At 33.8% G+C, this 72,089-nt stretch overlaps 5 protein-coding genes across 7 annotated transcripts; all 5 read left to right on the top strand.

Annotated features, from left to right (window-relative positions):
* The first annotated feature begins 13,946 nt into the window (after positions 1-13,946).
* Positions 13,947-20,713, top strand: LOC125078009 (sodium channel protein Nach-like). The gene is made up of 9 exons (XM_047690149.1): positions 13,947-13,969; positions 15,394-15,585; positions 15,983-16,084; positions 16,879-17,020; positions 17,605-17,798; positions 18,606-18,739; positions 19,419-19,533; positions 19,970-20,076; positions 20,613-20,713. Exons 1-9 carry the CDS (start codon positions 13,947-13,949, stop codon positions 20,711-20,713), a joined length of 1,110 nt encoding a protein of 369 aa, XP_047546105.1.
* A 2,676-nt stretch (positions 20,714-23,389) lies between these two features.
* Positions 23,390-28,694, top strand: LOC125078008 (sodium channel protein Nach-like). Its single transcript, XM_047690148.1, has 7 exons — positions 23,390-23,412; positions 24,837-25,028; positions 25,426-25,527; positions 26,322-26,463; positions 27,048-27,241; positions 28,049-28,182; positions 28,579-28,694. The coding sequence occupies exons 1-7, from the start codon at positions 23,390-23,392 to the stop codon at positions 28,692-28,694; spliced, it is 903 nt and encodes a 300-aa protein (XP_047546104.1).
* Positions 28,695-43,657: 14,963 nt separating this feature from the next.
* LOC125078007 (serine protease inhibitor dipetalogastin-like) lies at positions 43,658-57,760 on the top strand (the record flags this gene model as incomplete). The annotated part of the gene is made up of 2 exons (XM_047690147.1): positions 43,658-43,724; positions 56,498-57,760. Coding segments are annotated over 2 exons (1,215 nt in total), but the record flags the coding sequence as incomplete, so codon positions are not given.
* LOC125077929 (serine protease inhibitor Kazal-type 5-like) lies at positions 48,897-52,593 on the top strand. Of its 3 annotated transcripts, none has more exons than XM_047690048.1 (3): positions 48,897-48,985; positions 49,095-49,342; positions 49,493-52,593. In XM_047690048.1, exons 1-3 carry the CDS (start codon positions 48,973-48,975, stop codon positions 51,845-51,847), a joined length of 2,616 nt encoding a protein of 871 aa, XP_047546004.1. In that variant the 5' UTR covers positions 48,897-48,972; the 3' UTR covers positions 51,848-52,593. The 3 variants fall into 3 exon arrangements, with proteins under 3 accessions (XP_047546004.1, XP_047546005.1, XP_047546003.1); XM_047690049.1 differs by having other exon boundaries at positions 49,095-50,534; positions 50,835-52,593; XM_047690047.1 differs by having other exon boundaries at positions 49,095-52,593.
* A 4,446-nt stretch (positions 57,761-62,206) lies between the features above and the next one.
* On the top strand, positions 62,207-68,206 carry LOC125078006 (trypsin-like). The gene is made up of 6 exons (XM_047690146.1): positions 62,207-62,423; positions 63,362-63,385; positions 63,535-63,682; positions 66,247-66,499; positions 66,874-67,029; positions 67,699-68,206. Exons 1-6 carry the CDS (start codon positions 62,207-62,209, stop codon positions 67,873-67,875), a joined length of 975 nt encoding a protein of 324 aa, XP_047546102.1. The 3' UTR covers positions 67,876-68,206.
* The last annotated feature ends 3,883 nt before the right edge of the window (positions 68,207-72,089 follow it).

Here is a 72,089-nt window from a genome sequence, read left to right as displayed (position 1 = left end):
TGCCCCAGCCAACTGACTATTGCTGTTCCTGGTTACTAAACTCGGGTCAATGAAATTCTACATAGCTTGCAACGTCCAAACAAAACCTTCCATTCTACATCCTATAGGAAGGATGCCTTTTCACATCGAAAAACATCCCGACCAAAGAATTTTCACTGCAAAAAGGTACTATTGTACAGAGCTCTCGGTACCTACCCACTGACTAAATATTGTGATCCAATGAGAATGGTGAGTGAGCTAGTATAATTACAACTACATGAGACTTGGCAAGATTCCACGAACGTCTTGGAAATGTAAAGCGCTTCAAATTAATACCGATTGAGTCAATTAGAATGATTACATTAAGAGTGGTTGTATAAATATTCTCTTATATCGTTCTGACTTAGATTATTTGTCGAAAAATTCTCGATAGAAAAAAAAGTCATAAGGAGCTAAAGCGTCGCAATGACATCGCTTTCGTATAAATGTAGTGTATAGTAGATTTTTATTTTATGCTTATCTAAACCTGCTCTCCGATTTTTGGACGTTAAATTTTAACAAGTCCTCAAATCCTCAGATTCTAAACTTTTGTATACATCGTATGTGTATATTTTTGAATGGTTCTTACACCTGTTTTACCTTCAAATTAGTTGATAATCTCCACTCTAAATCGCTTATATTCGGAGCATAATTTATACGTAATTAATCGACTTTGTATAGAAAAGATTTACCTTAAAATAAAATTCTCATACAAAAAGTATCGAAACAGTAGTAACTAGCACGCGCATCTAAAGTCTATGTATAATATATACAAGTACCTGGCGCGCACATAATTTCCAGATGCTGTAGAATCAGTCTGGGCCAGCTCCACTCACTCGGACAGACTCTAATTGTTTTAAATTCATATAGAACATATTTATAATTACATTTAAAAGACAATTAAACCATATTTTATCTTTGTAATTTTTTATCATTGTAAAAGTACTCACTGTTCGAGTAGCTTTACCGTTTAAAGCCGCAGAAACGGCAGAAGTGGGAAACATTTGGCGAAAATGTAATAATGCACTTGGTGGAATTTCGCGTATGCATTCGCAATGTGTTCGCGGCAATTGGACACTTATTTCAGAAGATTTATAGCTACTACATACACTTGAATGTAAAGCTTCTATTATTCCTCGTCCGACGTAAAGCGAATAACTATAAAAAATTATAACGCGTTTTACTTAAAATTAGCATTTTTTTTAGCATTAGCAGCCCGTAAATGTCCCTCTGCTGGGATAAAGGCCTCCTCTCCCTTTGAGGAGAAGGTTAGGAGCATATTCCACCACGCTGCTCCAATGCGGGTTGGCGGAATACACATGTGGCAGAATTTCGTTGAAATTAGACACATGCAGGTTTCCTCACGATGTTTTCCTTCACCGCCGAGCACGAGATGAATTATAAACACAAATTAAGCACATGAAATTTCAGTGGTGCCTGCCTGGGCTTGAACCCGAAATCATCGGTTAAGATGCACGCGTTCTAGCCACTGGGCCATCTCGGCTCTTACTTAGAATACGTGACAAAAATCAAACCTTTATGCGTCTAAAGCTATACACACATTATTTGTATGGAAACGTTTTTCTTGAAATCGAAATTTTCACATTATTGCGTTTAAATCGAAATCGAACTATGCTTTATTCAAGTAGGCTTTTACAAGCACTTTTGAATCATCATTTAACAAACTTTATTAAGTGAAAGCTATCACCGACAAGAAACTCAGTAGTAACTCTTTTTCAATTTAGTTTTTTCATCCAGTCCATTCTTTCAACCTATTTTAGATAATAAAAATGTTACTATTTTCCACCGATAAAAGGGCATAAGTATGGAAATGAAATACAATACAATTACTACTTACCCTGCATTATAATCAACAAATACTAAATCCATGCATTTTATCGGATTTAAAATCTTTAATCAAGCAATAAGTATTATTCACTACTAAGTTTTTGATATGAGATTTGAATTTATTTATGGGTAAAGTGAAATTGTTATTTTAATTTTACCATGAGGATATTCTTTTATAAATATTCTAATTTAGAGCAAAGGTCTCAATGAAGTAGAAGCCCTCCTGTCAAAAGTGGCAATAAGACGCTAATATTTTTTTTTCTATATTACTTTAAGATTTAAATATTTTAACTGCAAACGGCTAAATAATTAAATAATTTGAAATTAAAGACGAATATTTGAACTAATAAATTTTGTTCCTATAAAATTATTGAGAAAATTTCTTAGGATATGTATCTTAAATAAAGGATATGTATCTTCAAAAAAGTTCGCGAATTTGCATACTGTATTTACCCACACAATAGAGGATCGTGCATATGTGACTATGTGACACACACCAACTAATTTTATGATACCTACGAATATTAAAATATTTATTTACATATGAATTATTAACACTTAAGCCCTTAACTATATAAAAATAAGAATAAACAATAGTTACGATCGCATGTTGAATCGAAACTCCGATGATCTGGGCAAAAAAAATATTAACCACCCCTCCTATCACCAGTAGAGGTGACAGTGTAGTGTTACAAGACCTAGATATAATATGTATTCTGTGTTAGTGTAATTAAGATATAAGCTTACATAATTGGTTCAAAGCATTAAGACTGAAGTCTCGTATGACGAAATTATACAGAAAGAAACAGTTGAATAAGTTATATAACGCTGCTGTTATATTTCCTAATTTAGGCATTTATGCAAACAATTCAGTAAGATTTATTATATACTAGTTTGGGCGTAAAAGCGAAACAGACAGACAGAGTTACTTTCGCATTTATAATATTAGTATGGATAAAATAAGTGGGTGGAGGTTCAAATGTACCATCTGATAGTAAGTGTTCAAAACCGTATTGTGTTGATGTGTTCCGCACTGTTCTTACACTAACGCGTAATCTGATAGAAGTAAGAAATATCTATATGCCTCAAATGCCAAACGCAAAAATTAATTAAGTAGATAAACAAACTTCACAACAACCTTACAACCTACGTTGATCCCAATGAAATGCGATAGCAATAAGGAATTACCCAATGATGATGCAGATTTCTACATAACCTCGTGGTCACGGTTTCGAGTGATACCTACATAAATAAGTGATAAAGAACTTTAATAGTAACAGATGTTTACATAAAGTTCGTCTCGTTTTTGCAGCTGTGCAGCGTTGTCTAATTAATTGTTGAGTATGGCTGTAGATTTGATCTGATTTTATTTTTCGGTGTCAAATAATTAGTTTTAAAGTGACTGAGATTTGATTTTGAGTGAAAGAGTTGATGAAACCTGAAAATAAACGGTTACTAAATATTTTTTTCAAATTTAGTTAGATAATAACGAATATCAAATTACAGATTCATTTAAAAAAGTAGAAATAAAGCGTGAACAGAGGGTAACATTAAATTTAATTTAATCGTAGAAATGACGATTCAAATCGTAGGTAGGTAGATACTTTTAAGAGTCGAGTTTAAGTCAAAGAGACTCGCTGTTACCCAACTTTTTACTTCCGAATATTCTTCTTCTTTAAGTATGTCTTCGCTCCTGAAGGTTAGCCGTTTGCTTTTTGAAAGCCTCTCTATTGCCGAGTGAAACAGTTGTTCTATGTACGTGTTTCCGGTCCACGTTCGAGTAGTCCTCGGACCTATCGTGCCTAAGTACATGGCCAAGGTAGTTGACGTTTCGTTTTTCCAAAGTATATATAGTATAGTATATAGTTTTCAGATCATCCTGACATGCTGTAAGGTTTCGTTCCATTAATTTCTCAACCCATATTAAACAAAGCATAATGCCACTTTTCGAACGCCTCACGTCGTTTCCTAGTGTATTCTTCTATGGCTATTGCTTCACAACAACGTCCGTAACCTTTGGTATCACAAAATAATTCTAACTCGGAACTTTGTGTATATAAAAAAGAACTCACTTTATTTTATTAAATGCAGATCCGACAGATTCTATCTTGGTTTTAATTTCTATGCCTGTGACCGATCTTGCATTCATCCAAGAACCGAAATATTTGCTCTGTCGTACCTGCTAAGTTTTACCAGCCACACTTATTTTCGCACTTAATATTATGATTTTTTGAAATTACTATCAGTTTCTTCTGATCTCTGTTAACGATGTAGCTTTTTCACTGTTGTGATATACTTTATTGACTATCGTGTGTAATGTTAGAGGCTGCAATTGGGACAGTATCGTCTGCACACTGGAAATTATATATTGGTGATTGTCCCATTTACCTTTACTCTAACTTCTAGACCTTCAAGAGCCTCTGTCATTATATTTTCCGATTATATATTGAAGAGCATTGTTGTTAGAATGCATCTAATAATTTAAATAAGATTATTTTGTATGTGTCTCGTCAATGAAATGTCATGAAATATGCATAGGGTTCTTTGTGGATAACGGATTAAGGTTGTTAATCGTTTTCGAACCAACATTAAAATATTATATTCGTATTTTACAATATCACCAAAACACATAAAATATTTTTTGTGATTAACATTTAATAGAACGTCCATAAATTTCCTATTCAAGTGGCGCTACAAATATTCATAAAAGAACAAAATTGATTATCTATCAAAGCAAATTATACGTGCCGCGAGTACTTGAAATAGGAATAGGTGATTAATGTACGTATATACGGTATATATGTCATTGTTTGTATCTATACTTACGACTAAACTCCCTAACCGCAGAGGGGAATCGCTTCAATAGCTAGTATACCGTAAATCAGTGTAAATATATCAAAATGAAATTCAAAGAATATTTAAAGCAAGCGCAATTTCACGGTACGAAAATACTTGTCGATACTAATTTCAGGTATATTTTATAAAATATTTTCTTAATGTTTCATTTGTAAAACGTATTATTAGCAATAATTTTATTTAGAAAATCAGCGATCTTTCTGCTAGTCACATTTTCTTGTATAACTTATTGCTAATACTAGGTTTGAAGTTATAAGAATCCCCTGATCCTATACTATATATATATATAGTACTATTTAACACTTTTCTACGAAAGTGTTAAATAGTACTAATAGAATACCTTGAATTATTATTTATTAGATTCGTTTTAACTTAATAGAAATGACAATAAAATACCTATTACAAACACATCGAATCTACAACATTCGCTCACTCGTTTTTTAAACTGATACAATTAGAAATACAAAGTATTCGTAATTCAAAAGCGAGTGTGATGCTATCTGGATATAAAAAAACATAACGTAAAACAAGCTTTAGTTAAAAATAAACATATTTCTATACAAAACATACCATATCGTTCTATATTTTAATCTTTGACCTAAATAATAGTTCCTTTCATAACTCATTATATTACCAGAAAAATAACAGCAAGAAAGAGAATTATATATATACATAATATTATACGTCACTTTGCTCATCAAATCCTTCCATTTGATAGCTATATCTTAGGGGTTACTATAGAAATGATGAACAACCACTTAGAGGCGCCTGTCATGTTGTACATATTTATAATAGCAGTATTAAGTTAATCGTGCTTTTCACGCAGAAACAAATTTGTACGAAACACAGCACACTCACATAACTGCCACATGTGTGATTTGTTTTCAGACACCAGGGCAGTTAAATATAATTAATTACTAGTAATATACAATCACCTAATAATATATATCGATCTAATGCCCAAGATTAGAAATCTACGCAGATGTCATACTGCACAAAGAGTTCACAAACTCATTACAATAGCAGCCTGTAAATTTCCCACTGCTGGACTAAGGCCTCCTCTCCCTTTGAGGAGAAGGCTTGCAGCAAATTCCACCACACTGCTCCAATGCGAGTTGGTGGAATACACATGTGGAAGATTTCGTCACGATGTTTTCCTTCACCGCTAAGCACGAGATGAATTATAAACACAAATTAAGCACATGAAAATTCAGTGGTGCCTGCTTGCTTCACAAACTCAGACACACTTTATTCAATCATACTTATAGGCGGATAGGAACATGAAACGACGACGCGAAACTATATAGCTCAAGTGCACATCTAATGACTTCAAGAGCTTTTCGAAGCACAGCAGTTCAATACTGCCAACACTTCCTAACCTAACTTGATTTAAAAAAAACTTTGTTTGGCCCTATAAAATTTAAGATACGATCCCGGATACTCTTGTTCTGCAGCCGTATAAAAGAGTGGCTAGATTAACAACACAGTAAGATTTTTGTTGTTTTGGTGAATCTAGTAAACCAAGGAAACCTTATTACCATAACTAATTTGGTCTAAATATAAGGCAGAAGCTCCCGAGGTTCTGGTAACAAGCCCCAGATCGGGCTGATGTTAGGCTTTTGGGATTCTCCATCGAAAAAATTCAGTAACAGCCCGGAATCAGTCCCGTGCCTCAGAAAGCATTGTACTTAAGTACACGTTGCGCGTAAAGTCATTAGTCCTGCGCCTGAACTCTTTCCAGTCGTGTTGGATTTGCCGTCCCATCGGGTTATGAGTGTAAGTGAATACAGAGCGCATCCATATTTACGCCCATTCTTGTGCACTATAGATGTCCTATGCAGTTGGCTGTTCTCCCTTGAGATTGACCTCCGTCTGTCAAAATCGGGCAGGACATCTTCATCATCATCAATATTACCTTGTTCTTGTTGATCTTGTATATGAAAATAATATTATAAATTTATTTTTATTATTTCTAGTTGGTACTGGTCGATATCACTATTTGTATTACTCTGTTCCGCATTTACGGTGCTCTATGTGACGATCGAAAGATTCCTCAGCGGACCTACTCATTTAATACAAAACACAGTAGTTAGGGAAAAAATGATGTTTCCATCAGTAATTATATGTCCAGAAGTTAGTTATCCTGAGTACAAGATGGATAAATTCGTCAATGAAATGTAAGTTGTTATATATATATATATATATGTTTGACGGCCTCCGTGTTCGAGTAGTATGTTCACCGGTTTTCATGGGTACCTCAGTCCGAGGTCCCGGGTTCGATAAGTCAGCATGATCCATTTTTTGTGCTATTCTCATGAACAAAATTGCTAAAATTGCAACCGATACAAATAAATCATGCTATACCTTTGTTAAATAAGAATTTAACATTATTTTCTTTATTTGTAGACAATATCCACCTTCCGTAAATGCCACTTACATCAGAAGTGTTATTAAACAGCTAAGCGCTTTCGCCTCCCCGGACGCTTTATTCAACGTGGAAGATTTAGAAAGAATCCAGGAATTACTAGACTATAATAATCTTAATATCGAAGTTGCCTCTCTTCGTTTAACGCCGACGTGTGAAGAAATTCTTTTGAAGTAATGCTCTGTTTATAATAATTAGTTCAAATTAAATAATAAAGATTTCAAATTTATATTTAGTGTTCGTAAAATATTCATATTTAAAGATACTTTTTTTTGTAAGAATAACCGATGCTTTTGTCCGTGTAATGTTTTGGACTCGTCAAAACTAACCACTGAAGCTAAAATGCAAGTTTTTTTAGTAGCTATTGAAGAAAACAAAAGAACAGCATTGAAATAAAATAGTCAAATAAATCATACTGAATCATCTTTGATATAACTTTGTAATGCTGACAAATCACAACTACGAGTATATTAATTTAATGTTGTATAGTTTTTTTAATAATCAAAGTTTATACTATAGTAGATACGTTCAAATCGCCAGGTGTCAATGGCTTGGGACTAATATTGATTGCTCATCAGTATTTACAATAGAGATCACCCGTGTCGGTTACTGCTGCACTTTCAATGGTCGTTCTTTAAAAAGGTATTCTATCAATTTATAATACAATTATACATTAGAGAGCAAGATTTTTTTGGAATCACAAATAATAACCCTGATTTATGCTTCCAGTTTTACGAATTGCTTACCGATTTTTGTGACCTTGCACACTTTTCTTGTGAATGTAACCAAAGGAATCACAATACAACTAAAGTAATTCTACCAAAAGTTCAAGCAAACTAATTATTGAAGCAATATTTGTTTATTAATTAGCTTAGCAATTGCTTCTAGCAACAGAATTATTGTTATCAACGAATTGAGAAAACAAGTGAAAGAATTCGTCCGAATTCGTTCGATATAATTGTGTCAAATATACATGAAAGTAAGCTCCACATAAAATAAACTAAAAATGCAATTAAATGGTAATAGCAACGTTTTATGACAAGGTTTCATATCATGTTTCTAGTACTGAGTTATCTAAAGTTCTATTTCTAGTTTTGTGCTCTATTAAAAATATTGAACACGCCGTGGTTTAGTTAGGATTTGGATATGGAGAATGATAGAAAATTCAGTCGTGTTTTTTTACAAGGTTTCAAATTTTTCTAAAAAGTTAAAAAACTAATTTGCCTTTGGATACCCCAGCTTTGGTACTTTTGATTATTTAGAGAACATAGAGAGAAGAGAGTGCCCGACGAACAGCTCAGTAAGAGAGGCTACTATGTGGACGAAGTTGGATTCACACATTCTCTAATTGTGGCCGTACACCAAAGAGATGACCTATCTGACATCGACCTCGTTTATAAATGGGTAGGTGTAAACAAAACGTATTTATGCAATTTTCCAAAATCGGCTTTTTTAAGTTTTTCTCTTGTATATATTTTATTTTATTTGTCAATTTGCACGTTTGTTCGATTACTTTTATATCATTATAAATACAAAACATTTATTGTTAGAAATATTATCTGTACTTTATAAGTGTTATTTGTGTTACTTACCTGTTTAAGAATAAAAGACTTTGGTATGTATTTTGTTTATTGAGAAGATATTTTATACTACCAAAATGGAAACTTTGGTATTACTCGTTACTGGATGGGACTGCAGCAACTGCAACTACAATTGTCATGATAATTGCTTCATATACAAAGGCGGGACGTCTCCTCGGAGTTGCTAGTTTAGTTTAAATTAAATGATTCCTTTTTGGCAATTTGCAGCTAGCGCTTCGACCAGGACAGAATTACGTAGACACTACTGTGAATGGAACACCAATATCGCCTGGATTAGAGACTTGGTTTAGTTATAAAACTAGAACGGTAGAGGCCTCTGAAGAAATCTTGACTCCTCCACTCGGATTTACGCGGCTGCAGTCTAAACAACGAGCCACTTAAATACTTCCCAACTTATGATAAGTATCTCCTATAATATTTTCATTATTCTCAAAGATCTAAAATTGAATATAATACCAAATCACAAATATTATTATTTTTTTAATATTTTATTTCATATAAAGACAGTAAACCATGGACAGCGTAAACACAGACGAAATCATAGATTGTCTGGTCAATTGTTCTGTCAAAGGGAAGCATCAATTTTAAATGCACGTATTTTTAATAAAATATAACTTCTAGAACATCCAATTTAACAAATCAAATATTGAAAACTGAATTTTTAATTCCACGTCAACTACGGCCGTTCACATTGCAAGCTTTGAGAGTAGAAAACTTAATTTATTTATTTTAAAAAACACATAGGACATACTGCCTGATGGAGTGCGAGATGGAACGCACACTAAGGAACTGTCATTGCCTAAAGTTAGCGCACCCCAATGTACCAGGGATACCCGTGTGCCGCGCTAGAAACTTAATTTGCTCCAGAGATGCTACAGGTATAACCAAAGGAGTTTTGTCACTAGCACAGAGCAAAAACAATTTACAATTTAAAACAATTAAAGGATTTTGATGGGGCAATTTTTTAACATCTTCAACATGATGAACTTCTTCACAAAATATTGATTCAAATGATTACCCAATTATACAATTCTGTATTTTCTCTATAGTCGTCGTACTCACACTAATATACATATGTTGTAAGTTCAAACGTCACTCATAATAACACACGCTGATGATTTAACCTGGAAGAGCGGCTTTGTAATAAGTAATAATGATATGTCATTATGCATGTACCAAGACAATATAAATAATAATAAAAGGTTAAATTTTTCAGTTTCCTACGCTATCGACGAGTGTGACTGTCGAGCTACTTGTAACGTCGAACAGGAGATTTCTAAGATATCCAGTTTCGAGTTGAATCAACACTCGCCAACCTTAGATAGTTTCTAGTAAATATTTTACTTGTTATTTATTTGGCAGGAACATGAAAATATGTATTCCTATAATTTGCAAATTGAAATAATTTGCTTTATATTTATTTGTTGCTAATATCGCAGAGACGGATATAAATTATCTTTACTAATGTTATAAATTCAAAAGTAACTCTGTCTATCCGTATATCTGCCTCTTGCTCTTTCACTACAAAAAAAAATGTGTGATACAAGTTGAACTCCAAAGAAGAACATAGACTTTTTATGCCTAATAATTAACGACAAACCCCGAAAACACGAGCGAAACCGCAGGCGACAACTAGTTACTTAGAATAACACCTTGTTTCTGTGACTAATCCGACTCACTTTCAAAGTGAAACAGAACAAGGCGTTGTTTTCCACTTTTATGTTTTATATCAATTTAAAGATCTGATTCAGAATGTTGTTTCAGCGATGGATTAGATTTGGAGCGTGTCAGCGTCGTGCGCGTATTCTTGCCGAACCACGTCGAAAGAGTTTACCAACGGAAATCCTATTTCACTACTTTCAACTTATTCTGTTAGTAAATTTTATTTATTTTAAAAAGGTATTGGACTAACTGATGATCTTAGATTATGCCTTTATGCCTATACTTACACTCATTTTTAAAACCGCACTAAACATTGGATTTATATTCATGTTGGTGAAAAAACTGATGAGTTGTGGGACCCATCTAGGTGACTCTGTAATGTTCTATTATTATTATTTTATGTACGATTGCTTCTAATGCTAGGCGCTAAGCTTCCAGGAGAAGCCTGAAATTGTCCCAGTGAGGGTTTAAAATTTCCTCTCAGTTTTATCCAACACAGATTGGTTGATATACATGTGACAAATTTTTAACCAGAACAGATGTTTTTCTTGACAGCCGAGATTGAGATTAGTTTGAATTAAGATATCTTTAACATAAAAAGGTTTATCATTTATATGTAGATTTATAGATAGACCCCCAGAAGACTTTATTCCATTAATGAAAACTTGTTGGACTCTTTGACTAAGCAATAGATATTATATCCGTTATATTATTTCCCATCCTTATAGTATTTTATTTCCAGCTCAACTCGGTGGCGTGTTCAACTTATTTTTCGGATGCAGTATGTTAAGCCTGCTGGAGCTGGCGCTATTGGCTTGGCGAGCTGTTCGATCATATCGTTAAAAGAAAACTCATAGTTGACACAAAATTCATAACCTTAAAATTAAATAAATATTCACCAGGGCTTCATTCATCTTTTTCATATTACTAATATTAGTATTTTCATATTATATTAAAGTCAAGCGTACAGACACACAACGCAACGAAAAGCGCGCCTACGGTTGTGTACTTGACTTCGGTGTAGTTCGGAGCTATCTTCAGCGCGTTTTTCGTCATGTAGGCATCATCAGGGCAGAACACTTACTGCAAAGCATTAGCCGAGTGAGGTCACGAACTGTCCTACCGTTCCTGAAGTGCTGAGTGCTATTATTCTAAATTTGATTACTTTGTGTGTGAACCTAATAGTGTAATTAAATATTAACTAAGTGTTCTTTGTATTATTTTCATGAGCACCCACTGTACGCCTACACGATGAACATTAATTATAACAACAGATCTGATGTCTCTCGGAAAATATTTACTATTACTAAAAAAATTGTTGGTCTTTAAAAGTTCATTAATTTTCTATGTTGTCTTGTGTCAGGGTGTCTGTGGTACCGTCATTATTTCTGATTTTCCATAACACAAGTGTTTTAGCTACTTATATTGGGATCAGAGTAATGTATGTGATGTTGTCCAATATTTATTTATTTATTTAATTAATAATAAAATCCCGACATTATATTTGTTTTACAAAATACGTGACAACAAGCCTTTTCAAATAAATATATAATGCTATTTATTTTATAGTCAGAAAATATTGACAATTTGAAATAAAATCTTCGAAAAAAGTTTTATCCAAACCGATGTATAAACATTTAGAATATAACTTTAAATAGACATTTTTTATATCAAATGACACCTTTTTCTCTGCAATGTGTTATTGCATAGGTAGGCTTGTAAATGTGGTCACCACTACCCAGATTGATTGGCGCCGTATGAAATTTTAACTGTTTCTTACAACGCTTTTGCGATCACCAACCTAGAGATCTGCGATGTTATGTCCCTTGTGCCTATAGTTACACTGGCTTACTCACTTTTCTAGGATTTGGTAGGGTTGTAGTGGTACCTACTCGAACGGGCTTGCACAAAGCCCTGCCACCAAGTTCTAAGTTCAACTAGATGGTTATGCATTTTCATAATGTACGAGTATTTGTAATGCGTGTACGTTTGTATGCGATGTATTGAGATTATTAAAAGTTAGCTAGTCTTGAACTAGTCATGTAATCTTGAAATTAAATATGTCAAAATAGGTCTATTCTCTTACAGAGGCGTCCATTTGAAGGGAATATTTGAAATTAAAAAATAAACTACTCTGTAAAATTTCATTTCAACCGTACAAAACAAATCAGTACACGTAACAAATGTGTCACTTTTTGTGTCAGAAGCTAAAAACTACAACCCTCTGTGGTGACCTTCCTCGAAATGGATTACAGAGGCTGCGGGATCGTTTTGACACACGCGTCCACATCATCCATATAGTCGTCGTCTGAAGCTCTCACATTCACATGAATAATCGCGCCCACCGAAATTATCTCTAAAGGCTGTTAAACCTAATCGATAATAAAAATACTAATAATAATCAAACAAAGTGTAATTAATTCTTATTTAAATAATAATATGTGTATATTTTTTAAAAAAATTGTCTTCTTACTTACGTGTCGTGATAAAATAACCATTGTAATTAACATTTAATAGAACGTAATTTTTACTATCTATTCAATTGTCTCTATAAAATATTCATAAAAAACAAAACTGATTAATATCATTCAAACTAAATTATATCTGTCATGAGTATATGAAATCGATAAGTGATGATTAATGTACATACATAGAGTTTAAATATCACGTTTTATATTTATTACTAATAAAAAGCCTCCTACTGTAGACGACAATTATTTCAACGACTTTTATATCGTAAATTCAGTGTAAATATCTCAAAATGAAATTCAAAGAATATTTAAGACAGGCGCAATTTCACGGTGCAAAAATACTCGTCGATACTAAATACAGGTCCCTTAAATATTATTTTCTTAAATATTTTTTAACTCTTAAGATGTGTTTTCGAATTCTAACTCAATTTGAAGACAAGATGAACATTTTGCTAGTTTTATTTCGCAGTATTTGTCAAAGTTGTACGATTTCGCCAGTCTGCTTGTTTGCCTGATCGAGTATATCTTTATGCTTGGTTATAAGTTTCAGTAAACCACTCGTCTAAATTATATAACTTAAGCGTAATTTCCTACGGAAATAATTCTGTTAGGTATAGATACATTTTACCATTTCAACGAATACTGATGTACGGATAAATCCAGAAGGGTTTATGTTACATCGTTCTTAATACAGTGAAATATAAAATAGAATGTAGGTATATTTAATTAAATAAATAAACAATGACAATAAAATACTTTGTTACACAAACATCGAGCTAAAATAACGCATAAGCTAGCGACTATATTAACGATTTACATTGAAAAACCGAATGTAACTCGTTAGCAGGGTAAATATGATTACTATTGATATTTTTCGTTTTTTCTAGTTGGTACTGGTCGATATCTCTGGCTTTACTACTCTGTTCCTCACTTATGGTCCTCTATGTGACTATCGAAAGATATTTCACCGGACCAACTCATATAGTACAAACCGAATTACATAGGAAACGAATTTTGTTTCCTTCCGTAATAATATGTCCAGAAGTTAGTTATCCCGAGGACAAAATGGATAAATTCGTCAACGAAATGTAAGTTTGTATTTATACGATTTTTTATTTATTTATGTTGAACTTGTTGTCGCTGTTGTGGTTGATACGTGTTAGGTATAATAAAGTATCTGTCCTGAAGTTCAAACTTGTTTCATACCAAATTTCATCAAATTCGTTCAGTTGGTTGCGCATGAGTGAGCAAAAGCTATTATAATATTAGTAAAGATATATCGTAGGTTCATATCTATGGGTGAAAGTTGACCATAAGCTTCTCTGATCTCCTTAGAATTAAGAAAGTCATACAGTTTCGGCAATGTTATTATTACTGATTAGCGACCGTTAGTACGATTTCCATCGGGGTCGCTCAGCCGGTGAACTACTAGTTTACCTAAAATTAGAGGGGCGGAAGCAATATTGTCCAAGAGGAAGGCATTAGCAGCCAGTTTGGACAGCGTGTTCGTAAGGCTTTCGATTGCATATAGCACAAAGCCCTTCTTTTGTTGCATTCTTCCTATGGGTTTCCCAGGAAATTATTCAACTGGATCATCAGCTTTTTGGCAGATCAGAACATCAAAGTCATTTCTGGTATTTTACAAGGCTGCCTTCTGTAACCTACTCTGTTTCTTCTGCATATCAATGACTTATTGCAGATCAGCACCACTTACTGTTATGTGGAAGACGGTACCGTAGATACCTTATATGCTGGCCGTGCTAATATTTCTCGACGTCGACGAAAATTGGAACAAACTTATCTCAGAAATCGAGTCTTTTGTTGTGCAAAGTCTCGGCCTAGGGCCGGCTAAAATTACCCCAAAAAGACACAAGTTTGCGCGTTAATCGTTACTAATATCAGAATATTGATGTTACCACAGCTAATACCCGATTATTTTGAACCTCATTCAGTTTTGCGGTAAATTGTAACGGTTACGTCAAATTGTCAACTTCATGTCAGTCCATCGCCTCAAATTATACAAGGTGCAAATTCAGCCTCACATGGAGTACTGCTCTTACCTCCTTTGCGTAGGGATGTTCTGAGGAATTATTTCGATCAATCCCAGCTACTGAAATTGACCTTCGACATGGCGTCAAAATTCGAAGTTTCATCCGCACTACCTAGATGTCCGAAAATCCACAGCAGTGCGATTTTTAAGGCATTATTAGCTAGCACAACCACTCTATGGAACCAACTTTCGCCGGCATTTTTTCGAAACGATACGACTTGGGAACCTTCAATAAAAGAGCGAAAATATTTTTCGAAGGCCGGCAACGCAACTACAAGCTCTCTGGTGTTAAAGATGCCCTTTGGCGGTGATAGTTACTTTTCATCTGGTGAGCCTTCTGCTCGTTTGCCAACTATACCATAACAAAAAAATAATAACAGAATTCCTAACCAAGCTGCTCAAGATGCAGACGAATTATAGCTAGACTTTTATAATTCATTAACACTTTTTCCTTATTTGTAGACAATATCCAGCTTCAATGAATGCCACTTACATCAGAAGTATTATTAAACAACTAAGCGCTTTCGCCTCCCCGGACGCTAGATTTAATGTTGAAGATTTAGAAAGAATCGAGGAATTGATAGACTACAATAATCTTGACATCGATGGTGTTTCTCTTCGATTAACGCCGACATGTGAAGAAATACTTTTGAAGTAATATATATATATAATTATTTTTATAATAGTTGATTTAAACTGAATAATAATTTTAAAGATTAGTAATTAAAACGCCTTCAAATTAATATTTTAGTATGAATTGTAGTTATAATAACTAAGAAACAGATACCCTTTTGTCAGTGTTATGTTTGGGACTAGTCAAAAAAAACAATATAATCCAAAATGCAAGGGGTCTTTAAGAATTTATTATATTGTCATCGAAATCCCATATAATTGTTAGACTTCTAATCAATACGACAATTGCGAGAAGGTTTAAGTCCTTTTCCAAGATTTACTTAAACACTGGTAAGTTATAACCAGCTAAAAATGATCTTTACTTAAGGATATAATTCTATTAATCATAATATTATAGTGGATACGTTTAAATCATCAGGTGTCAATGGCTTGGAACTACTGTTAATTGCTCATCAGTATTTACAATAGAGATCACTCGCGTCGGTTACTGCTGCACTTTTAACGGTCGTTCTTTGAAAAGGTAACGTTTTATCAATTTGTTAAAATAATTTAAAGCGCACCTTGATAATTCAAAAACCTTGAAGTATTCTGAATGTAATATTTGGAACGATTTTATTTATGCGGCTTACTGAAGGACTCTTCACATTAAGAAAAAGCGTTACGCCCCTCCACACGACCTTTCCTTTCTTTATCTCTGTCTGTATTTTTATTATGTTGTTGTGTGTATTAGTATTCTATTTCCTGTAATTTAACTATTTCCAAACGTTTTTAATTAATCTTATTTTATTGTGTCTGTTATTTACTGTTTATATGTAATATATAGCGAAAGCAACTTCATTTCAACCGGATGTCCCATATGATCTCTCTTTTTTTAAATTTAATTTATGGTTCTTAACTCTTAAAAGAATTTTTGACTCAAAGAAACACTACTTATTTATATACTTAGTCTTTCACAATAGTTTCATCCACTTACAATAAGATTTTTCATAAGAAGATTCCATGTTATGCAGTAAAAACATTTCAGAAGTCTATCGAAATAAGTTGTTACAAAATCCATGAATGACATTAAAATTTATTAATAGAAATGTCATAGAAAGTTATTATCGTCGGTAAATACATATGTCTAATCACGGCTCTACTCAAGTGAAAAGTCATAAAATATGTATATGTACATAAAAAAAATTATAAAACACCCCGAAAGCTACTTTCATATAACCTACAACGATGTTACGTTGTAAAATCCGATCAAAAACTTCACAAATGGCCAAAAGTATAGTAACAGTGCGTGAGCAATGGTACTTTTTGATTATACAGGGAACTGAAAGACAAGAGGATGCACGACGTGCAGACCAATAAGGAAGCCTATTATGTGAAAGACGTCGGTTTCACTCATTCCCTAAAAGTGGCAGTGCACCAGAGACATGATCTTTCTGACATCGACCTCGTGTACAAATGGGTATCTGTGCAGAACAAAATCATTTTTAAATCTATTTCTAAGCTGAGCCGAGAAAGCCCAGTGGTTAGAACGCGTGCATCTTAACCGATGATTTCGGGTTCAAACCCAGGCAGGCGCCACTGAATTTTTATGTGCTTAATTTGTGTTTATATCGTGCTCGGCGGTGAAGGAAAACATCGTGAGGAAACCTGCATGTGTCTAATTTCTGCCACACGTGTATTCCACCAAACCGCATTGAAGCAGTGTAGTGGAATATGCTGCAAACCTTCTCCTCAAAGGGAGAGGAGACCTTCGCCTAGCAGTGAGAAATTTACAGGCTTATATTTTTATTTGTAAGTCACTTTCACGTACGTATAAATGCTCTTATATCGTATAACAGAAAAATGTAGCTAAATAATTTAGGTTCAATGTTTCACTTCTAGACTAATTAATGGATCACCAAAAATATGGGCATTATCCATTTATATTTTTATACTTTCCAACCCAACTTCTATTGCCGTGAAGATTGGTTCACATGCACCAGCAAGAAAATATCTGCTCAGTATTATAGTTAAAATACATGATTTCCCTTTGACAATTTGCAGTTAGCGCTTCGACCAGGACAGAACTACGTGGACATAACAGTGAATGGGACACCAATATCGCCAGGATTAGAGACATGGTTTAGCTACAGTACTCGAACGATGCAAGCCTCGGAAGAAATCTTGACCCTCCGCTCGGATTTGCGTGGCTGCTCCCTAACCGATCAACCACTTAAATACTTCCCAACTTATCATAAGTATTTTCAATATTTTGTTTCTTTTAAAGTTGAAGAATACTAAACCTGATACCAATTAAATGACTCTTGAGTATTATTGAAGTGATATTTAAGTATTTCATAAAAAAAAACACTATGATAGCGTAAATAAAGGCGATATCACGGTCTGTCTGATCCCAATTTTTAGTTAGTCGATATGTATCATGTATCCACATGTCAATCACTAGCTTTGATCAAATCTGTTCATTGTCACCTGTCAAAGTAAAAAGTGTTTTGGATCGTTTCTTACACTGACCCTTCATACTTGAACGCAGCGATACCATTGTTGCTTTGGACAAAGGGCATATGAGTACGAATGGCTTCAGATGTGTGATAAAATGGGTTCGACTTACAATACGCATGATCTGAGTTGACCGGTCAGGAATTTGTCGCTCGTGACTGTGACAAGTATAGGTTTTAGGATATTTGATCGAATATTTATCTGTTATAAATGCATGATACTCGATTATATATTTCGATGTTTTTCGTGCGCCAGTTTGAATAGAGCGTATTGTAAATAGAATATTTTAGAACATCCTATTTAAGATAATGGTTACGACGGGAGACCGAAAACCGAAAGAAAATTCCATATCAGCCAGGTGACGCAGCGTTTTTCAATATATATTAAGTATCATTAGAGAGACGGTTTTTTCATTCTACAATTTTACGCTTCAGTGAGTAAAAACTTCAATATTTATAAAAAACTCTACAATGGACAAGTTGGTCGAGGAAGTTTTTCGAGTAGAATAATATTTCATAACGTAATAAATATTTTAAAATAATACGTAGGACATACTGCCTGATGGAGTGCGAGATGGAACGCACCCTAAAGAACTGTCATTGCCTAAAGTTAGCGCACCCCAGGCTACCAGGGATACCCGTGTGCCGCGCTAGAAACTTAATTTGCTCCAGAGATGCTACAGGTATAACCAAAGGGGTTTTGTCACTAGCACAGAGCAAAAACAATTTACATCCGTATCTCCGCTTTATTCTTCTAAAACAATCAAAGGATTTTGATGGGGCTATTTTTTAACATCTTCAACATGATGAGCATTAGCAGCCCGTAAATGTCCCACTACTGGGATAAAGGCCTCCTCTCCCTTTGAGGAGAAGGTTTTTGGAGCATATTCCACCACGCTGCTCCAATGCGGGTTGGAAGAATACACATGTGGCAGAATTTCATTGAAATTAGACACATGCAGGTTTCCTCACGATGTTTTCCTTCACTGCCGAGCACGAGATGAATTATAAACACAAATTAAGCACATGAAATTTCAGTGGTGCTTGCCTGGGTTTGAACCCGAAATCATCGGTTAAGATGCACGCGTTCTAACCACTGGGCCATCTCGGCTCATGCTCGGCACATGATGAACTTCTTCACAAAATATTGGTTCAAATGATAACCCAATTATACAATACTGTATTTTCTCTATAGTCGTCGTACTCACACTAATATACATATGTTGTAAGTTCAAACGTCACTCATAATAACACACGCTGGTGATTTAACCTGGAAGAGCGGCTTTGTAATAAGTAATAATGATATGTCATTATGCATGTACCAAGACAATATAAATAATAATAAAAGGTTAAATTTTTCAGTTTCCTACGCTATTGACGAGTGTGACTGTCGAGCTACTTGTAACGTCGAACAGGAGATTTCTAAGATATCCAGTTTCGAGTTGAATCAACACTCGCCCACCTTAGATAGTTTCTAGTAAATATTTTACGTTTTGTTTATTTGGCAGGAACATGAAAATATGTATTCCTATAATTTGCAAATTGAAATAATTTACTTTATATTTATTTGTTGCTAATATCGCCGAGACGGATATAAATTATCTTTACTAATATTATAAATTCAAAAGTAACTCTGTCTATCCGTATATATACCTGTTGCTCTATTATTACAAAAAAAATTGCTTGATACAAGTTGAACTCCAAAGAAGAACATAGACTTTTTATGCCTAATAATTAACGACAAACCCCGAAAACACGAGCGAAATCACAGCCGCCAACTAGTTACATAACATACTTTAACCTTGTTTCTGTGACTATTCCGGCTCACTTTCAAACTGAAACAGAACAAGGCGTTGTTTTCCACTTTTATGTTTTATATCGATTTAAAGATCTGATTCTGAATGTTGTTTCAGCGATGGATTAGATTTGGAGCGTGTCAGCGTCGTGCGCGTATTCTTGCCGAACCACGTCGAAAGAGTTTACCAACGGAAATCCTATTTCACTACTTTCAACTTATTCTGTTAGTAAATTTTATTTATTTTAAAAAGGTATTGGACTAACTGATGATCTAAGATTATGCCTTTATGCCTATACTTACACTCATTTCTAAAACCGCACTAAACATTGCATTTATGTTCATGTTGGTGAAAAAACTGATGAGTTGTGGGACCCATCTAGGTGACTTTGTAATGTTCTATTATTATTATTATCTTATGTACGATTGCTTCTAATTCTAGGCGCTAAGCTTCCAGGAGAAGCCTGAAAATGTCCCAGTGAGGGTTTAAAATTTCCTCTCAGTTTTATCCAACACAGATTGGTTGATATACAAATGACAATTTTTTAACCAGAACAGATGTTTTTCTTGACAGCCGAGATTGAGATTAGTTTGAATTAAGATATCTTTAACATAAAAAGGTTTATCATTTATATGTAGATTTATAGATAGACCCCCAGAAGACTTTATTCCATTAATGAAAACTTGTTGGACTCTTTGACTAAGCAATAGATTTTATATCCGTTATATTATTTCCCATCCTTATAGTATTTTATTTCCAGCTCAACTCGGTGGCGTGTTCAACTTATTCTTCGGATGCAGTATGTTAAGCCTGCTGGAGCTGGCGCTATTGGCTTGGCGAGCTGTTCGATCATATCGTTAAAAGAAAACTCATAGTTGACACAAAATTCATAACCTTAAAATTAAATAAATATTCACCCGGGCTTCATTCAGCTTTTTCATATTACTAATATTAGTGTTTTCATATTATATTAAAGTCAAGCGTACAGACAAAAGCGCGCCTACGATTGTGTACTTGACTTCGGCGTAGTTCGGAGCTATCTTCAGCGCGCTTTTCGTCGTGTAGGCGTCATCAGGGCAGAACACTTACTGCAAAGCATTAGCCGAGTGAGGTCACGAACTGTCCTACCGTTCCTGAAGTGCTGAGTGCTATCATTCTAAATTTGATTACTTTGTGTGTGAACCTAATAGTGTAATTAAATATTAACTAAGTGTTCTTTGTATTATTTTCATGAGCACCCACTGTACGCCTACACGATGAACATTAATTATAACAACAGATCTGATGTCTCTCGGAAAATATTTACTATTACTAAAAAAATTGTTGGTCTTTAAAAGTTCATTAATTTTCTATGTTGTCTTGTGTCAGGGTGTCTGTGGTACCGTCATTATTTCTGATTTTCCATAACACAAGTGCTTTAGCTACTTACATTGGGATCAGAGTAATGTATGTGATGTTGTCCAATATTTATTTATTTAATTAATAATAAAATCCCGACATTATATTTGTTTTAAAAATACGTGACAACAAGCCTTTTCAAATAAATATATAATGCTATTTATTTTATAGTCAGAAAATATTGACAATTTGAAATAAAATCTTCGAAAAAAAGTTTTATCCAAACCGATGTATAAACATTTAGAATATAACTTTAAATAGACATTTTTTATATCAAATGACACCTTTTTCTCTGCAATGTGTTATTGCATAGGTAGGCTTGTAAATGTGGTCACCACTACCCAGATTGATTGGCGCCGTATGAAATTTTAACTGTTTCTTACAACGCTTTTGCGATCACCAACCTAGAGATCTGCGATGTTAAGTCCCTTGTGCCTATAGTTACACCGGCTTACTCACTTTTCTAGGATTTGGTAGGGTTGTAGTGGTACCTACTCGAACGGGCTTGCACAAAGCCCTGCCACCAAGTTCTAAGTTCAACTAGATGGTTATGCATTTTCATAATGTACGAGTATTTGTAATGCGTGTACGTTTGTATGCGATGTATTGAGATTATTAAAAGTTAGCTAGTCTTGAACTAGTCATGTAATCTTGAAATTAAATATGTCAAAATAGGTCTATTCTCTTACAGAGGCGTCCATTTGAAGGGAATATTTGAAATTAAAAAATAAACTACTCTGTAAAATTTCATTTCAACCGTACAAAACAAATCAGTACACGTAACAAATGTGTCACTTTTTGTGTCAGAAGCTAAAAACTACAACCCTCTGTGGTGACCTTCCTCGAAATGGATTACAGAGGCTGCGGGATCGTTTTGACACACGCGTCCACATCATCCATATAGTCGTCGTCTGAAGCTCTCACATTCACATGAATAATCGCGCCCACCGAAATTATCTCTAAAGGCTGTTAAACCTAATCGATAATAAAAATACTAATAATAATCAAACAAAGTGTAATTAATTCTTATTTAAATAATAATATGTGTATATTTTTTAAAAAAATTGTCTTCTTACTTACGTGTCGTGATAAAATAACCATTGTAATTAACATTTAATAGAACGTAATTTTTACTATCTATTCAATTGTCTCTATAAAATATTCATAAAAAACAAAACTGATTAATATCATTCAAACTAAATTATATCTGTCATGAGTATATGAAATCGATAAGTGATGATTAATGTACATACATAGAGTTTAAATATCACGTTTTATATTTATTACTAATAAAAAGCCTCCTACTGTAGACGACAATTATTTCAACGACTTTTATATCGTAAATTCAGTGTAAATATCTCAAAATGAAATTCAAAGAATATTTAAGACAGGCGCAATTTCACGGTGCAAAAATACTCGTCGATACTAAATACAGGTCCCTTAAATATTATTTTCTTAAATATTTTTTAACTCTTAAGATGTGTTTTCGAATTCTAACTCAATTTGAAGACAAGATGAACATTTTGCTAGTTTTATTTCGCAGTATTTGTCAAAGTTGTACGATTTCGCCAGTCTGCTTGTTTGCCTGATCGAGTATATCTTTATGCTTGGTTATAAGTTTCAGTAAACCACTCGTCTAAATTATATAACTTAAGCGTAATTTCCTACGGAAATAATTCTGTTAGGTATAGATACATTTTACCATTTCAACGAATACTGATGTACGGATAAATCCAGAAGGGTTTATGTTACATCGTTCTTAATACAGTGAAATATAAAATAGAATGTAGGTATATTTAATTAAATAAATAAACAATGACAATAAAATACTTTGTTACACAAACATCGAGCTAAAATAACGCATAAGCTAGCGACTATATTAACGATTTACATTGAAAAACCGAATGTAACTCGTTAGCAGGGTAAATATGATTACTATTGATATTTTTCGTTTTTTCTAGTTGGTACTGGTCGATATCTCTGGCTTTACTACTCTGTTCCTCACTTATGGTCCTCTATGTGACTATCGAAAGATATTTCACCGGACCAACTCATATAGTACAAACCGAATTACATAGGAAACGAATTTTGTTTCCTTCCGTAATAATATGTCCAGAAGTTAGTTATCCCGAGGACAAAATGGATAAATTCGTCAACGAAATGTAAGTTTGTATTTATACGATTTTTTATTTATTTATGTTGAACTTGTTGTCGCTGTTGTGGTTGATACGTGTTAGGTATAATAAAGTATCTGTCCTGAAGTTCAAACTTGTTTCATACCAAATTTCATCAAATTCGTTCAGTTGGTTGCGCATGAGTGAGCAAAAGCTATTATAATATTAGTAAAGATATATCGTAGGTTCATATCTATGGGTGAAAGTTGACCATAAGCTTCTCTGATCTCCTTAGAATTAAGAAAGTCATACAGTTTCGGCAATGTTATTATTACTGATTAGCGACCGTTAGTACGATTTCCATCGGGGTCGCTCAGCCGGTGAACTACTAGTTTACCTAAAATTAGAGGGGCGGAAGCAATATTGTCCAAGAGGAAGGCATTAGCAGCCAGTTTGGACAGCGTGTTCGTAAGGCTTTCGATTGCATATAGCACAAAGCCCTTCTTTTGTTGCATTCTTCCTATGGGTTTCCCAGGAAATTATTCAACTGGATCATCAGCTTTTTGGCAGATCAGAACATCAAAGTCATTTCTGGTATTTTACAAGGCTGCCTTCTGTAACCTACTCTGTTTCTTCTGCATATCAATGACTTATTGCAGATCAGCACCACTTACTGTTATGTGGAAGACGGTACCGTAGATACCTTATATGCTGGCCGTGCTAATATTTCTCGACGTCGACGAAAATTGGAACAAACTTATCTCAGAAATCGAGTCTTTTGTTGTGCAAAGTCTCGGCCTAGGGCCGGCTAAAATTACCCCAAAAAGACACAAGTTTGCGCGTTAATCGTTACTAATATCAGAATATTGATGTTACCACAGCTAATACCCGATTATTTTGAACCTCATTCAGTTTTGCGGTAAATTGTAACGGTTACGTCAAATTGTCAACTTCATGTCAGTCCATCGCCTCAAATTATACAAGGTGCAAATTCAGCCTCACATGGAGTACTGCTCTTACCTCCTTTGCGTAGGGATGTTCTGAGGAATTATTTCGATCAATCCCAGCTACTGAAATTGACCTTCGACATGGCGTCAAAATTCGAAGTTTCATCCGCACTACCTAGATGTCCGAAAATCCACAGCAGTGCGATTTTTAAGGCATTATTAGCTAGCACAACCACTCTATGGAACCAACTTTCGCCGGCATTTTTTCGAAACGATACGACTTGGGAACCTTCAATAAAAGAGCGAAAATATTTTTCGAAGGCCGGCAACGCAACTACAAGCTCTCTGGTGTTAAAGATGCCCTTTGGCGGTGATAGTTACTTTTCATCTGGTGAGCCTTCTGCTCGTTTGCCAACTATACCATAACAAAAAAATAATAACAGAATTCCTAACCAAGCTGCTCAAGATGCAGACGAATTATAGCTAGACTTTTATAATTCATTAACACTTTTTCCTTATTTGTAGACAATATCCAGCTTCAATGAATGCCACTTACATCAGAAGTATTATTAAACAACTAAGCGCTTTCGCCTCCCCGGACGCTAGATTTAATGTTGAAGATTTAGAAAGAATCGAGGAATTGATAGACTACAATAATCTTGACATCGATGGTGTTTCTCTTCGATTAACGCCGACATGTGAAGAAATACTTTTGAAGTAATATATATATATAATTATTTTTATAATAGTTGATTTAAACTGAATAATAATTTTAAAGATTAGTAATTAAAACGCCTTCAAATTAATATTTTAGTATGAATTGTAGTTATAATAACTAAGAAACAGATACCCTTTTGTCAGTGTTATGTTTGGGACTAGTCAAAAAAAACAATATAATCCAAAATGCAAGGGGTCTTTAAGAATTTATTATATTGTCATCGAAATCCCATATAATTGTTAGACTTCTAATCAATACGACAATTGCGAGAAGGTTTAAGTCCTTTTCCAAGATTTACTTAAACACTGGTAAGTTATAACCAGCTAAAAATGATCTTTACTTAAGGATATAATTCTATTAATCATAATATTATAGTGGATACGTTTAAATCATCAGGTGTCAATGGCTTGGAACTACTGTTAATTGCTCATCAGTATTTACAATAGAGATCACTCGCGTCGGTTACTGCTGCACTTTTAACGGTCGTTCTTTGAAAAGGTAACGTTTTATCAATTTGTTAAAATAATTTAAAGCGCACCTTGATAATTCAAAAACCTTGAAGTATTCTGAATGTAATATTTGGAACGATTTTATTTATGCGGCTTACTGAAGGACTCTTCACATTAAGAAAAAGCGTTACGCCCCTCCACACGACCTTTCCTTTCTTTATCTCTGTCTGTATTTTTATTATGTTGTTGTGTGTATTAGTATTCTATTTCCTGTAATTTAACTATTTCCAAACGTTTTTAATTAATCTTATTTTATTGTGTCTGTTATTTACTGTTTATATGTAATATATAGCGAAAGCAACTTCATTTCAACCGGATGTCCCATATGATCTCTCTTTTTTTAAATTTAATTTATGGTTCTTAACTCTTAAAAGAATTTTTGACTCAAAGAAACACTACTTATTTATATACTTAGTCTTTCACAATAGTTTCATCCACTTACAATAAGATTTTTCATAAGAAGATTCCATGTTATGCAGTAAAAACATTTCAGAAGTCTATCGAAATAAGTTGTTACAAAATCCATGAATGACATTAAAATTTATTAATAGAAATGTCATAGAAAGTTATTATCGTCGGTAAATACATATGTCTAATCACGGCTCTACTCAAGTGAAAAGTCATAAAATATGTATATGTACATAAAAAAAATTATAAAACACCCCGAAAGCTACTTTCATATAACCTACAACGATGTTACGTTGTAAAATCCGATCAAAAACTTCACAAATGGCCAAAAGTATAGTAACAGTGCGTGAGCAATGGTACTTTTTGATTATACAGGGAACTGAAAGACAAGAGGATGCACGACGTGCAGACCAATAAGGAAGCCTATTATGTGAAAGACGTCGGTTTCACTCATTCCCTAAAAGTGGCAGTGCACCAGAGACATGATCTTTCTGACATCGACCTCGTGTACAAATGGGTATCTGTGCAGAACAAAATCATTTTTAAATCTATTTCTAAGCTGAGCCGAGAAAGCCCAGTGGTTAGAACGCGTGCATCTTAACCGATGATTTCGGGTTCAAACCCAGGCAGGCGCCACTGAATTTTTATGTGCTTAATTTGTGTTTATATCGTGCTCGGCGGTGAAGGAAAACATCGTGAGGAAACCTGCATGTGTCTAATTTCTGCCACACGTGTATTCCACCAAACCGCATTGAAGCAGTGTAGTGGAATATGCTGCAAACCTTCTCCTCAAAGGGAGAGGAGACCTTCGCCTAGCAGTGAGAAATTTACAGGCTTATATTTTTATTTGTAAGTCACTTTCACGTACGTATAAATGCTCTTATATCGTATAACAGAAAAATGTAGCTAAATAATTTAGGTTCAATGTTTCACTTCTAGACTAATTAATGGATCACCAAAAATATGGGCATTATCCATTTATATTTTTATACTTTCCAACCCAACTTCTATTGCCGTGAAGATTGGTTCACATGCACCAGCAAGAAAATATCTGCTCAGTATTATAGTTAAAATACATGATTTCCCTTTGACAATTTGCAGTTAGCGCTTCGACCAGGACAGAACTACGTGGACATAACAGTGAATGGGACACCAATATCGCCAGGATTAGAGACATGGTTTAGCTACAGTACTCGAACGATGCAAGCCTCGGAAGAAATCTTGACCCTCCGCTCGGATTTGCGTGGCTGCTCCCTAACCGATCAACCACTTAAATACTTCCCAACTTATCATAAGTATTTTCAATATTTTGTTTCTTTTAAAGTTGAAGAATACTAAACCTGATACCAATTAAATGACTCTTGAGTATTATTGAAGTGATATTTAAGTATTTCATAAAAAAAAACACTATGATAGCGTAAATAAAGGCGATATCACGGTCTGTCTGATCCCAATTTTTAGTTAGTCGATATGTATCATGTATCCACATGTCAATCACTAGCTTTGATCAAATCTGTTCATTGTCACCTGTCAAAGTAAAAAGTGTTTTGGATCGTTTCTTACACTGACCCTTCATACTTGAACGCAGCGATACCATTGTTGCTTTGGACAAAGGGCATATGAGTACGAATGGCTTCAGATGTGTGATAAAATGGGTTCGACTTACAATACGCATGATCTGAGTTGACCGGTCAGGAATTTGTCGCTCGTGACTGTGACAAGTATAGGTTTTAGGATATTTGATCGAATATTTATCTGTTATAAATGCATGATACTCGATTATATATTTCGATGTTTTTCGTGCGCCAGTTTGAATAGAGCGTATTGTAAATAGAATATTTTAGAACATCCTATTTAAGATAATGGTTACGACGGGAGACCGAAAACCGAAAGAAAATTCCATATCAGCCAGGTGACGCAGCGTTTTTCAATATATATTAAGTATCATTAGAGAGACGGTTTTTTCATTCTACAATTTTACGCTTCAGTGAGTAAAAACTTCAATATTTATAAAAAACTCTACAATGGACAAGTTGGTCGAGGAAGTTTTTCGAGTAGAATAATATTTCATAACGTAATAAATATTTTAAAATAATACGTAGGACATACTGCCTGATGGAGTGCGAGATGGAACGCACCCTAAAGAACTGTCATTGCCTAAAGTTAGCGCACCCCAGGCTACCAGGGATACCCGTGTGCCGCGCTAGAAACTTAATTTGCTCCAGAGATGCTACAGGTATTCAACAAATGTGGTTTTTATTCTACTTCCAAACCTAATATGTACGCATAAAACAATCTGCTAAGCTCTTACTGATAATTTTGATTAATGATTCTGTAAGACTACATTAAGTATTCTCCGCAGCCACGTTGAGCCTTCCTGTTGGTGATGATAAATGAAGAAATATATTTAAAGTGGTTAAATATTATAGTAACATTATATACCGGTATTAATTGATTTTGACTCAAATATTATTATTTTTTTCACTTTAACAAATTTTGATTCTTATAACCAACTAACTAAACCTGCGCTTTTACCCGCGCAAAATTTATAAAACGTTACCTATAGCAGACAAACCTTCACCCCCATTTTCCCCTTTCGCGGGGGTAAATTACAAAAAGTATCATTTTTCAGTTTCCTACGCTATTGACGAGTGCGACTGTCTTGCCACGTGTAGCGTCGAGCAGGAGATTTCTAAGATATCCAGTTTCGAGTTGAAACAACACTCGCCCACTTATGATAATTTCTAGTAATTGTTTGATATATTTAAATAAATTTTATTTATTTTTTCAGTGAGTCATCATTAATAAAACGGCAATTCGAGTATGTTTCTAATAAGCGCCAACTCTTTTACGTCTTTATTTTGTTGTGAATATTTATTTATTTCTTCCTGTCAATGTATTACATCTATTTTTCTATCTGAGACATCTAATTTAAAGTATCAGACACGCCTTCCATCTGATGTTAAATGGTCATCTTATGCATTATAGCTCACTTAATAAAATACGTACTTACAATAAAAATATATTGAAAGACTTGTAAGACCCGCAGCTATACTAGGCAGCTAATGATAAACCGATAAGTAGGTGGTCTTTTTATCATGCTATACAGAGGTAGACGAGGGAATACTTCACCTGATTGTAGCCAGCATCTTGCCAATCAAACTGACGCTGTCATAAATGTAAATATATATATATATATATACTTATATATATTCGCTGCTAACCAAGGTGCAATGTCCCTTGCGCCTGTGACTATATTAGTTCACTCGCAAACTAAAACACATGAATAAAATGCAACACTTTATTTTTCATTGCATAGGTAGGTGAACTGGCCAATAGGCCGCCAGATGGTAAGTGATAACCGCTGTCTATAGACATTGGAGCGGTAAGAAATTTTAGTCATTCCTTACATCGCCAATGCGCCAACCTTGGGAACTGAAATGTTATGTCCCTTGTTCCTGTAGTTTACACATTCACCCTTCAAACAAGAACACAATAAAACTAAGTATTGCTATTTGGCGTTAGAATATGCGATGAGTTCACTAAGCCCTACCACCAAGTAAATAATGTAACATAAGTTCATAAAACATATATCTTTATGTTTTATATCGATTGAAAGATCTGATTCAGAATGTTGTTTCAGCGATGGCTTAGATTTGGAGCGTGTCAGCGTCGTGCGCGTATTCTTGCCGAACCACGTCGAAAGAGTTTACCAACGGAAATCCTATTTCACTACTTTCAACTTATTCTGTAAGTAATTTTATTTGTTTTAGCAAATTGGCCACCTCTTATATTAAATCCCGTGTATCTGCAATAACACTGGCTCACTTATTTTAAACCCGCAAGACAAAATAATAGATGTATCTGTTATAGACGACGACCTCCGGTGTCGAGTAGTGTGTACACCGGTTTTCATAGGTACGCCACTCCGAGGTCCTGGTTCGATTCCTGGCCAAGTCGATGTGGAAAAAAATTCTTAGTTTTCTATGTTGTCTTGAGTCTGGGTGTTTGTGGTAGCGTTGTTACTTCTGATTTTGAATTTATTTATATTAATATGCTAATAGTTCTTTAATTTCAGCTCAACTCGGTGGTGTTTTCAACTCATTCTTTGGATGCAGCATATTAAGTCTGCTGGAACTGACGCTATTGGCTTGGCGAGCTCTTCGTTCATATCGTTAAAAGAAAATAACTGTTATAAAAAACGATAGGAGTCGTGGGATCATCCGATTGGAACGAATTTGATTTCGCTTTGTATTATGTATTAAATAATAACGATAAAATAAAGTAACTACGTTTGTGAAAAATTAAATGATAATGACAAAATGCCGAGTGATTTAAAACAATAACAAAACATTTGTAAATAATTTTATATAATAGAAAGAGACACAGAGAGAGAGAGAGAGAGAGAGAGAGGGGGGGGAAATGATGCACAGAGGAGGCATATAGCCTTACGTGACATTTTCTACTAGTTCACTCAACCGTAATCCGCGTAAAAGAACTTCGTTCCAATAAAGTATGTAGCGTAAAATCTCGATACTAACGTGCACCTAATCTAATCATTATCTACTTATTAACGATAAAATTTTAGCCACTTGCTAACCTGCCTACTAAAGGTATAATGCCCAATATATCGCCCATGGCTAATTGAATGCACTCGTGTTTTTAAATTATTCAAGCGATTTAGAGTAAAAATATAATGCAATTAATGGTAAGGAAAGTTATTGATGAAAAAAAAAAAGAATAACCGAGTTTCTTACACCGGGTTTGCTCAGAACTGACGGACTTCTGTCCGATTCAATGGAATAGGATTTTGATCATAATATTCACAATAATATACTGACGGACTCATAAACTTAATCAAAATTCAGGATTACTTTCGAATTAATATTTTTGATAAGTATTCAAACTTTTTAGATTAAACTAAATAAAAAGGTCGACACGGTCCATTAATCATAAAAAAGAAAAAAAAAGAAAATTTACAAATAGAACTGCAGTAAAAATATAGACGGGGAAATAAAATGTATGCATGTCACTTACCAAATCAAATTTGTGTGTTACTAGAGTAAGGTTTGAAATTTTCATTTTTTTTTCATTTGCGGTTTATATTATTATTACCAATAGTATTTATTATTAGTCTTTTAAATTCAACAAAAGTTTCGTAACAATAAATATGGATTCTTCGTCTCAACAAGTCCCTCAAATTGTGGCATTGGACCGAGAAAGCGATTGAGAAATGGATCAACGAAAGATGGCTAGAAATTTTAATTCAAATGACGCTGTTATGAAGTTAACTAAAAAGTTTCAATACTTGGTTGAAATGTTTAGTTCAAAGGCGTCTTAAACGTTGATGGAGTTTATGAGTCCATCGGTGTATTAATTCAAGATTGTGGAAAAACTCGTAGGAGGGAAAATTTTATATCTCACAACACACACTTATTGCACGAGAGGCACTGTCTTACATAAAATATCGTTATCTTTCTAGAGTCTTAACTTATCGCATTATTAATAAAATATATATTATTGCGTGCATATTTACGTTTGAATAAAATTCAACTTTGAAGTTGTATATAAACGCATTAAAATTTTATTTTACTTAAATTATACGTGATAAAATCTCACTGCTTTTCCAAATACAATTAAACGAAACTAAAGATAAAAAAATAGTTTTTATATTTCAAACTAAACAATGAAATAGAATAAAAAACAGTTTTGTTTTAGCAATAGCTCGATGGCAGTGATTCGAGAACCACAATAGTTCGATTTGCTTTTTAACGGTAATTTGAAAGTTTACAATTGCAGAAATGTTTCGGTATTGCGAATATTGTTTTACAACTACGTTTTAATATATAATGTCAAGTTTTCGAGCATCAGCTTAATATTTCAGTGCCATATATTTTATCTACGGATATCTGCGGATAGTTAGGATTAATTTATTTCTGTCATAACCAAAGGGCCAACGTCAAATTATTGACGTAAATATTTAATATAAGGCTAACTGAATTATAAGATATATTTTAATCACATTTGAGGAATACTGGTATTTGGGTTGAGCTTAAAAGATGTATTACAAATAACTTATAGACTTTTTTTATTTGAATATGTAGAGTTTTTAAAAATATTTTAGTATGGATTTTATGCAAATAACATCATAACACAATTTTATAAACATTATATAATACAGAGTGTGTTATAAATAAAGATTTTCTTTCTGTTACATTTTTTTCTACTATACGTTTGTACCGTTGGCACCGTAATAAAAATGCCCTATTTTATTCAAAAACTATTTTGTAATCATTTAAAAATTTCACAATCAATAAAGCCTACAAATAAAATCCTTAAGCACATAAGGTCGTCACCAACTCATACGTGTAACACTCCATTAGAATGTAATACTTAATATAAAATATTATACGAATTATTATTATCTAAATATTACAGACGAGTATCTGTCACTTTGTTTAATATTCATTGTAATATTGTTTTTTTAATCTGGCAAACCAAACCATCCAGATGACCAAAGTCGTAGAACCGATAACCGTTGGGGAAAACGTGCTCTAGAGTGGAGACCGCGTTTCGGCAAACGTAGTGTAGGATGTCCTCATGCAAGGTGGAGTGACGATTTACACAAGACGGCTGGCAGGAGCTGGATGCAAGTTGCCGAAGAAAGACCACAGTGGCGTGCATTTGGAGAGGCCTATGTCCATAAAACATTAATTATAATTGTTAAAAAACTATATAAGAAAATTTGAGAAACATCGTTTTATTTCTGAGGTAAGCAAGTTCTTTCATAAGAGAACACATCATATTATACGAGATTCATTCTACAGGATTCTATTACAAGCACGTACAAATTGAATAACGTTTACGCTAAGTCACCGTACGCCAATATATAATACTATCGCGTCGTGAGGCGTGACCGCTCCTCTGTTGCACCTCGTATGTGATAAACAATTATTCTAAGGGTTATTAGAACAATAGATTGAATGTTACAGTCATTCGCCAGCTTTATCTGAGTAATCGGGCGCGTGTGTTTTATTCTTCTTGTGATATTCTCTGTTCTTTTAACTATGCACCCGCAAGTTCCATCTTTGTTCATCTTTCGTCATCGTCAATCTCACTTTCACGTAACTCTCTTGTTAGATATTGGTATCACTATTGAGTTCTAAAGCATACTCATTATTACTACAGATCCTCCCGCACAGACACAATTCTAACAACGCCTTATTACGTACGGTCAAATATTATATATACTTATCAAAAATGATCAGGATGAATTCATTACTCATAAAGAATCTTATAGTTCACATATATACAAAGTGTAATTTTTGCTTACTTAAACATTCATTGCAAGTATTTAAAGTTGTTAGGGTTATTATTTTATGGCCCTTAAGAGCAGAGATGGCCCAGTGGTTAGAACGCGTCCATCTTAACCGATGATTTCGGGTTCAAACCCAGGTAGGCACCACTGAAATCATTTGTGTGCACCGCTTAATTTGTGTTTATAATTCGTCTCGTGCTCGGCGGTGAAGGAAAACATCGTGAGGATCAACCTGCATGTGTCTAATTTCAATGAAATTCTGTCACATGTGTATTCCACCAACCGCATTGGAGCATCGAGGTGGAATATACTCCAAACCCTCTCCTCAAAGGGAGAGGAGGCCTTAGCCCAGCAGTGGGAAATTTACAGGCTGCTAATGTTAAAAAAAAAACGTAGAAACGTTTCCGTATTGTGTAATCAAGTCGTTAAAATATTCTCTAATAGTGAACTAAATTGTCACACGATGACTAAAGTATATGAGATATCAAAGATACAAAAAAAACCTTTACACCTTTACTTGGTGGAAGGGCTTTATGCAAGCCCTTCCGGGTAGGCACCACCCACTCATCATATGTTATACCGCCAAACAGCCCAATACTTAGTATTATTGTTTTCCGGTTTGAAGAGTGAGCCAGTGTGCAACAAGAACAAGAGATACAACATCTTAGTTTTCAATGTTGATGACCCACTGGTGTGAGGAATTTCTTTCTGTACCGATTTCCGGTAGTGGTGATAATTAATCATCAGGGGGCCTATTTAACAGTCTGCATAACTAAAAAACCGAACTGTACTTAAACATATATATAATTATTCTATAATACTGCGAATAAAATGAATTGAATTTCGAATTCGATTATTTGAGATTGAAATATATCCATAGACTTACAAATGGACCGCCATCGAGTACAAACTTAATAACCTACGTTGAAATGATAACTGTGAGATTCTTAATATAGCAAACACGACACGGTTATATCAACTTACGTACTCAAACTTACTGTGATAGAATTACGATGTACGGTAGACGGTTTATTTCTGTTCACTCAGTGGGTGTCGATTTCAAAACATAACGAATCTAAATTCCCCCGCTCTCCAATCCCAGCGGTATAATTAGTCCAGATCGCTACTGAAGCTGAGTGATGTTGGTACAAGTACGAAGGAAATAGCGAGTAATAAATAAAATATAAATTCGGTTTTTACAGTAATAGCAAAACGGGTTCCCGTTAAGTTTAGAGAAAAGAAAATTTGAAAACAATCGGCTAGTTGCGACTCGGACTCGCGCACGAAGTGTTCCGTACCATTGACTAGGAAAACAACAGTAGGTACACAATTATTGATTTCGAGCAAGATTTATCCCGTCTGGGTAGGTACTACCCACTTATCATATATTCTACCATCAAACAACAATACTTAGTATGATTGTGTTCCAGTTTAAAGGCTAAGGTATCCGGTGTTACTACAGACACAAGAGACATAACATCATAGTTGCCAAGGTTGGTGGCGCTTTGGTAATATGAGGAATGATTAATATTTCTTACAGGATCAATACATATGAGCAATGGTGACATCATCCACCAACCCGCATTGGAGCAGCGTGGTGGAATATGCTCCAAACCTTCTCCTCAAGAAAGGAGAGGAGGCCTTAGCCTAGCAGTGGGAAATTAACAGGCTGTTGATGTGATGGGACATCATATGGCTTATTTCTCAATCCGCATGTCATGGCAGGATACAAATAAAAACATAAAAAATTGATTACCTGTATAAATAGTAGATAATAAAATAAATAAATGAATTCTTCCTCACTTGACTCTTAGGTTAGTTATCGGCACTGAATTCATAAATGTTACTTATTATTTTATATGTATCTCGATTGTCATCGGTACTCAGTTTTACGTACTCAATTTATGATTATAATCCGACTCAAAGTCATTATGATAAGACGGACGTATTATATGCTTATACCAGATAAATTTATTACGCTATAGAACTTGTTAAAAGTAGCGTTTGCCCAGCCGTGGATCACGCTATAAACTTACTTTCATTTGATCTCTGAAATTGAAATTGTCGCTCACAATAATTGAAAGATACCTTTTTTTAATATAATATATTTTAATTGTTCGTCCCTTGCGGCAAATCACACTTTCAAATATGCGAGAGCCATCCGAGGGAGAATCGCGAGGAACGCGTGCAACTTACCCGACTGGGAGATTGAATCTGTAATGTGTTTTAAGTCACTCCGATAAAACTATTCGGAATATTTCCATTGATTCAGATTGGAACAGTTTGCAGGGGATTGTTTTAGACAACGAAAGTAGAACTGATCTAATTTATTTTACTCCTTATCTCTTTCTTGCCCACTTAATTTTTTTTTAAAGGCACATACGTATGACAATGTGTTTATGCTAAATTTATACTGTTTTGTCAATGAGGCATTAAGTGATTAAGCTAATTCAATTCTGTTTTCGTAAATGTTTTACGACGATATCACAGTCATGAGCCGAGATGGCCATCTTAACCGATGATTGCGATTTCAAACTCAGGCAAGCATTATCAATTGTTTCATTTTTGCTTAAATTTGATCTCGAGCTCGCTGGTGAAGGAAACCATCGTGAGGAAATCTACATGTGTCTAATTACAACGAAATTCAGCCGCATGTGAATCCAACTTCTCCTCAAAAAGGGAGAGGATACCCAGCAGTGGGAAATTATCATGCTGATAAAAAGTTATTTGGTTTTTCTGTGAGTTCGAGGCATAAAAATTGGAATTTGAAACACTCCTGGAAAGCACTTAAAGCAATTGGTCCTGCGCCTGATCCCTTGCCGGTCGTGTTGGATTTGCTTTCCACTCGGTTTTAGAGTAAGGGAATAGAGAGGTCACCTGTGTTTGCGTACACACCTGTACAGTATAATATGTCCTGCGTAGACGGCTAGTTCACCTTCAGATTAATCGCTGTGGCCGAAACTGATCAGTACCATATAATTAATACGATATCAACACCATATATGCCTACAAACCACACTGACCTCTTTCATTTATATATCTTAGAATATTATCTAAGAGACCAAACAGAACCAAGTACCTGAGTTTGATATAATATAATACCCGTGTATACGAAACGGGGATACAGACTCATGCAAAAATTATACACTAGTGAGCCGCGTCATAAATTGGGGTAAGTTTCCTCGGCGTATTGTTTTCACCTCGGCACGATTGTTTTCCTTATTGAAATATATTATTCGCGTGTTGTGCCGTTAAGCCTCGAGTAAACATACCGACGGACCATCTCGAGTTTTATTAACTTTAGTCTTATTGGGTTTTGAATTATTTCTATAGTGGGTTGAATTATTTCTATAGTGGGTTGTGATACGATGTCTGGTCCTGAAACTTTGAATCAGTGTATTTACTTTTAATATTATGATCAATTCAAATCATAAACAAATTTGTATCGCTCTCGTGAAATGTTAAAACAGCCAGTTTACAGTGATACGATTTTTTGATGCGTGTATTTTTTAAATGCTCTAGATATTCTAGTTAATATCGAATAACGCCCCCAAAAGCTTCACGAACTACTGTGGCCACTTTCGCGATTCTGTAGTTAAGCTGGTTCACTCAACCTACACGAGAACGTAATTATACTAAGAATGGCTGTTTAGCACCTTCTTAGACTATCTTGCACAAAGCCCTTTCATCACCATCCATTAAAATCTTTTAGGTCTTAATAGAAACTGATAAAAAATTGTTTGGAAAATTACGACTATTGGGTACCTCTTTTTTATAGTGCAATTTCTATTTTTTTTGTAATGAGTATACTTGGCGCACCTATGTCAGTATTTGACTTAGATACCTGATACACATAAATGTTATATACATTATATTTCATTTCTTTGCTCTCAAACGAAAACAGATTTCATAATTCTGTTAAGATTTCGACATAAAACAAATTCTCAATTCTGTATTCAAAAATAGTTTATCCATAGATTGCAAATGGCCTTCTATAAATATCCAATAAAGCAGCGTAACATACTGTCAAAGTTACCGTATCCATTCAGATATACGAACGAAGTCAGCCAAAATCCCCTGGATAGACGGCGAAACAAGTTGAGACCTGCTTCACGGCAGTTGCAACTTCGTAAACTTCTTGCAAAAATGCTGCCTTAGCAGTTTAACCATAAATAAAGAGATTCGTGTGTTTCAGAAAGCTCTTACACTATTCGACTTTAATGTCGTTTAAATTATTTGTGGAAAGTCATATTTTAGTAAAAGAAAAGTACATAATCCGTTTATCTGTACGCGATAAACTCAAAAACTACCAAACAGTTTTTTATACGGTTCTGACTGCTGAACGGAGCGATTCGTGATAAACTAAATGTATAATTTTTATGTGTTTAATATTTTGTGTAAACTCAATAAACGATAGTGATAATTAAGTTATCGGAAAAAAAACAGTATCATTCATTTGGCTAACAATAATGTTAGTTTAATTGGTCTGAAGGTGAACGATATCAATAAAGAAATGATTTATTTTGCGTGAGACAGTTTTCGTTTATTGAGGAAGGTTTATAACAGCAGTTGAAACCGCGTAGTAACATTATAAACTAGGCCTTATCCCTAACACGGCCGAACTGAAACGATATTTTCAAGCATTTGAATAGAGAATCTTGTATAAATACCATGTGTTATAGCATTGTCCATAATCCTAGTTGTAGCGGCGATACAAGGCGAGATAATCCAAGGCTAATATATACATGGTGCTCTCACATTGACTCGTCGATATACCGTACCCAGCGGCTTCCTTTACAATTATTACATTGATCAAAAACTTCACAGAAAATAAAGTTTTTTTTTATGGCATAGGTTGGCGGACGAGCAAATGGGCCCGACTATAAGTGGTCACTACCGCCCGTATAAAATGGCGCTAAAAGAAATATTAACCATTCCTTACATCGCCAATACGTCACCAACCCTGGGAACTAAAATGGCATGTCCCTTGTGCCTGTACTCACTCACCCTTCAAACCGCAACACTTCATTACTGAGTACTGCTATGTCTTTTTGTGATATAGGGGGAAAACGAGCAGGAGGCTCACCTGATGGAAAGTGACTACCACCGCCCATGGACATCTGCAACACCGGGAGGCTTGCAGATGCGTTGCCGGCCTTTAAGAAAAGAGTACGGTTCGAAAAAACCGCCGGCGAAAGCTGGTTCCATAAAGTGGTTGTGCGAGGCAGAAAATGTCTTAAAAATAACGCTGTTGTGGATTTTCGGACATACATACCGTTATAACATTATCGACGTTAACGTTACCATTATCTGGCGGTAGAATATCTGATGAGATGATGGTACCTACCCAGGCGGTCTTGTACAAAGCCCTATCGCTAAGTAAGTCCACCTGTTTGTCAGTCTTCCTATTACGAGATAGAAAAAAAAATTATAAATCTGTGTCGTATCGTGAAGTGCAAGCATGCCTCCTAAACATTTAAAGCGCAATGCATTACGGGCAACTGCACTGAAATTTCTTTAAGTAACACTTATTTCTGTTACGCTCCGTAACGTTGTTCCAGACACGGCAGCACTTTATCAAGATACCTTTTTGATTTAGTTATGTATTTCTGCAATGGAAACACAAATGCACTACTTCAAGAAAATTTATCATTATTTATTTTCGATTTTTCTTATTTATACTTGCTTTTATAATCACAGATGGCGCAGTTGTTAAAAATGTAAATCCTCATTTAATTGTAGGTTCAAACACTTGCTTCACTGGAGTTTCGTGAACTTTAATTTGTATTTACAATGCATATTATAATGAGCGGTTAAGGAATGTAACTTTCAAAAACCTCCATGAATCAAAAATCTTTATCAGTAAAGGATAGACAAAGTAGAGAAAGATGCCTTAGCCCAACAGTGGGCTATTAACATTGAATTGCACAATCATCTTCCTACTCTATAAATATTAAACGGTAATCATTTGTTTTGTGGTTCAGGGATGAAAACTAATTTTCAGCTAACGAGTGCATATTGAAAGTAGAACGGTTGTAGCGCACATAGATAAAACGGTATGTATGTATATCTGTTTGTCTGTTTGTGATTAATATAATTATATTATTATCAGGCTTTAATTGTTTGATTGAATACTGCTTAGTGGTGATAAAACACCACCTGTCCCCAAGTCAATTTATATATTGAATTATCAACCAATTGTATTTCCTATGACAAAGTATAGTGTGATTCAGAAAAACTAATTTTGTGAACAACGCCATCTATTAATAAATTAAGGAACTATAACACAAATGTTTAAAAATTAAAAAAAAAAATGGACATGCTAACACTTCTAATTCCAAATTACAGACTGTCACTGAAAATTTCTTGACACAGAAACTTAGTAGCATTTAATCCGCCTGATCCGTGGTTTCAGCCAATGACAACGCTATCTGCCTTATAAGCTAGCTACTAAACTAATGAGATAGTATACTAAAGAGTATTATAACTGCACATATGTAATATTCATCGGTAATATCAATTTAAAACTCCGGAGGGAAATTAAATACAACTTCCCACTCATTGTGATAAATCGACTTTACAGCACGAGAGGATTTATTTTATACTTCATTTAGCAATTAATTACTCGCATCAGATCAAAACGACTAATATTTCAAATGCATGCAAATAACTCTGTCGCGATGACAGCATTGACTAACCCTTTGGACCGATCGTAATGCAAATTTGACGAAGGTCGCCTGCGTTTACCGAGATACACAAAATTTTAAATTGACTTTAGATGTATATGTAAGTATACATACTTATACAATAACTGCCCATCTAAAGTTAGAAGATATTGTAAGGTATGTTATCGTTTCTGTGTAGAAGTAAAAGCGGCTTTTAAATGTGTTGGACATTTATTCTGCACAAAAAGAAAAGAGTTTTTGAGAACACAGTTTGTTGTGGAGTATATTCTACCACGTTGGTACAATATTATGGACACACAGGTGGCCTATTATCATCCAATACGTGCGTGCAGGTTTTCCCTCGATTATATTCTCTACAACCAAAACCAAAATACAAATATACTTTATTTAAACCCGTCTGTTGTCTATAAAGAGCCGAGATAGCCCAGTGGTTAGGACGCGTGCATAGCGGGACCGATAATAGCGGGTTCAAACCCAGGCAAGCACCACAGAATTTTCATGTGCTTAATTTGTGTTTATAATTTATTTCGTGCTCGACGGTGAAGGAAAACATCGTGAGAAAACCTGCATGTGTCTAATCTCAACGAAATTCTGCCACATGTGTATCCAGCACCCCGCATTGGTGCAGCGTGGTGGAATATGTTCCAAACCTTCTCCTCAAAGGGCTCTCCCCTTAGAGGCCTTAGCCCAGCAGTGGGAAATTTATAAGCAACAGCTTACAGACGGGTTTTTTTTAACATTAACAAATGTTAAAAAAAAACCCGTCTGTATACATATTTACCGCTAAACAGCAATACTTTACTAATTGTTGTGTCACGGTTTGAAGTGTGATTGAGCCAGAGCAAGTACAGGGACAAAAGATATAAAATTTTAGTTTGTTGGCATATTGGTGTGTTTAAGAAATGCTTAATAATCTTGACGGTGCTGATATAAGCTATGATGCTAATTACTACCAGGGGACGTATTTGCCCGGCATATTACATCAAATAAAAATAAATTCATAATTTGAATCGTCATATCATCAGTCAGTCTGTACTACAGTATTGAATTAAATGTAAATCTGCCACCAAGCACGAGATGAATTATTGACACAAATTAAGCACCCTATGTGCTTAAGCACTCAAATTCAGAGCTAACCTCAATATGAACCACGCGTTATAACATAAACCACTCGTTCTAGCCACTGGGGTAGCTCCACGTTTCATATGTCTTCTGTATAAACAAAACAAAATACTTCAAGCGTAGCTATCAATTGTCCGTACCCAATAACAATTCAGAGCAGCCATTGTTCGGTCTAGATTATTTATATGCTCAATTAACGCGCGCACGCTTTGGTGGAATTAAGCCATTGTTATTGAGTCTAGGCAAATTGCAATGTAAACTAATCATGCTTTGATCTCTATCACTTGATACCTAATAAAACTAATCGTTGCACGCGATTGCACTCGCTGAATTGTTTTTATCTTTCATTTATTTAATCAAAATATAAATTATATTATGTTATATACATTTAAGCTATAGAATATATACACATTTTTGTACCTATAAAATGAAAACCTAAAAATTATTAAACCTAATCGATGTATTTAAAGCCAGTTAACATATTTAAGCAGCCTAGCTGTACAACCTCCTTCTTGTTTAATTAAAAAAAACACACACACACAAAGAAAGCAAAATATTACTGAAACAGAGCCATGGAAAGTTGGAACAAAGTACAAGTGTTATTTGTTTGTTAATTTTTGTAAATAATTGTTTTAAATCACCTTAGACTAAATAAATATCCGTTTCCTTGTTAAACTTGATGCTAGATAAATTTATATTTTGATCTCGACATTCAATTTTGATTTTCAAACTAACAATTATTCAAAAAAATTTAGCAATGAAAATACGTACACAATATTGCATTAAATTTCAAATGCCCATGTGGATATTTGATGCAGAACAATTCACGTGGGAAATTTAAGCACTGTTGTTTTTTAATAATTGATTCCGTACAATGGAAAGACTCCCTTATTCAAATTCATCGTAATATAAATTATACCTAAAACTGGTTCTGCTCAAATTGTAAATAACGCAAGATTCTTTCCAGATTTAAAAGCGTCATATATTAACCCAAGTCATCCTCTTGTCGACTTTTATTACGATCCAAAAGACAAGAGGGTGTTGTAAAATGTTTATCTTCATATACAAAGTACACGTAGTAACATAAAACACGCACAGAGCCGAAACAATATCGCCCGATCCATTCCGTTGAACTTACCCCATTTACCGGCCGTACAGTGAGCATTAGTTCTCTATTCAGAGCTGATCGCATAGAATATTCTAGTGTAGATTCTAGTCTACATGATTCTCGGGACTGATCTGTAAATACGAATGCATTATTGGACTAATTCAGTCTTCAAACTCAATCAAATTTTCATGTTATTTTACATTCCACAGAATAACGTTATCGCTATATAATCTCAATAATATAATTTACACTTAATTATAGTTACATTTAGATATTAACGCATGAAGTTTTAGAAGGTACATTATTTCGGCCTGGCACCGACTTCACGACGGTTTTATAGTATTACCTATCACTATTTAAAATTAAATTAATATTTGTTAATACGTTTTTTTAAATAATTTATAATATATCCGTAAGAACTATTTCGAATGCTTTACGTTTAATTCAATAATGTATGACGATTCAAAAGTGTTTTTATGAGCCTACTTGTAAGAAATGCGAATTGTAAGAATTTGTTTTGCTGAAAACAAACAATTTAAAATGAATACCTAATAAATATAACATTACTAAATGTTCCGATCAATTTCGTATCGCTTACAATATATTTGATAATACAGTGAGCCACAGAGCTTTTGAAATAAATATATAAAAAAAAAACGTTTTACATATAAATTCAATCAATTAATAATAATTTTAATTTCGTTTTCTGCTACAAACACCATATGTTTTAAGTCCATATTTATCATAATTGGATCGCAATACTCACTTGTATTATTTTTGTTTGTTATAGTTTATGTCAAAATTCAGTGTTTTTTAAATACGCTTTGCATACTTAGTTAAGATGTAATTGATATATAGTTTAGAACACTATTGTTAGATACGTTTAAAGCAAATGTAATTAGTATAAAAAGTTGGCGTTTAGATACATCAAGATGTCCATTAACTGGTGTTTCCGTTTGCATCGCTGAAATTATTTCGATAAGCAATAGTACAGCACAGAGCAAAGCGATAACATCTTTTTGTCAAACGCAGTTTATTCCAAATCATTTACTATAAAAAACTGAATCCAAAAAAATAATTTATTTTAATAGTCTAATAGCATAGCCATGATTTAATTTAAAAAAAAATGTATAAATCGTAGAGGTGTCACTGAAATGATATACTTCTTGTCTGAAATTCTCTATTTATTTGAAACCAAGCTCTAGCAGATTAGTTAGTTGTTGATTGATTGATTATTCTTTGTTATTTAAATGGCTCGTTTATCAGCCCCGATACCTGGGGCTTTGAAAATACCTTAGGGTGTCACCGCGGGTTCCCGTTAAGTAGAGGCCTCGCGTGTACCTTTTTCAGATAGCACTAAAGAGTACGACTGCTACGATGGCCTGCCGTAGGTCATAAAAAATTCAAAAATTTTGGAAGGTGAGATGAGCTGAGCGTCGAGCCATGAACGTAGCAAAACACGGGCCAGTAATGTGTTATAACGACATCTGGCAACCTCTCCTATCTGTGTCCAAGACAGCCACCGCAGTACAGAACTACGAACAGTAAGTACAGAATACTCTATGGCAGTGAAATCAATATTGAGCAATAGATAAATGAAATTAGCTAAGGGTACAATTGCTTTTATCGTGTAGTGAACCCTTTTTTTGTTAGCAATTAATGAACATTTTCCCCTCGAGCGTACGTTCTAATTAGGTGGCTCCCACAAAGCCCTTACACGCTGTTCTTACCAAAAATACAATTAATTTACTGCAGGCACTTGCCAAGACGCCGTATTCGTTCTCTAAAGAAAACGGTTTTACATAAATCAGGAAACATACAAAGAAGTCTAGGAATAATTTAATTTCCAGCACAAAATTTACTTCATTAAAGAGAAATAAGAATGTTTACTAAATTCAATTAAAAATTTGACTATTTTATTAATTGATAAAGTAAAATAAAAATGTGGTGATTTCCCACTGCAAGGTTTCTTAGCTAACCCTCTTGTTAGATAACATTCTTTGATACTATTATAGTACTTTACTTCATTCCAACATCATTTCCTCGCAAAACAGATTTATTTTGGTAAAATCTACTTTCCAAGACGGTAACTTTCCAATTTGACAACATAACTAAAGCTTATTTTATGATTACTAATTTTATATTTGATCAATATTAATAAAATCGCAAGATCTTAAAACCTAAAATTAAAAGATTTATTGGGATTTTTTTGGTAAAAGCAAAATGTACTCGAGCGCAAGTTTTTATTTATTTTATACAATTAAGTATAGATCATATTATCATCCACAGCGTCATGAAATATAATCACTAATGTTATATGACATAAATTAAATGAAACCATCACAGTGGAATTCAACCCCTGCGTGCAAAAGTAGATATAGACGCTGGCTTTAAGTCAATCAATCAAAGTCTTAATGGATTGCAAATACGGCATTCGAAGGGCTCTCTCAGATCCTGGGCCTCAAATCAATGAGCTGTGCTCCATGCAATGCGTGAGCACTACCAATCAGATAAAATTTACAAGAATATTCTTCTTTTTATATAAACCTTACTATTTCAAGAATTCATAAACAAAATATACCCTTTTGGAAATTGGCTTTTACAGGCACTTTTTAATGACATTATACAGAATTTTATTGAATGTTCGGTAGATTTTCTGAAACCATCGGTTCGGAATATAGTTTCCTCTAAGAAGAAAACGGCAAGAAAATCAGTAGTTTATCAACATTTGAAATACAACGTTATGTCAATCAAATCCATATATATAATTCCTAGCTGAAATTCATCAATTATTGTATCCGCACAGAAGACAATCGTTAAACGTTAGAAATTTGTATTAGAATATCAATATTGCATACATATAGATTTTTATAATTATAACATTTTAGGGATACGCTCATCAAAATCGTCAACGGAAATCAGTTTACAACATATTACGAATAAGATATGAATCGAGTTCTTATAAGGCAGCGCTACTGGTAGATAATTTAATAAATAGTCACCATTCGTCGATATTCACACAGTATTCTTACTGTGTGAATATAACATATACAATTATTATTTCGTATAATTTTCGTATATTTCGTAAGTAGTTTTTCCACGACCAAACAGCAAATTTATATTTCACTTGGTGAATCAGTAGTTGGTAAGTCTAGTACGAGTTTCCATTACACACTGCCTGCACAATAATATCATCATCTATCAGTGATGATATTATTAATCAAAACGACATAATTTATTAAACAGTCAGAAAAATAACACTCGAGTAATAATAGTTACGTATTTATTTCCCATAAAGTACTAAGCCTATAACTAAGAGTGTCTTTTTATGGATAGGATGATTTGTTTGAACCCTTAGCGCGGCCATCTTTATTCAATCATGGGCACCTTTCAATTCGGCCTGATCGAACGTGACCGGAGTGAGAACGAATCGCGAACTCGGGGCTCGGTCCACACATTATTGACTACGTGTTATCCATGAAAAGTTTACTTTGGGATACAAACTATGCTGTCAGGGGTGTATATTTAGATACATTGTTGTATTATTTTATACAGCTGCAGTTCACATGCATGTGGCATTGGGTTAATTCATAACTAATATTTTCAACCAAAAGAGCGAGAGGATCTCTGGTAACCAATGCGCCACCAACCACGAGGAAGAAACTGAGATTTTCATCTCTTGTGCCACTAGTTATACTGGCTGACACCTTTAAACCGGAACACAACTATACTAAGTATTATCGCTTGACGGTATAATATGATAGTAGGTACCTACAAAGACGGGATTTCATAACCGCTACCACCATGTATTTTCCTTTCTAGATAAAAACTTAGGAGCCCATGTATTGCCAAGAGGTCACTGGTCAATTGGACAATTTATTACTATTACTATTTCTGAATAAATACTTATTAAAAAGTACATTTTATCTTACATAATAGCGATTAAAAGTATAAATTTTAAAAGGAACTTTATGTAACTAACACCTTTTTCAACATGGAATTAACATATCCAATAATTTATATTATAATCTTTATTTACCATCGGTAAATAAATTGTTTAGTTATAACAATAGGAAATATTAATACAATGCAGAAATTAATTCTTTATTTGTATAAAGAAACCAAATATAATATATGATAATAATAAAATAACAGGCGCATTGGCGATGTAAGGAATAATTAATATTTCTTACAGCGCTAATGTCCATGAGCGGTGGTTACCATCAGGTGGTCCCACTTACCGTTAAGTTACCTATAACATAAAAAAATCAAATTAATATCAAAAAGAAGTTTTATAATTACACCTTCTAATAAAAAGCTATAGATTATACGTTAACTCTGTGACCGTGAATTATTTTATTACTCTCTGAAGCAACGTAACAGTTCACAAATACACGTGTCCTATACCTTATTATTTATGTTACCATGTTAAATTAAATTTTATTAACAATATATAAAGACAAGTAAAGACTATTAATTTTTGATTGATTGTTTTGGTTAGCTAGCAAGTGATTATAATATCATGTCCTTTACCCAAAGACATTCTGGAAGAGCTTGCTATTTTTTCGACATAAAATAGGTATACGTACTTGCAAATTGGACACCACATTCCTTGGCATGATAATAGACATTACAGCTGTAAGAAATATAACTAGAAGTTACCCTTGCATTACCAATGCGCCACTAAACTTTGGAAGGAACATATTCTGTCCCTTGTGCCTGTAGTTGCACTGGCTTACTCACCTGGGAAGTGGAACACAGAAATACGAAATATTGCATTTTGTGCAGTAGAATATAATGAGTGTGTAGTTCCTTAACACCAAGTATATTTGCAATAAGATCATCTTTATCATATTCTTCGTATCAGCCTTGGTTTTTCGTCTTTATGTATTGTATTATTGTAACGTTATTGTTTTAATAGAGATACTTCTACTGTTTATGCGCGTGATATTATACTTTACTTCGTTAGGTTTGGTTAATAAAAATTGGCTGTATATGCTCTTTATTTCGATACATTAGACTATGTTTATTAACAGGAAATTAAGAGGAATACCTTCAACTTTCACGCGGTGTATTTCCTACTCCTAACGCCCTGTGATAAACTTCAAGTATCAAAACGAATTAATATATATACGGAAACAATTCATGATGCCAGTGCCTTAATAAAACACTGTTAAAAGAAACTGCGTCATTTTTTTTTAATTTAAATTTATATATTTATTAAATAAGTAAAAGACAATAAAATAAAATTAAATAATTTAATACTATGTACTTATCCCACATGTCAAGCGACAATAGCGCGACGGATTAGCAGCCGCCGTTCCTGACCTCCTTGGCCTATTTTAGTACCTACTTCTAACTGAAACTACGCCTAATTAGTACGGAAAATATAATTATTAGAACACCTTATTAACGGTCACAGTGAACTGAGATGATTGTACGTTCGAACCTAGGCAAGCACATAATTTTAATGTACTTATTTTGCCTTTATAATTAGTTTTATTTTTGAAGTGTTGATAAGTTAATTGTAACGTTCCGAACACAAAGGTTAGACTTTATGAAATACTAAAAACTTTACCATGTTCTACTAAATAGTAGTAGAAGTCGCTGGTGACAATGGAAATGTGTACGTGCGTTACATGTGAAAACAAGAAATAATAAACGATAATTAAAAATAATGTCCACCTGAACAAATTTTTAATGATGTACAATAACACACGACATTCGATTATTAATAAAAAAAAAACTCGTGACAAACAAATCGAACAATCGTTCATTAAAATAATTATAAAGAAAACAAACAACTTGAAAATAGTCACGTACTTTAAATTTATAGTACTTAATATTGTATGTACCTTTGTTTATTATTATTGTAATAGTGCAATAGGTTCCGCATTAATAGCCTGTTTGGTCAAGTCACTACACTAAGCGTCGTTTATCATCTCGTTGATTTATGAGTGTGTGTGTGTGTCCACTATAATATGCCCTCCACCATTGGCAAGTTACTTTTAAGACTGATCATTATGGATGAAATTGGTCAGGAAAACAAAGTCTTTAAAGTATTGTCGAATTCCAATAGTGCAGCGTAATGTCTGAGTTCAAGTCGTAGCAATTTTTACTAAATACACAAATTGGTACACAATAAAACTCCTTTGGTTCCAGTTGGACCTGGTGTGTGATCCAGTAGCAAACTGACATGTTCAGTACATGACAGTTTCAGTTTCCAGTAGCAAACTGAAACTGTCAGGTTCACTTTAAATATTATTAAATATAATTTTCACAACTTTCAACTGTACATTTAAAATATATCACCTTTAAATGGAAAAAGGCATTAAGTATTTTCAACGATACATTCGATGAAATAACAGAATTACCTTTCAATTCTTAACGGCGATATCCTAAAAAAAACCTAGTATAATAATCGTAATAATAATATATTACAAATTCGCTTTTCGAACACAGTTTTTCCTTGAAGTTAATTATTATGGTTGATCCAATCCGTTTCTATGAAAAATATCCGTACTCAAATAAATTAATTGAAATATGAGAATTATTTTTAAGCGCGCATATTACAAATTCTTATAAGCAAAGTCACGGTTTCCAGTAAGTTCAATATGTAACATGTTTTTAATTTAATTACAAATTCTTTGTTGCTATTGCTACAAATTTTTCTTTTGTCTGCTCTTTATTTTAATTTTCACTTCTGTAAATATTAGTGTAGTATATATTAAGTGTGGTGTCGTAAACAACTTAGTTGATATTAAGACACGACCAGTCTTTTATCACTGTACAATGTTTCGCATAGGTAAGCAAACTGTCACTTAAATCAGAATTGTAGACAATTTATTGCGTAACAATATAGTCGAAATATATTTAAAAATGTGTTAACAAGTATTTAATTTCACTTTTTACAGCTTTGGCCTTCCTAGTTTGGTACATAAGCGATGCAACAGCGACATCTGTAGCGCCACCGGCATGTCCGTGTCAAAGAAACTACGAGCCCCTATGCGGTACCGACAACGCCACATATGCTAATAGATGTGTTTTCAATTGTACGAGAGATTTCTATGAGAAAATTGGAACGTCAATTTCGATTGCTTATGAAGGCCCGTGCAGAGTGCAATGTGATTGTCCAAGTGGTTGCGACGAAGTATGTGGTAGCGATCGCAAAACATATACTAACGAATGTAATTTAGATTTCGAAAATAAAAAACGAGAACAAAGTGGACTAAAACCAATTAATGTAATAAATAAAGGCAAATGTCCCAGTATTTGTACGTGCAATAAAATTTATAAACCAGTTTGTGCTAGTGATGGCAAAACCTATTCCAATGAATGTGAAGTAAGCTGTGAAAGCGAGCGTCGTCAAAAAAATAGTGACCCTGGTATTGAAGTTGTAAGTAATGGAAAATGTCCTGTAAGCTGCATCTGCCCACTTATATACGCACCTGTTTGTGGTGAAGATGGCCACACTTATGCAAGTAAATGTCAACTTAATTGTAAGAATGAAGAACGACAACGGGAAAGGCAACCAATCGTTAAATTGGCTGGAGAAGGCGAATGTCGCAAGAATGAAATTTGTCCAGCAATTTATGCTCCAGTTTGTGGTACAGATGATGTTACCTATTCGAACGAATGTTTCCTTAATAGTACTAGTACACGAAATGTGGAGAATAATCTCCCATCGATAAAAGTCAAAAGCGTAGGAGAATGTCCTATATCTTGTGCGTGTCCAGATGTATATCAATCAGTCTGTGGTAGTGATGGAAAAATTTATTCGAATGAATGTGAATTGGAATGCGAAAATAAACGGCGTCAGCAAAATGGACAAACACCTATCGAAGTTGGGAATTTTAGAAAATGTCTCGAAAGTTGTGTCTGCTCTAGAATCTCTAAACCCGTCTGTGGCAGCGATGGCAACACGTATTCAAATGAATGTGAATTGAATTGCGAAAGTAAAAGGCGTCAGCAAAATGAACAGTCAGCCATCGAAGTTATCAACGAAGGGGAATGTTCTGCAGGATGTCATTGTCTTGCGGTGTATGACCCCGTCTATGGTAGTGATGGAAAAACCTATTCTAATGAATGTGAATTAAAATGTGAAAATAAACGGCGTCAGCAAAATGGACAAACACCTATCGAAGTTAAGAACACTGAAAAACAATTTGAAAGTTGTGTCTGCTCTAGAAACTATAAGCCCGTCTGCGGTAGTGATGGCAACACATATTCAAATGAATGTGAATTAAATTGCAAAAATAAACTTCCACAAAATGGGCAAACGGCTATATCTATTATCAGTGAAGGAATATGCCCTGAAAGGTGTATGTGCTCTGATGTTTATGAACCAGTTTGTGGTAGTGATGGCCAAACATATTATAATTTATGCATCTTCCAATGTGAAAATGATATACGTCTGAAAAGCGGTCAGCCTCAATTAGATTTAACTAACCAAGGCGAGTGTCATGAAGTATGTATATGTCCCTATATTTATCAGCCAGTTTGTGGAAGTGATGGTAAAACTTATTCTAACAAATGTCAACTAGAATGTACGAACAAGGAACGTATAAAACAATATCAATCACCAATAGAAATTGTGGAGGAAGGTGAATGCCCTGATCTTTGTTTCTGCCGGGCTATATACCAACCAGTTTGTGGTAATGATGGGCAGACATACCCTAACCAATGCACAATAGATTGCAAAAATAAGGTATTACAAAAGAAAGGCCAATTGCTAATCAAAGTGATTAAACAAGGGGAATGTCCAGAAAATTCAATCTGTTCAACTGTCTATCAACCGGTTTGCGGAAGCGATGGTAAAACTTATGACAACCAATGCCAACTGGACGTTAGGAATAAAGAGCTCCTGGAACTTAATCAACCGACTATTGAAATAATTAATGAAGGCAAATGCATTGACTCTTGCATTTGTTCCGCATTATTTGATCCAATATGTGGAAGTGACGGACAAAGCTACTCTAATGAATGTCACTTAGTATGTCAAAGCAAATATCTGGAACAAGAAGGATTATCGCCTATTGAACCACTATACAAAGGAATATGCAAAAAGCCATGTGAATGCTACAACACGGTTATTCCCGTTTGCGGAACTAATAATAAGTCATACCGTAATGCTTGTTACTTAAACTGTGCTGACATTAATCAATTATCGAACGAAACATCTATCAAAATTCAGTACAACGGAGTTTGTCAAAATTGCAAGTGTCCCTTTGACTACAACCCAATCTGCGGTAGTGACGGTAATACATACAGTAATGTATGTCTACTCGAATGTGAAAGTACACGATTAGAATACCTCGGCAGACCACCTCTGTTTGTTGTACACGAAGGAGACTGCGGAGGATGTATTTGTTCTGATGAATATAATCCCATCTGTGCTAGCGATAGCAACACATACACAAATACATGCCAATTGGATTGTGAAAATAAGATACGTAAACGACACAATTATCCACTTTTAAGCATACATTATAAAGGCAAATGTCATGAATTCGATTACAACTGTGATAATTGCCCACTTTTGTTTAGCCCTGTGTGTGGAGATGATTATAAAACCTATTGGAACTCCTGCTTGATGTACTGCCAAAACCAGTGTAATCAGAGTAAAGGAATATCTGTTGTCAAAATTGATAAAAATGGTTATTGTTAAAAGATTAAATTATTCACATTCACATTACATGCTAATTATATTATAAACTATAATATTTTGTTATCTTATACTAACTTAACTATAATGGAATCAAAACTCTTTTGAAACTTATTTATTTGTTTATATTAAAAACGCATTTTATATGTTATTTTAACCTTTAACTTTCTTATTAAATACATACATTTCGAGCCATCAAATTATAAATTTAAAATAATATATATTCTAGAATGTTCTAAAATAGTACTTTCTTTGTTCTTATAAAACAACAATTACAGAAAAACTGATAAACGTTGAATATTAAACAAAAGATGTTATATTTTAACCATATACATTTTAAACTCGATTAATAATAATCCTTCATAAATTTAACACATTATGCGCATTATAGAGTTATTGCTATTAAAATTTTATCAGGCGATTGTTTTTTGTCAATTTCTTATATTATTTATTATATTAGTTCATTTGTTTATCATGTATCGTCGTCACTGCTTATATTAAAACACTATGTTGAAGGTTGTCAAAAGAAATTGTTGTGATGTTGTACCTTTAACAACTAACTACGTACCTAAAATCTGGTAACGGTTGCAGAAAAAACATATTTCTAAAGAAAAAGGTATATATTTTTTAATGGAAATTAAAAGCTGTTTAAGAGACTAAAAACCATTCATATTAAAGTAAATAAGTTTAAAAATGTGTTAAATATATGTGTGTCAAATATAAATACAAGAGAATTTTGGTGAAATAAAGTTTGTTTTTTTTTTTAATATATATATGTATATATTGTTTATTGATATGATCGGCCATTTATTGTAGTATACTTAATTGAAAAAAATATACCCTACTACAAAATCTCCACACTGTTTGTCAAATTAATATAGAAAAAAGTCCGTTAGGACTATTATTTGTTTCGAAATATATCTTACAAAAATGATTCAATAAGTTACTAGACTTCTGTAGAAATCTTGTAGAAATAGTTCTTCATTTGTTTAAATCGTACCACCACACAATACTGAATAATTTACCGATTTTCTGACTTTTTCCTATGCTTGTGCTACAAGATGCCTTTGCCAAATACATTATTCTATTTCACGATTCACGAGCAAAGGGAAGTACCCTACAGGTTTTGATTCCACGTGCAAATGTATCGGAAATACGACATAAATGGCCATACCTTTTAATGGCGTAGACTAAGAAGGTCGGATTTTTGACAGCTCCGAGAGACCGCTGACCTCAGTATTTGAATTTAATTTCATCTTACGTGTTCCCAAAAAAAAGGGTCTTGATGGACAGACTGATGGATGGAAGTGATCTTATAAAGGTTCCCTTTTTCCTTTAAAGGTACCTTAAGAAAATTGAAAAAAAAAAATGACTTAATTAGTGATTTTATTCGCACACGATATTGACGGGAAATGTTTTTAGACTATTATGTTAATCCTTACATTTCTATTAGATTAAATCATTAAAAAGTACAGAATTGATTTCCATTAAATTATCTTAACGACGGCGTACAAACTATTTTGATTCCGTTAACTAACTAACTTTAATAATAAAAATAGCTCCAATTTTTAAACCGTAAAGCACCCTCTGATGCTTCTCGTCATTCGTCTTACAATAGCTGCTATTTCCTTGATCACATATGACACGTCTTATCGTAGAGTACCATTTTTTTGAAGGAAAATGTAAAAAAACACTGACCTAGATAGAGCAGATATGTTATATTTACGTGGGCCTCGCGTTCGAAAACATCTAATATTTCTCGTTAAATAAAAATGCTCTAGTTAACCTACAAACACAATCAAATACCAGTTTGGTAAAAATATATCTTTCTGCAGTAACGTACATTACATATGCTTATTTTATCATCAGCCTGATAAATTCATACAAGAGACCAATAATAATTATTAACATTCGTTCAATTTTTACGTAGAATTTATTTACCCCCGAAATATGACCGAGGAACGATGTTCAATAATACCAAACGCAAACATTCCAACTGTAGTTTTTTTTTTCGCATTGACCTTAGATATTGGCCATAGTAGCCTTTACAGCGTCATCAGGCGGTTGGACGAGTCTTCAAAGTCAAAATAAAAAGTCAAACTCAAACTCAAATTCCTTTATTCAATATAGAAGTATTACACTTTCTTATTGATTGTCAAGTTAAACACTACCACCGGTTCGGAAAAAGAAAACACCCTGACCTGAGAAGAACCGGCGAAACTCAGCGGGACTTTTTTTTTACGTCAAATTTATTATATGCATAATTGTATATGAGTAGAAACAGCCAGGAGGCGATCGTTTCATTCCCAAGGTGTGCTATCAAACATAAACTCACTAATTGTATAGTAACCTTTCGCACACAAGCGTTCCTTAACAATTTTTTTAAATTTTTCAATTTTTAAACAAAAATCTTTATTCAATATAGAAATGTTACACTTGCTTTTTGATATTTACTCAGTGTTCCGGTTTGAAGGGTGAGTGAGCCAGTGCAACTACAGGCACAAGGGACGTAACATTTTAGTTCCCAAGGTTGGTGGCGCATTAGTGATCTAAGGAATGGTTAATATTTCTTACAACGCCATTGTCTATGGGCGGTGGTGACCACTTACCATCAGGTAAGTGGTCACCGACCGATATCATAAAAAAAAAACATACCCACTAAAAATATCTAGGCTGCGCGATTCAGAAACCTGAAATATTTATTAATCGCCATACATCGTTACAGATTGTAAGATAAGTAATTTAACAAATAAAGATTATTATTATTATTATTATTAAACCCTTATCATACAAATTAATTTATCATTAACATTCTATTTACAAGTTACGCATTCCTTTTCGACAGGAAAAACCCAATAAATAATGTATAATCACTTTTCGATAGAGACATTATCAGCCTGGAGTCGGATTTGCCGTCCCATCAGACTATGAGCATGAGGGAGTAGAATAATAGGGAAAGTGGATCTGTGTTTTCGCACACACTATAGTAATATGTCCAGCATAGATGTCTGGTCTCCCTTGATAATGTCTGCCGAACCTGGAATCGGTCAAGTTCATGACATCATATTCACATATACCATGTTGTTCTAGTAAGCTGTCAATCTTTGGTTACCATAACATACAGACCGACTATATTATTCTGATATATTATGACCAACTTCGAAACATAAAAGATCAGAAATACAAAAAAAAAACTGAAAAGATAATTAATTAACATATGTGTCAAGACTGGTTTTTTATATCGCTTAATTAAGCTATATAATATGTACTTATTTGTACCTTGCACTATTTCATTTATATTTTACATGTTTAAGTATAAATAAGGTGCTCAGTACATACAGGTACACCACTCGGCTGAAGTGCAGATTCTTCGTTATGAACCGAATACTATGTAAGTATAAATAACCTTACTAATAAACTAACTTTTATTGAAATGGGTCGTATTTAACTCTGGTTTTATTATTAAGCAAGCTAAGCCACGCGATTTTTAACTTTGCCGTTTCATAAATTCAAATAATTTGTAAAAAATACATTGGTAAAGAAGGCATATTATTCGATACAAGATTATATAGATGATAAAAATCGTGGAGTTAATACTTGTTGACTTCCAGGCAGGATATATTACATACATATATAATTGTATTTAACTAACATGACTGTATTTTTAAATGTTGAAAAAGAGTAACTTCTGAGTGTCTTACTGGTTCTTCTCGATAGAATCTACATTCCGAACCGGTGGTAGCTTTACTTAATATAGTTTGTTAAATGACGATTCAAAAGTGCTTGTAAAAGCCTACTAGAATTGAGTATATTTTGATTTGATTTGATTTTATGTATCCTACATAAAACGCAGAAGAAAGATATATTTATATAAACGTATATTTTTTATATTATTTATTAACATTTACTGTATGGTATTAGTAGAATACTTACTTAGGTGGCCTTTACAAAGCCCAACTACTGAGAAACAAATCCCTACCGCCAAGCTCCTCTGTTTTTTCTCTTTTAGATTTCAATTCAAATTGGTGCTTCAACGGGCTTATTAAGAACCCGGTATTCCCTTTTAAGAATTTTGTATTTTTAATTCTGGTAATCTTTTATTTTAAAGTGGGACGCTTAAAATGTCAATATCTATATAGTCAGTCAAAGAGATATATATGTAAGGCCGGCCGGACCTCGCCGAAAATATTATCCTGTAATGTAACAATCGAATAGGTATTCGATCTTGACTTTTTCCTGCAGTCGGCTCAGCTATGTCGGACAGAATGCACACTGTAATGCTCAGTTCTTCTCACTCACTTATGTAATGCTAGAATTTGAACTGTTACATAGGCAAATACTTCTGTTGAGGGACTGCATTATGCAAATAGTTGTTTTTTTTTCCCAACGGCAAGCATGTCCCAAGAATAAAATATTCATCTTAGATGAATTATGAAGAAGTCAATTAGACATTATTTACCATAGACACAGTCCACAGAAAATTTTAAATAATAAATTAATATATACGAAATAATGCTGCAAAGTACACATAATTTTACATACAACCTTTTCTAATAACTGCGACGATAAGTAGATAGCCACCAACTTAGCAAAATATATCATTTTATATGTAGGTATATAATGAATAACATAAAAAACATTGATTTATTTCAGGTGCGCTATCACTCCTAACAATATTGAAAGTCCCGCCAATCGAATGTGATACTTTAATAGTGACCAAAACAATATATCTCGCGACAACGATTTGTCCTTGTGAGTATACATTCAATCCAGTATGTGGCTCTGATGGCATTATTTACTACAATCAATGTCTTCTCAATTGTACTAGTAATGAGAACAAGAATAAAGGTTTAGCACCAATAGTCCCTCAGGATGAAAGCAAGTGTACTCCATGCATTTGTCAAAACGTGGACCTACCAATTTGCACTTTAGATGGTGTAACATACCCTAATGAGTGTGAATTAACTTGTGAAAACTTTAAGCGATTGAAACAAAACCAACCAATCATATATCTCGCTTATAGAACCTCTTGCGTCGGACCGCCTTGTGGATGCACAACCCTGGCATCACCTGTTTGCGGTACAAACAACGTTGTGTACAGAAATCAGTGCGTTCTCGACTGCACAGCAAAACATACCAAATTAAATGGCGATTTGCCCATTGGATTTCAAAATGTTGGAGCTTGTTTAAATGGATGCCAATGTCCTAAGAAGATGGAACCCGTCTGTGGGAGTGACAGTGTCGTATATGATAACCTCTGTTTCATAGAGTGCCAGAACAGACTAACCTCGTACTCAAAGACACCTGCTGTAACAGTTGCCAATAGAAATATATGTAAAGTCTGTAACTGTCCTGCTACTCTGAGCCCTGTTTGTGGCAGCGACGGAATTATGGAACCCAAAACATATCAAAACCCGTGTCATCTTGATTGTGATGCGAAACGCTTACGCAATCCCTATTTGAAAATGATTAGCAAAGGCCCGTGTCCTAATTGTTACTGCACAGATGTCTACTCACCAGTTTGCGGTACGAATCATAAAACCTATAGTAATCTTTGCGAACTTCGATGTGACAGCAAAATCAATCCAAAAAGTAATAATACGTTAAGTATTTTCCACGATGGCGAATGTAAAAATGATTATTGTGATTGTAGTCATTGCCCAGGCGGTTATCAGCCGATGTGTGGGAGCGACAACGTTACTTATTGGAACTTGTGTTCGTTAAATTGCAACAATGACTGCAATAAAAGAAAATCAAGTCCAGAAATATACCTCGCTCGAAGAGGTTCTTGTTCGCTATGATATATCTCTCTTAAAATACTATTGACATTGGAACGATAACTGAAAACCTAAGATTGATTTAAAACCTATGACACACCTGTCCTGTGAGGAATTAATTGCAATTTCTGAACTGTTACCACACGTGACTTCTTGATTGAAATACATTAAATGTCGAAAAATTCCGTTTCAATAAAGGCATTTTTTTATGTCAAAACTGTTTCATACTAATTTCAATTTGTATCATATAAATCATTTCATGACCTTATCCAAATCGTTTTAATATATTCTTCAAATATATTATGAAAAAGGTTACATATTACATCTTACATTATTTATATACCCAGATGGTGTCGCACCACAAAAAAACTAACACAATTGATCATCTTTATTACCTTTGTGTGCGTGATAGCTACGCTTGACGCTCACCAAACGTCATGCTATATATATTTGTCATTCATCATCGTCATACATATTTATTTTATTCGACACATTCTCAGCTTCGACACAATCTAGACCTACATAATTATATTGGAACGAAGTTCCTTATCGCGCGTTGTGAAAGGGGGCTAGACGGAAACAATTCTCACGAAAAGTTGTAACGACACTTTTTGCTATTGTAAGCTGTGCGGCGTGCGCATGTTTCTCTGTCTGTCTCTCTCTCTCTCTCTTATAGAAAGCAAGCCAGATATTTTCATTTCTATTTCGCATTGAACAGTTTGGTGTCGCGACGATTATTTTTGTTGAGTGTATACAGGTTTTTGTACATAATAAAAAATAATAACAATAATTTCTGATAATAATAAGAACTTCGTTCCATCCGGGTGTCCCTTGACACCTCTCAACTTTTAGTTAATACAAAGCAGTATAAAAGTAATTGTACATTCTTAAAAAAAAGGTTTGGGTTGGGTTTAGAATAATCCTCCACGATTTTGGGGAAACAAATTGTTGTATATGTTAGAGAATTGGTCCCTGATTACAACAATACCACTCGCGTCCTGCGAAACTGCACCATTTTCGAGAAAATTAAGAAAATCTATCATAACCTATACACGATATAAGAGCAGGATAAGTAACTATTTTGTATAAGTTCGACAAGGATGCAATATACATAAGGTGCTTGTCATATGTCAAAACGCTAAATGAATTTGTCAAATATCACGAATGTGTTTTGACGTTATTCATATTTAAATATGTCGTTCGTTGTTTCTTTTTGACTCGCGTATTTCGAAACAGTGCTCATTTTGTTTGTTGTGATTTATTTCGATGATTTTGCTAGAAAGCTTAGATTTATACATTTGATTGTATAAAATTGACACAAAACCGACTCTGTTAACTCTGACTCAATATGGTCTTGTCGGACTTACCCCTAGAGTGTTTTTTAAGAAACCGAAGGCGCGAAGGGGGTGCACATCCCGTAGCGCCGAAGGCCACTGAGTTTCGAAATTGTTAATAAATAGCCTGTTTTGAGGTTAGAATTATATGATTAGTTTTTGCCAATATCTCAAGAACGAAGCAAATTCGCATGATGGGAATGGTACCAGAGCATAGGGAGAATACTCATATACTTCCCCAGAGCCCCTCTACCCCCCGCTCCTGGAGCAGATTACTAAACCGCAACCAAAGGTTTAATTTCATTCATTCATTAATAAGTTTTACAAAAAAAAAAAAAACATTTATTTTCGCTTTACCCGAAATCAATATTCATCAATTTTCTGTGATAAAAGCTGTCAAATAAATGCATACACCGTACACGCTACAAAATATAAAGATAAAAATTAAAAGAGCAGTTCATTATTTATTATCGCTGAAATATTTTAACTAGCTTGCAATGCGAGAAGGGTTTCATCGAGTATGCAGACACAATGTTCCGTATCAGAGTTGTATCATATATTAGATAATCACAGATACATCACTTTATTTAAGAAAAATTTTATTATTTCTCAGAACTCTCTTATGTCATGCACTTTTGGTTTGTTTCATAATAAATTAAAGGTATGTTCAATTATTACTTTTCTAGGTAAATACTTATTTCTTAGTATTTATCTCCTTTTCACAATATTCCATATAAAAACATTTGAGGTCCTTCGGCTTACATAAATGTTTTATACAAAAAAAAAACTGTAAAAATTTTGGATATAACAAAAAACAATCATTCAAACGTAAAGGACTCGGATTATTTTGATTTTTTTTTTTGCGCGGGCCGCCTTTTGTTTTAAAAGAATGGTGAATGTTGAATGAAACATGTGTCAAATTTCCATTCGGCATATACAGATTTCCTCACGATGTTTTCCATTACCGCCGAGCATAAGCTAAATTATTTACAAATATTTAGCACATTAAAATTCATTGACCCGACTTTGAAACCACAATTTGGGTTAAGATTCCTCGGTTTACACCGCGGGGGCATATCATTACTATTTATTTTTGTATATTTATCTCTTTAAATAAATTATTTTCCTTATTTTTACTTTAGTTGTCTAAAAGTAGCGTCACACATACATTGTAAAGTGCGCAGGTCAAAGTCTGACCTGTATCACTTGAGGGGTAGCATACTAGTTAGTGCCTTTGTGCTTCCTGCCTGAGAGCCTCCAACAATGGGCGCAGATATAAGATTAAGGTTTTAAGAGATCCTTGTGAAATATAAAAGCACATTTTAATTAATAAAGATAGCTGCCTTTATAATAGAGGTTACTATATTGTACGCTCATTAGTAAGGAATATGTGGTTATTTTTCTTACGGATATTATATAAAAATACTAAAGATTCAATGGTATTTTATTGAATAAAATTACATTTAAATGTAGACAATTGTTAGTCTAACATAATAGTATAACCTAATTGAATCGTTAATAAGAATAAATATCCACCTTGTCGTATGAAAAATCTTATGCGCCTTTGTTTTTAAAATAGCAATTACTATCATAATTTGCTATGAAATATTCAAACATATTTTAAATACTTGAAATTATAAATTGTAAATTCAATTAAAATTACCTCTGTTCAGCTTAAAACTTAATCGTATTTTTTTTCTTAATAGGTATAACCCTGTCGTCAAACGGGTCTAGCTCTACTAAATTTTAATATGTTTAATTTGAGTTTATAATTTGACGTGTGCTCGGCGATAAAGAAAAACATCGTGAGAAAATCTGGACAGTTCCCAACCGTGGGACAAATACAAAGTGTAATTGTAAATTACAAAAATAAGCATTACCATTTATCTGAATACAAACAATATTAAAATAAACTTATTCAATGCAATGTTTTACAAAATTATTAAGTAAATAACTCCGAATTAGATACAAACTTGGAGACACCACGCGCCCAGCTCATTTACAGACCAACCTCGGCACCGAAACTTGGTCGAAAGAAGCAAATTTAATTACAAATTGGCGAAGAAACCGTGTTAGTACCTGAAAACTCGTTAATTAGATTCAGGGGGAGGATCTTTTAAGTTTTAAAACGTTCATCAGTGTTGCAAGACCCGCGGCGCTAGAGAAAATTGTATTTTCAATCCAGTCGCACTCAACATCTTCCATAATAAACATAACTTTGAGTTAATAAATAATACAACTTTAACGTTACAGTTTTGTATTTCTTATTATTTTTAATTCTTTTTCGATAATTAATGCTAATAAAATCGATAGAATATATTAATAATTATAAACCAAATATTTAACTTGTTGAAAATTATATATAACGACACATTGCCATTATCATTATTTTCTGTATCTATCTGTGGCTTCCGAGCGATCGTGGGTAGGCGGGCGAGGAGAATCAAAACCATGTGTTTGAAGGTTTTACAATATAACAGTAATACAATCAGCACTTTCTGTATTATAATAAAGTAACGACGCTCCACCCGGCACGTCTTGCTTACACGATATGCAAATGCATTACACAAAAGAGCCTGAAGTTGCGTCAGAGTGAAGAAACGTCCAACCGCACTATATCCAATGTTACTGTCAAAAATGTCATTATTACTTTTTTTCGTTTCTTGACACTCTCAAAACACAGTGGCCCGTCATATAAAATATTCAAAAAGTAAAATTAAAAGACATAACTTAACGACCTCCGTGGTCGAGTAGTGTGTACACCAGTTTTCATGGGTACGCCACTTCGAGGTCCCGGATTCGATTCCCGGCCGAATCGATGTAGAAAAAGTTCATTAGTTTTCTATGTTGTCTTGGGCCTGAGTGTATGTGGTGCCGTCGTTACTTCTGATTTTACATGACACAAGTGCTTGAGCTACTTACATTGGGATCAGAGTAATGTATGTGATGTTGTCCAATATTTATTTATTTATTGATTTATAACTTTCGTATTTATAAAGTTATTTAAAATTTACAAAATACAAATCAATTTAAATGATATATCGACTTATAATTATCAGTTACGTAAATTTAATTTCACGCTTAATTATTTTAAGCATTCAACTCATAGATTAAATCGAAACATTAAAAAATAAATTGTTTTTTTTTTTTTAAATGTCAGTGAAAACCAAAGCCGAAGAAAATGTGTATCATGTTTTATTATAAAATACGTTTATTGATTTGTCATTAAACAAATATCCTAAGTGACAATAATGATAGTCGCGTATCGTATATGTGCGCTAATAATAATAATATCAGTGTTTGGGAAAGCTAAGGAAGTGTTTGTGAGACATGAGGTCGAGATAGACTACTCCGAGCTGGCCGACGAGGCGGAAATCAATAAACATAATATTCTAGAGTTTCTAAATAAAACGAGAGTCCAGGAAAAGTATAAAAGGCTATTCGGCACGTTATTAAATAAATTAACGAGTAAATATGACTTACGTCGTTTTTCTCTCGTATCTACGCTATTCAAGACAGTCGTGGTCTGAGGGTTGCTGTCATAGGATCCCCTTCAAAATCGTTAACGTCTAAGACTAAAATAGTCAATTCAACTTTTTTTAAATAAATGTACATATATTAAATTTATTCATTTTCGTACATTCCTAATTATATTTCTATTTGTCAAGCCGCATAAACTCTTTGTTGAGAGCAAGCTAAATAACCATATATGTCTCATTGAGCAACTGGCCAGTAAGAATTAATGACGAGGGGTCTTTAATCCCCCTATATTTAATAAATATCCCAAAGTCTTCAGCTGCGACCGCTACTGATTCAAGACAAATCTTATTACATATAAGCGAGTAAAAGTCCATGAATTTTCCAAAAGTTCTGGCTGTTGCATGAAGCAACTCTGAAACTTTTTAAATATTCGTATCAGGTTTAGTTCTTGTTTCTAAGTACGAGACTGAATGGCGTGAGCAATTACGCGTTACACATTTTTTCTTAAAAAAAAAAAGATGCAGATTGACCCGTCTTGAAACAAGAAGATTCTAAAATCAAAAATATGAAACATGATAGCCCCGGGGAACGCGAGACCATAACCAAAGATAGTTTAAATACGAGCAAGCTCTATTAAATTTTCATCTTTATTTTATGTTTACAATTTATTTGCAATGCGGTTGAAGGTGATAGACTTGCATTTGTCAGATAAAAATTTGCCTCGTGTGGATTTGGAAAGCGAGTAATAATTTCAAGCTATCTCTACGAGACAAGAATGGGAAATAAAATATCCCACTGTACATACATAAGTTGTTACTTTATTAAAGAAGAAAAAGGGTTATATGTATATAAAACATTAAGAGAACTAATATTAAATCGATTACCGACTTAAATTCGTACTGTAATAATCAATTGTTTCTTTTCAGCGTACACAAAAACCACACGTCGAGGTAATATACCTTTACTTAGATCTAAATAAGTTAGCTGTGTCATAATTTATTCGTATACAAAATATTCGTGACACACTTTTGTTTTTGTAACATTTATAAACAGAATATTTTTATATTATGCGTATAATCCTGACTGTTCGGTGTATTAGGTTCAACGCGCCGCATAGTCTTCGGAGTGAACACATCCATAGCGGCTGTACCTTGGCAAGTTTCGCTGAGAGAGAAGACGTACCCAATATGCGGTGGTTCTATTATAACTGCCCTGTGGTTGTTAACAGCAGCGCACTGTCTCTTGCGGTTAGTTCTGTTATTTTATTACCTTAGCTATCACGTACACTTTGATGACCACGATGAAGAAAAACACAATATGATTTTCTGGAACGAAGTTGTTTTACGAGATTTACAGTAGAGTGAATTCGTTGAAGTCTTCACTTTAGGAAAAAGCGTTATGACTTCAGGCGACCTTTACCTCTCTATCCATTCTCCCTGTTCTTCTCAAGCTCATTCTTTCAAACCACATTTGATGTTAATTTTAATTTATATAACAAAAATTCTAAATGAAAACGGGAAGCATCTGTCGTCTAAGTTCTGTAGACTCGATATTGATATGTTCCAAAAGTACAATATATTTTTTTTAGATAGTCATTAAAACTTACAAAAACCTATTTCCTATTTGCGAAAGTGTCGTGTCTACATCAAATACCAATATATAAAACCTTATTTAACTATAACTATATGACGTACAGGCTTATTTTGGTTAGAAAATTCCCATTGCTAACTTTGTATAAATTGTATAAAGGGGCAACAATAACTTAAAAAATCTATCACGGAGGCTATGAAAAGGGGGGAGATACGGAACTTATTATATATAGTACACTCCTTTTTTAACTACAAACATAACATTTTTTATTATATTATAAGCCTCCTTTGGGTTGGCATGGAAATATTTAAACCAGAATGTGCAAAAGTTTACTTTCTCGTACAAGCGAAGCGTGAATCTTTGAGCTCAAGGCCATAAATCTTTTTAAATAATAATATAAATGCTATAATTATTAAATAATGTATCGGGCAGGTTTGTTAGTAATAATTGAATTTATAATAGTATATTTGATATCCAACGAAATTAAGTATAATCAATTAATTGTATTATAAATATCACAAAATAAATAAAATCACAATGATTAATTTATTTCTCGAATTTATAATATAATAAAGGGCTTATTTAAAGTAAAGTAAATATTAATTGGTATTCTACTAAACACATACAGACAGATAAATACTAACACAAATCGAAACAATTTTTCATATACATCGAAGTCAGTACTGTCGCTCGCGTGAATTTAAACGAGCATGGCAGAATCTTTTTGCGCCTTGCCCCTCGTGAATTGCAGCCTTCCACAATTTCAATTTATCCTCGAGGGGTGAATTGTATTTTTTCCGATGCAAAACAGCAATCGCCTCCAGGGTGGCAGAAACAGGAATATATTTTTTCCCCGTCCAATGTAGGTGGTTCGACTCTTTACGACGGCTCTAAAGAAATTTATTATCGAATACTTGGAAAGCGATACGTTTTCTGCGAATGGTGAGCTTGTTTTCAGTCAATAGGACGTCTTTGGGATATTAAGAACATATGTTTTCTTTTCTTTACATTGTACGTCTACTTGATAGAATACTTTTCTTCTATTTCGATACTCGGATTTTTATAAACTTTTATTCTCTTGCGGAACGAATTTTCTTAGTGATACTTTATAGCTAGCAAGTAAATATTTTTTTCTATGTGTGATTTTGAATCAATATTCATACATACAATACATTTGGTGTATGTATAGATAAATAATATGTATAATGGAGTGATGTAGGTTCAAACCGGAAAATGTGTTCATTATTAATTTCATACTCGATAGTAAAAAAAGACACCGTAATAAAACTTGCATATCTCGGACGACAACATGTAACCCGCCTTTTTTATTGTATAGGGCAAATAATCCTGATGGTGTGTGGTCACCACCACATGTCATCGGCGCACATAGACATTGACACTGAAAGAAACGTTAACCATTGCATTCAATTCAATCACATCGCCAATGCGCCACCAACCCTGTGAGCTGGAATGTTATTTCTCTTGTACCTGTAGTTACCCTGCCTTACTTACCGACGGGAACACAAATAATGAACAAGTGCAATACATAGTATTCTAAGTATTGCTGTTTGGCAATAGAATAGCTGATGAGTGGGTGGTACCAACCCAGGCTTGCACAAAGCCCTACCTCCAAATAACAGCAACGCGGTCGAAGATCAACCCTGAAATATTTACAGAACGTAACTTTGATATTAATTATTATCAAAATATATATAATATACAGTTATATATAAATACTAATATATACTACTAACATATACTATATAAAAATATGAATAATATAACGTAAAATATAGTTACAATAGAAGCTTGTCCTGGTTCTACTCAAACCACTAAAATCTATTCTATTTTAATAATCAAAAGCGAAGTATACGAAGTGAATAACACATACGGAATTAAACTTTTAATGTCCTGAGTTATATCTAAACCAGTTTTCGTGGATATAAGCTTCCAATGCGGATAAGACTTAGCTTTGCAGCTTATGTGGTTAGAAAAGTTAGACAACTAACTGATATTGATACTGCCTGATCAGTTTTTGGTTACCTTACAGCAAATTAGGTACTTTGGGGTAACCCAAACCCTTTGGGGGTTGGTTCATTTTGTAACGGTTTTCATTCTACTAAGAATGGACACTACAGCCGTACTTAATCAGGATTTAATCATTACCATTTTATAGTCTCATTTCCAGTTATTAGTTAATTTCAAAATGATTATTTTAAAGATCGCGACCGAATGATCTGAGTGTACGACTCGGCTCTTCTTGGAAAACCCACGGGGGAGAGATGTATGACATAAAGGAGTCATATGTACATCCAAAATACATTAGGAACACAAAAGTAAACGACGTGGGTCTAATCAAACTATACTCTCCTCTGCGTTTCTCGGCGAGAGTGCTTCCTATCCGGATGGTGGAAAAAGGAGCCAGGATGCTAGCAGATCAAGCCGCCATCGTATCCGGGTGGGGAAAATTAAGAGTAAGTAACAATTGCCGCATAACAGATACAAGAATGACGCTTTCGTTATTTCACCGGATGTTCTAATAAAAGGCAAAGATTTCTATCTTTGTCTTTTATAAGAACATCAGAGAAAATAACCAAAGACCCCAAATACAAAGACGATGATTTTGTAAGAGAGCGAAATAATTTGTAATATAATTAATTTTGATATCTATTTTTCATCAAGGATACTGCTACTGAGTTTCTTGCCGGTTCTACTCTTTAGAATCAACTTTTCAAACCGGTGGTAGCTTTACTTTTAATATATTTCTGTAAAATAAATATTTACTTCAAATTTAATTTTGATTTAGATTCTTCGAATTGTTCAAAATATTTCCAACTGTCTTTTTCAGGAAAGTGGTCCGAGTGCCACATTTTTACAATCATCGACGATTAAGACGATCGCGATGAAGCTTTGCCGCCACTCTGGTTTGGATAGAAATCCTATCGATCCAGCCTCTATGTTCTGTGCCGGGTCTTTCAGTCAACCAGCACCAGATGCTTGCCAAGTAATTTAACATTTCATTTCACCATTTCGCCTTTTTATTTTATTCAAATTTTGAAACTAAAGCTAGCATGTTTACTTTTGTTTCTTCCTGCACGTACGGACTGAAGGATAAATAAAGACCAAAACGGCACGCCCCTTCACGTTAAATTATCCTTTAAATATTATAAAAATAAATGCGTATATGACGTGGTGTGATAACTTAACATAAAAGGGCACATATACAACAATCATATGATAGAAAGTGATTAGTAAAGTAAGCAACTTTTAATGATCCACTGCTAGGCTAAAGCCTCTTAGTATCTTGATGAGAAGATTTAGAGCTTCCTAGGTTTTGCCGTCACATCGGATTATGAGAGTGGCGGCCAGCACATCTTCATCATAAATAAAATAAAACCTAGCAATTAAAAACATTTCATAGCACACGAAATATTTTTTTAATTTCAACTGTCTTGTAGAAACTCTACATATTTAGTCCATCGATATTCTATACTTTATGTCCGACTTATTCGAGCTCACAGCTTCTATGTGGGATGGTTAAATATAAGTGGTAGTTTTTTCACCGCCGAGTGTGATATTGTAAACAAGAATAAAGCACATGAAGTCCAGTGGTGCTTGTTTTGATATAAACACAAAGTATTGTTTTTAATAATTAATTAATCATTATCATCAGGGTGACAGCGGTGGACCTTTGGTGAGCGAGGGCGTCTTGATCGGAGTAGTGTCATGGGGTCTGGGCTGCGCACGAGGGAACTTCCCTGGTGTTTATACTCGGCTCACCAATCCTGTCATCTGGGACTGGGTGTATGGACTCATCTCTAGAACATCAAGGACTAATAATACTCTTTAATAGAGTTAAATCTTATTCTGTTTTGAATTTACTGTAGCATTAAAACTATAGTATAGAAGAGCCAATCCAGGGTGTAAAATGGACTTATACTTAACAAAAACTACATTGTCATCGAAACTGAACCAACATGTAAAGTCCGTAAGATAAAATGAAGTGGTTCTAATTTAGCTTGCAAGATTGACCCAAACTCTTACTTGGTAGGGCTTTGTGATAGTCCTTCTAAGTAGGTACCACCAAAGTATATTCTGCCGCCGAACAGAAATTCGTATTGCGTTCAGCAGTGTGATTCTGTAAGATTTCACATCGTATCACACTCGTGAAATGTTGATAACCGACTTACAGTGATGCGCCATTTCGATACGAGTATTTCAATATCAAGGGACCACGTAGATAACAATGTTTGGTTTATGTCAAAACAACGAGGCACGATACAAAATAAAATGAACCATTGCAATGAAACTTTTTTAATATTTTTTGTACTCAATTCGGATATATATTTTCTTTAAAATAAAATTAATCTGTGTTAAACAATGACTATAACGATATTACTAAAACAATATTTTTGTTATACATTCCTGCATTTATGACTCCGTGGCGTCACGTCAATGCATTGAAAAAAACAATGAAACAAAATAGTACAATAAAATCATGTCTATCTACATAGAAGAAAAAGTTTTAAGTGTCCTGTGGCCTGGTGATAAAAGGACCAATATCAAAAATGTTACTTTTGGTATTGCCCAAATAGCAACTTTTAGCTCAGTAATATTAAACTTTTACAATTTAGCACGAATCAATTTATAATTTACTCAAAAATGTGCGTGGGCCCTATCAGCACCAGGCTCTCGTATTAATTACAGCTAGCTACCTTAATAAAATTATTTCGGACGTACAGTAAAACCCACAAAACTATTTTAGATTAAACAATTCGTCGTAAAAAAATAAAGTCGTAAAAATAACTCGTTTGGTTAAACGACACTTCGTAATAAGCGTGACAATAATTATATAGTAACATACCATGCTGCTGTAGCCGATCATAAATAGCTTATTATGCCGGAAATCGTATTAAACGTGATAAAATTCAGCGGGTTTTACTGTATTCTAAACAATAATTATAATCTATATACTAAACACAGCACATGTTTTACAATTAATCCGTCTACCCACGATGAATCATTGTCACCCTACGGAAATTTACATAAAAACATTACACAATACACAACTATTTATGTATATAGCATGAAATAATTTCATTCTCGTTTATTTGTGCAAATAAAGTCGTCATGAGGTACTATCATTGACATTAAGATTGTTTTATAATATTATAACTAAGCTTCAAATAGAATAAAAAAAATAACGCCAACATGTGCCTTATTCTTTTTATACTGCGTAATTACAATAAAATCAATTGTTACTACGTGTCTAAAATCATCAATTATAACTTTCTGAATACATTTTACTATTAATAGATGCTTTAACATAAGCGATTGAGACATGTCGATGTACATCGATAAAAAACATGGTAACAATAATGTATGATTTTTCAAAGGACATTCCTTAGTTTGGATCGCTAACATATTTATCAGCTTTAGCAGTCCCTTATATTATCCGTATAAATTAAGTTGTGCTATACAATGTTACAACGATACCTGATAGATATGCCCATATAATTATGTCAAGGTTCTTTATTAAGATTTGCGCAATAACATATGACGATGACGCGAAGGTCCGCGTCAATACACGCATATCTGACATCAGCAAATTAGTTAAACAAGTAACAAAAACAATAGTAACAACAATATATAATAATATCCGATTGACCCGAGACAGCCGTTAATGAGGTCGTGGGGACTTTCATAATTAGTGACGTCTGGGGGATTCTAAGAACCCAATTGTGCTATATCCTACTCCATAGAGACAACATAAGTCCAGTTACTATATTCAAGATGGTAGACTTACGGACAGTTAAATCGTCCATCAACTATTTGTCAACCACATATACATATCCCACTATTCGTTATTCGTAGCCTTAGTTAGAAGCTAACGAATAGGAGCTCGTAGAATATACAACCATCCATAAGCAATTGGTTTCTTGAATATAATAACTGCTCGTAAATAATTAATGTATATGTCGCAGTCAACTGGTTAAATTAGTCTTTTAATTATCCGCCTAGACACTTTACTAAAAAGCGCCGTTCAATCAGTGGCCTGAATGACACCGGCCAATACATCTTCCATTCATAGAATAGGGACATTCATGTAAATATAAATATTTATAGTTTGGTTGCAATATAATTATTTGGTTAAAAACCATGAATGAAAACCAGGTAAATTGACTAAATGTCATTCAGGCCGCTGGTTGAATAGAGCCGTTTAGTAAAGTGGCCAGGCGTTTCATTGAATGGCTAATTGACGTAGTTGCCTGCGACATATATAACGCAACTATAAAGACAATTACAACATATATATATAGACTACATAAAATTTGAACATAATGAGTCTAACAATGTTATTGTTTAGTTTGAGTATATTTACAAAATTAATCTAGTCATACAACATTTAAGTCTATAACAACATAGCTAATTAACTTCACATAAGGTTCTCAAACCTATCATATCTCTATCGTACATATATATTTACTATATAATACTTTTGTGCACAAAAATATCATAACAAATGTATTATATTTCATTTCACTTTAACTTGTTAAAAGCGTAAAGTAACCAAAAATTTTAATCGCACGATACTGTTTTAGTTTACTTCGACTGTAGACATTGAAGGTTATCGTTTCTTTAGCCCAAATACAATTTGACTGTTTCATTCCAAGAGAGAGGGCTCTAAAAGTTGAAAACATCGAAATATTAGATTTTACTATTGAAATATAATAAGTGTGCAATGTATAGTTTCTGAGATAATATGATATCCGGAATAATCAGTTGAAAAATTTCAACGCTCGCTTTCGTCTTTATTTTGCTAAAGTCTCTCTCTCCTGGACAAGAAATACACACCATTCTCACAATTGATTCGACAAGTAAATCATTTTAGTTTCATTGCTCTCCAAGTTCCCTGTTGTGCATTCGTATAATTACTTACAAATTATCTCTATTTGCTTCAATCCCATTTTGATATCAACATTACGGAAATATTAATAGCACATTTACGAAGAATATCAACAACCGTATATTCTGCGGTAGCAGAAATTGAATACACAAGAGAAACTCATACAAACCAGTAATACACAATTGAACATATCAACAATACACGGATCTATTAATAGAATTTCGATTTATTCATAGTCGTCAAAAACCAATTGAGTGTCAATTCTATCATTTATTAAAAATTAAATATTAACAGAAATAATAAAATTTTATAATGCATATGCTCATATCGTGTACATACGTAATCGTAAAACTTATCTAACGAAGTAATTGAATTAATGTGATCCGCAATTGTTTTTCGAATTTCTTGCAAAATTAAATAATTTAAATTATTTTAACCTGTCAACAAATCGACCAATTTAATCAATAAAGATATTTATGCTCACCGAGCATCTATACTAATAAGTGTTAACTAAACAGTAGTGTGCTCAACCAATACAGATAAAACTACTACCAGAAGATGCAACGCTTTTATAAGAAGGTTTTAGTATAGTATATAAGTAAACTTCGCAGTTTCATCTGCTTCAAAAGAAAATTCATGTGATAAATTCATGTACTTGTACTTTATACAATAAGATATTTTTTTAAGAATAATTATAAATTTAATGCAATATTAATTAAATTTTTAAATGGTAAAATTTCAACCTCGTTAATTGAACATATGCGTCGACATTTTCAAGGTGATTTTTCACATACGATAAAGTGCTAGTAATACCCACGTAATAATACCTGATAGCCCCATAATATCAAGTAAGTACGACGAGTTCGTTAATGTATTTTAAAAACCATTAAAAAACAAACAATGACCAAAATAAAACTCATCTCTCTTCGCTTAAAACATACCATTTTAACGGGACGTGTTACTATTTCGAAGAAACTAAAATAAACAGTGTCTTTCAGCGATTTTTGTGCTTTAAATCTAAAACTATTTGAAACGTAAAAATATTGAGGAACTAAATCTAGACCGTTCTATATGACCTCAATCACTGAATCTATATTTACATAACTTTTAAAATGCGTTAATTTAGGCCTATTTAAAAATTAACTCTTAAAAATCTC

The sequence above is a fragment of the Vanessa atalanta genome, chromosome 4 (assembly GCF_905147765.1).
Source record: "Vanessa atalanta chromosome 4, ilVanAtal1.2, whole genome shotgun sequence".
NCBI lineage: Eukaryota > Metazoa > Arthropoda > Insecta > Lepidoptera > Nymphalidae > Vanessa > Vanessa atalanta.
This window is presented reverse-complemented; position numbering and strand designations above follow the sequence as displayed.

Coding starts and splice junctions, on each gene's coding strand:
- LOC125078006 (XM_047690146.1), top strand. CDS start 62,207: ATGATAGTCGCGTATCGTATATGTGCGCTAATAATAATAATATCAGTG. Junction 62,424..63,361: donor GTTATTAAATAAATTAACGA/GTAAATATGACT, acceptor GTTTCTTTTCAG/CGTACACAAAAACCACACGT. Junction 63,386..63,534: donor CACAAAAACCACACGTCGAG/GTAATATACCTT, acceptor TCGGTGTATTAG/GTTCAACGCGCCGCATAGTC.
- LOC125078009 (XM_047690149.1), top strand. CDS start 13,947: ATGGATAAATTCGTCAACGAAAT. Junction 13,970..15,393: donor GATAAATTCGTCAACGAAAT/GTAAGTTTGTAT, acceptor CCTTATTTGTAG/ACAATATCCAGCTTCAATGA. Junction 18,740..19,418: donor TTGCTCCAGAGATGCTACAG/GTATAACCAAAG, acceptor TAAATTTTTCAG/TTTCCTACGCTATTGACGAG.
- LOC125078008 (XM_047690148.1), top strand. CDS start 23,390: ATGGATAAATTCGTCAACGAAAT. Junction 27,242..28,048: donor TACTTCCCAACTTATCATAA/GTATTTTCAATA, acceptor AATAATACGTAG/GACATACTGCCTGATGGAGT. Junction 28,183..28,578: donor TTGCTCCAGAGATGCTACAG/GTATTCAACAAA, acceptor ATCATTTTTCAG/TTTCCTACGCTATTGACGAG.